Here is a 72,089-nt window from a genome sequence, read left to right as displayed (position 1 = left end):
AAATAATGCAGTAATGAACAGGGTAAATTCTTTGCATGGAATTTCTGAGAAAAGGGGTAAGTGAATTTTAAATTTTGACAAACATATTAAGTTCCAGCTAAGAGTATTTCAGAGTGCTTATTTTAGGCAGGTATTAAATTGTCTGTATCTGTGTGTTCTCCTCTATCACCTAGTTGAGGATGTGGTATCAGCCAATCTATAATAATAAAAGCATATATGCTAATTAGACCAGACATCCTTCCGGACGATCTTCTGGATGAAGCTGGGGCTGTGAGGGAAGCCCAGGTCCCGGGTGCCAGAGGGAAGCTGGTCCCAGCAGCCGGGGGAAAGGAAGGCCTACTCTCGCATGAATTTTGTGCATCGGGCCTCCAGTAGAAAAATAAATAAATGAAGGATAGAAACTTGGGATACAACAAAGGTGTTGTTTTAGCCAGGGTCCCAACAGGGAACAAAAGACACAGGCAGAATAGGATAACTGAAGAGTCATTTACAGAAGGACTATTTATAAAGATTCAGGTGGATATAGGGGAAACCCATGGAATCATGCAATAACCGTAGGCCAGTAAATAGTGGCTGTTGTCTCCATCCGTATGCCATAATGGAGAGAGGAGGGAGCAGCTATTGGACCTCAGAAGGAGTCATGTAGTGGAGTGGTAGCCTTAAGCTGAGGGCCAAGGTATCATAAGAGTTCAATGTTGCTGGGCTTTCCATTGGTTTAGCCAAGCAGAAGCCAGAACACATGCCCTTTGCTGGGGTCCATTCTGGTCAGCTTCCCAAGGCAAAGAGGAGGGTTGAAAAGGGTGAAGAGTGGCTCCCAAGGGGCAAAAAACTCAAATCACTTTAATGCAGGGATTACTTCTGTCATCGCTGATTTTAAGAAAAGAATGACCCATCAAAAACCAGATAAGAAGCTGGTTTTTAACACACATACAATTTTTAACACATGTATAAGAGCAAGGTCTATTTTCTTTGTCAAACATTATCTTGTTCATTATCTAATTATCCTATTTTGTAAGTTGTCTGAGAGAAAGGTCCATATCTAACTTATTCATCATAATTTCAGCAGAACCCAGAATAGTGCCTGACACAGATGAAGCATTTTACTAATTATTTAATAAATGTATGAATAAATAAATGCCAGAAAGAAATGTTTCCTATTTTTTAACTTGACATTCTATGTTAATATTTAAGACAATTTCCTCTTTTTTTGTTTTGTTTTGTTCATTCTCACCGGAGGATATTTTTCCATTGATTTTTAGAGAGAGTGGGAGGGAGAGGGAGAGACACAGAAAGAGAAACAACAATGTGAGATAGACACATTGATTGGTTACCTCCTGTACATGCCCCAATTGACCGGAATCGAACCCGGGACCCTTCAGTCCTCAAGCTGATGCTCTATTCACTGAACCAAGCCAGCCAGGGCCAATTTCTTCATTGTTAATGAATTATTCAGCATTGGTGGTGGGGATTTCCTCCTGGAGAATGTCAGCTCCAGTGCCTTTATGAGAGGTCAGCCCTAGAGGTGAAGTCATACTTAGCTCTGCTCTTTCAGTGGGTTCTCCTACCTAGTGATTCCCAAGGGGATGGGATTTACCTATATAGGGAGCATAACTGAGAAGAATTATAGATGTATAAATGGCATTCTCGGTGGCGGGAGGTTTCCATTCCTGCTCTCTCCAAAGTTCACTAAAACTCCAGCTTTAGTCATAAAAAAGTTGACAAATAAAATTTCATGTATTTAATTGTACAATGTGATGATTGGCTATATGGTTATCACAGACAAGTTAATGAACACATCCATCACTCCTATAGTTACCTGTTTTTTGTTGTTGTTTTATGTGAGTGTGTGTGTATGTGTGTGCCTGCGCGCGTGCGCACCCGGTTGCTTAAGACCTACTCTCTCAGCAAATTTTAAGTATACAACATACTATTATTAACTATAGTCACCATGTTGTACTATAAATCCTTAGTCTCCATGTTTTTCTAAACCCTAAATTGATCATCTGAAGCATCTATACATTGTATGAACATCCTTGGTGGGGCCTTCTTTTCTTTTGCTGATGTAAACCTAGATTATTATTACTGGCAATTTTCTCTGTACCCCCAGTTAATACATATTCCATAAAAGCAATGGTCACATTGAATTGTCCTTTTCTTGAATGATTGTATTAACTATAAACTTTGGTTGTCTAGCTGCCAGAAGGCTTGGACCCTATCTTGGAATCTACACATAATACAAATTCAATAAGTAGAAGTTGAATTTATTTAGGATATTAACATTCTTTTTCCATTTTCTAGGCTCTTCTTGACACATCCCTTAACTTTGGAGATGCAGCAAGAAAGTTGATTCTCATTCTTTTTTGATGCTGAACAGAGAGCATGAAAGCAACATGGTAAGATAAAATAAACTGGGGCTTTGATATGAGAACAACCTGGGCTCACATCACAGATTTGCCATTTCTAGCTTAATAACCTTGAGCATTATTCAACCTTTCTGAGGTTGCTGGGAGAATGTAATAGGATTGTATACATGGTAAATTCACTGACATTGACACTTGATAAAATATTACCTTTGCTTCCTCTATCACCTTCCCCTTAAGGATATCAAAAACTGTGCTCTGGTTAGAGAATAGGCCAGCGGGTTTAAATGGGTGATTTAGGAGCTTCTTGTAATTTAGACAAATGGTATATCGGGAATCAACAGTCTTCTTTTAAATTTTCTTATTCATGGGATGTGGAAACTTAATCTTAGTACTATTTTAACTAAATAGACAACTGATTAAAATACCATAGGAGTTTATGTATATTCACTCTTCCTTTTTCTATGCAAGCTGGTATTTAAACTTGTTTTAGGAATGTATTTAAATCAATGGATGTTGATGTCTAAATGGTAATGTAACATCTGTGTACCTCTCATTCTCACTCATTTGTGAAATCTTGTCTTGTAGATCAGTCATCAATATTTTATTCATGAGCTAACCAGCCCACACCTTAGATTGTAGAATTCATTTCTCAAACCCTGCCTTGGCTGGCCCTGCTATTTCAGCAGCCCCTCCAGTGCTTCTCTCTCTTTCTCTCTTCCCCACCCTCTCTCTTTCTCTCTCTGACCTTCAATCATATAGCTTTCTTTAAGTTCTTTACAATTGTACATGACCACTTAGTAACTATTATACATAAAATTACAATAAAAATGGTTAAATACATACTAACAACCATCTTACTAACAGCATTAACTTATATCACCAAATTCTGTTCCTAATGTCTCAGGGATCTCAGTCTGTGGCAAGTATAGCCCATCCCTTTGTCCCTGATGACATCAACAGCCTCATCTCTACCATGTTCTCTTTATACAGGGAAGGGCCTCTGTCTATCAAACTCTGGCCCTGCAGGGTGACTATGAAGGGAATACGTTGACTTCTCTCTCTCCCCCCACTTTCTGATCTTCAACTGGTGTCTCTCCCCTGTTTGGCAAACTCAAACCTGGAAGTCAGAGGGCAAGTGAGACTATGATACGGCTTGAAAAGAACACCCTGCCCTGACCAGTGTGGCTCAGTTGCTTGGGCATCATCCTGTGCCCTGGAAGGTTGCTGGTTGGTTCCGGGTCTGGGCACCTGCGGTTTGCAGGCTCAGTTTTCAGTAGGGGGCATGTAGGAGGCAGCTGACCAAAGTTTTGCTCTCACATTGATGTTTCTCTCTCTACTCTCCCTTCCTTTCTCTCCAAAAAGCAATTAAAAATCATAAAAATAAAATAAAGAAAAAGGACAGTCCACCAGAAAACAAAACAAAACAAAACAAAAAAAACAGGGTAAACAAAGAATAAATAATAATGAATGAATCCCAAAGATAGGAGATTGTAGTTTGTGTGCCTGGACATAACCTGGGTGAGACTTCACATTTAGTTTGGCACCATGCCACAGGGACACACAAATCCTTGTCTAAGGGTCAACTCTGGGGAACTACATCCCAGACAGGGATGGACCTGGGTCTGAAGCCTAGCTTCACCTGCTCCAAGGCCCATGTTGTTATCTGCTGTCTAATGCTGGCTCTTGCTGCCATATACTCAATAGACAATCTGGTACAGCAGCATTTTTTCCCTGCTCTGGTCCCCAAATGATTGATTACTATTTAATTCTAATAGGAAAACCAGAAGGTCTTTTTTATATATTTCACCCAATACATCAATTCAGGAGTAAAACACTGTTGAGATACATTTTTAATATTTTTACAAAATGGATCAGAGACTAAAAGAATACTGCCTAACAGAGTTCTTAAGTCCTAATAAGTTTGAAATCTTAGTTTTTCTAAGTTGCACTAACTGGGTTCAAATTATCAACTTGTCTTTTACTATAATATCACTCCAGAAGACTAGTTGAATTCTTTATGCCTCATATTCTATACCCATGAGATTGGGTCAAAATAAGATAACTGTTAGGATTCACTATTTTAGTATGCCTAAATTACTTACAAGAATGCCTGGCATATATTAAAAATTAAGGACTCAATAAATGTTATTGTTACATGTCTTAGCTAAAATACCTCCTGTTTTTGTTTACAAAAGTTTCAGTGGGCACCCATTCTATGAACAGACCTATAAGAAATTATTTTTGAATTTGGGAGGAAAACCAGACCAGTCTATATAACAGGGGTCCTCAAACTTTTCAAACAGGGGGCCAGTTCACTGTCCCTCAGACCATTGGAGGGCCGGACTATAGTTTTAAAAAAAACTATGAACAAATTCCTATGCACACTGCACATATCTTATTTTGAAGTAAAAAAACAAATGTTTTCGTTGGGCCGTAGTTTGAGGACCTCTGCTATATAACATGGTGCTTGGAAGATGGAGGGAGTCATAGAGGTTTGGGTTATATTAACCCAATTTACTGTTCCAGACTAAAAAATTATATTGGGGTTGTCACAAATTCAAACTGGCCGGATTGGGATGTGAGATAGGCAAGAGGGGGGAAAGGAATGTGTTAAATGCTACCTCCAGTATGGCAGTTGTTCCCTATTTATCTATAATTGATTAATCATGCTTTCAAGTTTTTTTCTTCCTAGTTTTACGTAATTTTTGTTTGTTTTGAAAAAATAACTCTTGTCTTCAGGAATTTGCAGTAGGAAGCAGCCCAAAGACACAGTTTCAATTGCTGGCACCACTACTTGCTGGCTTTGGGACACTGGGCCCCCTCTCTGAGCCTTGACTTGCCATCTGTAACATGAACCTAGCACACACCCTTTTTGCTGCCCTCATAGAACATTATTGGACCAAATATGCTACATGGGTATGCCAGTCAGAGTCCTGTGCAAATGTGAAGAAGAGAGTTGGTACTCTAGGATGTACTCTGAGATAACACACTACAGTTGTTATGGACACGGGTGTTGGGTTTCACATATCCAGTTGGCCCTGGGACAAAACAGGTTTCAACTGCACCGGACCACTTATACTCATGTGTTTTTTTTTTCAATAAGTGGTTCTTCTTATCCTCTGATATTATATCTACAGATTCAACCAACTGCCAAAAACTGTGGTTGGGTGTATGAAAATAGTGAGCCACCACTGGTTGAATTTGTGGATGCAAAGGTCCATCTATAGTTAAGTTTTGGGGGAGTCAAAAGTTATACACGAATTTTTGACTGCATGAGTGTCGGCATCCCTAACCCTCATGTTGTTCAAGACTCAACTGTATTTGGGTTTGATTGGTGCTTTGCCACTTACTAGCTGTGCAGACTTTGAGTAATTGACCTTTTGGAACCTCATTTCCTTCATCTATGTAATGGATCATTTTGAGGGTTAGTTGAGATCTGTATACAAAATGCTAGTGCATTAGCAAGCTCTTAGCTCAGTAAGCTCTATTTATTAACTCTTCCTTATACTGTAGCTTGGCTAGGAATGCATCACAGTAATCAAATGAAGAAGCAATCTTGTGCCTAAAATTCACTCCAAAGTGTCATAACAGAAGAGAAAAACCCATGTTTCTATTTGTCTCTCTGGCTCAGCAAGATGACTTGAGGAACTCTTGAAATGTTAGAGTTCAAACAAGCAATATGAAAAGATAAAACTGCCCCAAATTGTGCCTGTAACATTTGCAGAAAGCAGATAAGCTTTATTGCTTATCATTTAAGAGGGGAGATTTATTAAACTAGAGAAGGATCTGGAATTTATGATAAATTCTCTTTGTGTTTCTTACCCAACCAGTTTTATGTTTTTAATAGTTTCACACCTTTTAAGTTACATGGGCCACGTAACACTTTCCTACCACTGAGTCTTTCCTTTCAGAAGACACATAACAAATTGCAAGGTCTTGCAGACACCCAGAAACAATAGCAGGAGCCAGAGAATTTACCTAAAAATTGAGGGTGAGTCAAATAGGAAAAAGCCTTGGTAACCAAGAGCAACCAGACAGCATCTAATGTGACTTTGCCACGTAAAAGACTCTGTTATAACAAAAAACTCACCAGTATCCTAAGTTGTAGAGTTTTGCCAAAAACACACATTTCCTGTCTGTCACTGAACTTACCTTCCAAGATGCTATAACATTATGTCTCTGGTGTGACTTTCAATATAGATAAACAATTCTACCCTTTTAAAAAAAAAAAAAAAAAAAAGATGTTTATTGATTTTTAGAGAGAGAGGAAGGGAGAGGGGAAAAGAGAGAGAAACATAAAAGTGAGAGTGAAACATTGACTGCATGCCTCCGGCACACTCCCTATCGGGGATCCAGCTGGAAACCCAGGCATGTGCCCTGACCAGCAATCCAACCAATCAGCAACCTTTTGGTGCACAGACGATGCCCAGCCAACTGAGTCACATTGACCAAGGCCAATTCTGCTTTCTTTTCAAAGATAACATTATCAACGGAATATTCCAGGCTGAAAATCTGGTTATTTCCTTATTTAATATTTATTGAAATTTTGTATTTTTTCATAATTGACCTCTCTTTTATAAATGCATGTGAGTACATATATATGTATGTGTATGCACACACCAACATACACATGTTGAGTAGGAATTCTAGACCATTAGAAGTGAAAGGAAACTTAATGGTGACTTAGTCCTCATCTAATAGATTCAAATAGTGAGTCCAAAAGAGGGCAATGATTTACTAATGGTCCCACAGTCAGAGGTAGAACTTTCACCATCAGATCTTTTTCTTTCTGTTCCTTTTAATGTTTCCACTGTCTAATGCTTCCTTTTAAAAAAAATAAAAAAAAATAGAAACTAATATCTGAGTGTACAGGGAAATTTTTACTATTAAGGATGCTGGAAACATTAAAACTAGGGACATCACATGTCCTAGTTGCCAAGAATAGTCCAGGTTTGCACCTGTTGTAATAATCAATAGCACCCCTACCCGCTTTCACAAATGTATGGTTTGGAAGATAATTTATATGGTCACCTTCATTAAAGCACAAGTTTTATGTTGAATGTAAAGATCCACATTTTATTTGCAAAGAATCTGAAGATACATTCTAAAACTTGGCTTCCCTCAAGGAAATACACAAAAACTATCCTAAGAATTTGGGATTTAAAAAGGGGAGGGGGGGCCAGGGGTTACTATGTACTTGAAAATAAACAAGACCACATGCAATGGCCACAGTTGAGCTGACCCTTGCCAGAAAGACTCAAGCACGTATGTGTGGCTTTACAAGATGTCTTCAATGAGAATTTTGGTTCTGTTTTTATTTTTATTGGTTTTTAACCAACAAAATGAAAGTACATGAAAAAGTAAAGTTATACTGTGGCTAAAAAAGACCGAAAGTATAGTTGAGACTCAAATTCTTGTCTTAGCAAAGTGTGACCTGAGGTAAGTTTCTCTTTATCTCTGGGTTTTATCATTTCTATCGCCTATAAATTAAAGGGATTGAATGAGACTACCTCTGCTTCTTTCCAACTCCAATTTTTTATTCCCATAGACTTGTTAATACATATCCATAATTTTATCTTTTCCCAGGAAAATGTATTACCTCTCCCTTCCCCCACCAATTAGTCCCAAGTTCTCAATGATACAAGTATTTCCTCAGAAATTTCAGAAGGTAAGGGAAATAGGCACTGCAAAGAATTTCTCCTCCTGGAATTTGCCTGTGGCATTAATACATCTAACAACATAAGGTCAGAAGGAAAAAAGTCCATCTCTCCATCCTGGTGTCCTGGCTGGAAGAGATGTCACTTGCTTGTCTCACATATTTATTTTATTAGCTCAATGGCAAACTTAAGACTCTGCCTGTATGTTTGGAATAGATAAATGCATCATAGCCAATCAGCTCAACCCTGCTTTTCCCCCCAGTTGGTTGAGACCACATCCTAGCAACTCTTGTTGACAATAGAGAAAGCTAAAACGGTGGGATTAGAAATGCTGTTATCCTATTTGATGGCATAAATAGACCCAGCTTCATTTTTTCCAGCCTTGATTGCTGAATTTTAATGAGAAGTCCAAAGGTCAATTGTTTTCTGACCTAGTGTCTGAAGAGAATACTGATGCTAGGGAAAGTTGATTGTATAATTCACTCTGCACACACAGCAAATTGGCTTCTATTTATGGAGAACGTTTTTTAATTAGTGCTTGAATTGTGCATTAAAATTGGGCATCTATAAATAGTTAACAGATGTGATATTTTATATCTTAAGATTCACAATGCCTTTCCCCCCTCATTTGATGAATTCTAACCCATAGCTCTCTGTTTACATGTTTGCTATTTTGGTTCTGTGTAATTCTAGAAATAACTAGTTTCAGACAGTTATGGTTTAGTGAACGCAGGGAATTGCTTTAGCTAAAATTGTTGTTGCTTGTTTCTAAAATTCCTACAGAATAAATCTACAGTCTTTGGAAAAGCAGAAGTTATTTCCAATGACACATGCTATTTGTTGAAAATTTACGGTAGATTGACTCATGCATCTTTGCATTGTACTTAGATTAAAATACTACAGCTTTGGTTGAGGGCTAGATGTGTCAGTGGCCTGGCTGTGGCTTGACAGTTTGTTTTGATAGGACAGAGAAAGTTTACCTAATTATAGGAGGCTCATTATTCGTTCTGAAGGAGGAAAAAAGTCATCTTGACATTGATTTCTTCTGGAAATGAATCATGCTGTTGTATAACTTTTAGCACCACTGTCTGTCTCCAGCTATGATCTTTTTCTCTTTCTCTTTTAGTTAGTGTGAAGTTTGTCATTTCAAATAATGTCTGATGTCTGGCCCCAGGCTATTTGTAGATTTATCCTACCCAACATGTGTCACTCATCTGGGTTTAGAATCTGCAACCTTCAACATAGCAACCTCTTTTTATTTTTTCCTTGCTTTATTGGTGGCTGTGTACAGATTATAATGGGCTCTCTCAGTACGAGTGTGATTAATGGTGGGTATCATAAGTCCATAGATGTACAGTAAATTGGAATTCTTGACATGAATTTATCATCCAGATAAATATTGGCTGCATCTTATTTCAACGGTTGCTTTGCCCATATTTTATGGGGGTCAACCCATCCTTTTAATGGTACCTCTTAAAGAAACAATAGAAAGTTCAAATGGTTGACCCCACACATCCCATCTCTAAATTGAAGCTGGAGATGTCAGAATTCTTTTAAATATGGAAAAAACCCTTGATTTTCAAATAATTGCAATTTTTATCTGTCTTTCATGATTTTTATGTGATATTTGCTTTAATTTCTTGTAAGCAAACAATTAAAAAATGGATTCAAATATGTTGCCTATTTAGGAATCAAATTTCTTTTCATTTAAGCCTAATCCTGAGCCATAGACTATCTTCCTAAGACTTCATGGGCTAGTCAGTGGCCCCAACACATATTAAAAACCATAGAGTTTTCTACCTCATCCTTAGCTTTAGTATGAAATGACTGGTGTTAACTTGAATGTCAAGAAGTCAGCCAAGAATGTTATGAGTTCTTAGGAACAGCATTTTGGGGAAGCCCCTAAATGCTGACTTAACTCCCCTAAGTAAGTAAACATGTCTACCCTAGACCATTAAAAAATGTCTGGTGTGGGGGGGTGCTGTATATATCAGTAGAGGTTAATAGATTCCATAATACATTTTTATCACAAAGAAGCAGCCACCTTCAAATAGAAGTGTATGGGTCAGTGTACAAGGTAAACATTTTGCGTACATCCAAGCCTTGGTGAAACTGGTTTACCACTTTGGCTCTCTTGCCACATGGGTAGTGGATCAGGCAGCCAAAAAATCATGGACTCATTTCAACTGTGGAAGTTCAGGGCGCAACTCCAAGCCAAAAGCGTGGCCATGGCCAGCTGTCTCAAGCCTCTGTGTGTACTCAGTAACCAATAGTATGTTACAACATATGCTCTGTCAAATCCAGCCATTAGCCTTCTAAATCAGGGTAGGAGAGTCTTTCTTTCATTTGGTGCACCAGCAAGGAAGCGCATCAATTCAATTATAGGGATCAGGAAATAGAAAAGACAAAGAAACTAAAGATCAAAATACAATTTGGTCATTCATTTTCAGGCTCTTAGTAGTAGTCGACCCACTGTTGTCTCCTTATAGAACTAACATATATGTAATATGTACATGCAGGTTTTCCAACCCTCTCCCTATCAGTTGGAAAGTTAGAGTTTCATTTCTGAAAAAGGTGCAAAAATAGGATATATTTACTCTTTTAAACATAAACCCCAAAAAGGTATTTGTTCATTTCTTTATTAAAACTCTCCAGTTTTCTATATTTTGCTGTAAAAATATGATTGCCTAATAGAGAAAGACTAAAAACTATTAGGATAAAACCCAGTTCTCAGCAATCATACAAGTAAAAGGAATACCTGAATTGCCTTCACTTATTAAAAGAAGAGAAATATCAGGAAAACAAATTTATGTCATAAATGTTAGAAAAATATAATTTTCGAGGTAAATTCTAGAATTTGAACAAATGTAATCTATCTCCATGTATATACCCATCTACTATAGGATAAGAACCACCATTCCATATAATAATCCCTAATCGTTGGGTGCTCAATCAAAGAGAGATATTAATTTTAACATACTTATTTACTAAGGCACAAGAATAGTAAAATAATATTAATAAAGTTTGGCCTCTTTTATTGAGTAGTTCTTGACAAAATGGGATTCTCAAGATGAGTGGATAAAAAAAAAAAAAAACTGGTACATTTACACAATGGAATACCATTTGCTGTAAAAGAGAAGGAAATCTTATCTTTTTCAACAGCATGGATGGACCTGGAAAGTATTATGCCAAGTGAAATAAGCCAAAAAAAAGACAACATGATTTCACTTACATGTGGTATCTAATGAACAAAATAAGCTAATAAAACAGAAACAGATTCAGATACAGAGTTCAAAGACTAAGTCTTATTCATTGTATTATCTCCAGTGATTATATTAAGTAAAGTATGTGGCACAGAGTCGGTACTCATAAATTCCTGTTGAATCAAAGGAATTTTCTTTTAAGCCTTGGTTAGAGAGTTGCCCTGTATGCCAAGGGTGTGGGTTCTATCCCCAGTAAAATGAATACATAGATAAGTGGAAAAACAATTCAATGTTCCTCTCTCTCTCTCTCTGTCTCTCTCTCTCTCCCTCTCCCTCTCCCAACCCCTTCCTCTCAATCTCTAAAATCAGTGAATAAAACCAGTTAGAGGAGGCTGTATAATTGGTACTAAAGAAGAAATAAAAAGTCATCTCAGCATTGATAGCACCTGGAAAAGAACCATACTTCTAGCACCACACTCTATCTCCATCAGTAATCCGAGAATTCAATTATCTGAAATTCAGTTCCCCCCATTTTTCATAGAATACACTATTGGTGCAGTTGTACTAGCTTTTGCCAGGAGAGGCAGTACAACTTTCAAGGCTGAAGTTGAGTCTGTGAAGGTGACTGCCAGTCTTCATTGTTCAGATCCTCATCACTAGCCATGGAAACTATTATGCCCAGATTTCAGGATCCCCATGAGACCACACCAGGGAGACAGCCATGTCTGATGCAAAAGCATAAGAGTCTTTATTCAAACCCGGGCTTGGCTCCCCTACCCTCCTTACTGATGCAGCAGCAAGTGGCAGAGAGAGCTAGCCCTGTGGGAAGAGGGATTTTATAGGGGGTTGGAGTAAGGGGAGGAGAAAGGACTGTGGGCCCTGCTGATTGGCCAGGCACAAGTCGGTGTCTTGTTACACAGGATGCGGTCATATCTATGGCGCGCACTTCCCTTGATTGTCATTGGTTAGTTTAAAGAAGTCCTGGGTGTGGCTAGCAGAGGCTTGGGCTTCCTGGAAGAAGCCTTGCTGAGCACATGGCTGCCCAAAAATGGAGGATCCAGGGCAAGATGGAGGGCGTAGCCCTTACCCTGGGGCAAGATGGAGGGCGTAGTCCTTGCCCTTTCAGAAACCACTTCTAAACACCTGCCTCCTCGTAATGAGTTCTTGCCCAACTTGGCTTTTTGTGAGTCTTGTTCATAGATGTAAAGAACTGGTAAAGGTGAATGTTTCCTACCACCTCAGAAGTCTTGGCTATCTTATTTTTTATGCGATTACTGAAAGTAAGACATTTTATTTCAAAGGTCTCATCATTTATAATTTTGAAGAATTTCCACAGTAACTAGAGAATAATTGATTTTCATACTTTCCTATTGAAATCATCTGATGGTAGCCTTAAAGTGACATGATTTCTTCAGAAGTGGGTCAGTGAAGAGATTTTTCTTTTCAAGAGAATCTTATAAATCATTAGATAGAGAGGCTGCAAGAAACGGTATGTACGCACTTTTACAGTCTCATTAAATGTCTGGATATTTTTTCTTAGGAAAAGTTTTTTGGCTTGGAGATTTATTTTACTTTAATAAAGCTGCTACCTTTTAAGACAATGCAAAAATTAAATAAAATGACCATATGATTCGAAGACCCTTAAAAGGTGGACGATTCAGTTCACATCCTGCTCACTGCTGTGAAAGGATTCTCTAAGACTGGGGAAGCCTCTCTGAGGGATTGTCCTGGATTCACTGGCTTGTTTATAGATAAACATGACAACCCCCCCCATTATCCAAGGCATTATCTCATTTAATTTGAAAGCTACCACAGCTATCATTGCTGACCTTCATTTCTAGAGCCTGAACTCACTTATTAGTTATACAAATTTATTATGTCACTTAAAGTCCCGAGTCTCCATTTCCTCACAGTGAGAATCTCAGATTAATGTAATAGCTCTGGGAACAAAGTACAAACAACAGAGCAAGCCAATTCTCTCTCCCAAGGTTACCTGGTGATGTGGTGGTTTTTGTGCCTATTCCATTTCCAGAGGACGGAAAAATACGTATATTTACATTTAAATTTAATGAAAGAAATGTTGCTTATGGCCATGGGGGGGGGGTATTTGATTTTAGAATTTATTGGACAAATTTAGTAGAAAGCACACAGCAAAAGTATCTGCAAAATGAAAACAAAACAAAAATTATTTTGAAGCTTCTTTGGCAGCTCAAGAAAGAGGGAGATTGAGGGCACCTGGAACCAAGACCAGAAGTAAACTTCGAGAGAAAAATGTTGGGAAGGAAAGGCCTGAGGGAAAGCAGCAAAGAAGAAATTCTTGTTATGTTATCGGCTAGAGATCTTCGAAGAAGAGGAGCGCCTAAGACTCAATTCTCAGTTGTTTGATGTGCTCTTGAAATAATCACCCTCGGTTACCGTCAGCATTTCAGTAGAAAAATGTTGCATGCGGCTACCTTGTGTTGGAAATCAAAGAAAAGGTCTAGGCTCTCTATGTGGTGAAACAGGCTATAGCTACAGGGGACAGAGGCAAGAGGCTTAAAGAGACAGCTGTCACAGGCCACTGAGGTCACTAGGCTGAGAAGGAGAGTCCTTCGGAATTCTCAGCCATGTCACTGAGGGCACTAGGCTGGCGAAGTTAGCAAGGTGGGGGCTCAACACCATTTTACTTAAGTATTAAAGAGCACTGTGACCCCCACAAAGCAGCGAACTCTGAGGTCCTTCAGGGGGCTGACTTCTGAGTTGCATATTTAAGACCCACAGTGTGATGAGCTGTGCTTGAGGCAGCATGCCAGTGTTCTTAGCAGGGGTTTGCAGCCAACAGTCAGGGCTTGAACCCTGACACTACTGCCTGTCCCTGAAGCCTTAGGTAAGGTGCTGAACCTCTCGAACGCCAGTTCCCCGTTTGTAAAGTGCAGATAGTCTCCACTACTCAGGCTTGCAGGCAATAAAAATGAAATAAAGGCCACTCATGGAATGGCTGACACACACTTGAACTTACGGAGTGGAATCTATTCTTTCCTTCTGTCTTAATTTAGTCAATGGGCTGGAAATAATTTACTTCAAGGACATAACTTGTGAATGTGATTATTCATCAGGGAAATTTTCCCGTATCAACAGATTGCAAATAGGTCACGTAGGGATAACAGATATGTGCTTAAGATGTTCATACAGGTAGCATGTGGCAAACGAGGAGCCACTTAACAGAAACACCATAGAGCTGAGATGACAGAAAAACACAAAATCCAAATTGCTTCGTGTTCAGAGGTTTGGCCCTGATATAAAACATGAACTGTGCGGATATTCTCATGGTATCCAGAAATGCACCCCCCACCCCGCATTGTTCTTGGGAGTCCCTAAACTTTGGATTCCATCTTCTGTGATGTATTCTTGCCTCTGAAACAAACATGTTTAAAAATAGGCTCAGCAACAGAATGCTCCTATTTAAACAAAAATTGTCTTCTCAGGGTTGTATACATCGTAACATGTCCTTGTAAGCTTTTGCATCTTTCGAAAGAAAGGGTAAAAGAGACTTCAATATCTATGCATATTCTGACGTAGAAACTTTAGAATCATTTTGGGGGAACTTTAGAAAATAAAGGTATATATTTGATAATTAAGTTTAGATCTGTTCAAAAGTATCTCATGAAACTGTGTTTTGAGAATTACATATGATGGAAGTGACCCAACTTCATGATGCGAAGTCTAAAACATAAACAGACCATTAAAAAAAAGGGGGGGGAGCATACCATTTATTATGGCACATGCTTCCCAGCAGAGCTGGAGTAAATATTTATCTCCACAGTGCAGGAACTATTTTCCCAGGAAGGGGTGGTTTTCTGTGTTTCATCACTTATACAAATGCCTGATAGTCTCTCTTAACTCTTCTGTGTTGGGTATCTGACAAGGATAAAAGGTCAACCACATATGCTTCTGTCTGTGTGGAAACCCTGCTGCTTCAGGCTTCTCAGAGGAAGGGGTAAAAGAAAAGTGAGCAGTAGGAATTACCTTCAAGAATACTTACTCCAGACCTCTGGCTATACCAAGGAGAGAGGCAAAGGTGTCCTTTAGTAACTAAGCCTGTATCTGGTGCCTGTCTCCCAGATCTCAGGTACCATGAATCATTTTTAGACCCATCTCTATAAGCACAGCATGAATCTTCATTTGAAAAATGGAGAGCCAAGATGTAGAACGAGCAAATAATCTTCCCAGAGGCAACATCTGCGATGGAATTGAAAGTTGAGCTCAGGCCTCTTAAATGTCAAGTCACGACTCCTGTTTAACACAGTTTCTATTAAACATATTCAATTTAATCATCTATTTGTCCTAGAGAGCATAAAGCAATTTAAAAGAGATCATGTATTTGAGCTGACTACAAAGAATAAAAATGCCTTGTCAAAAAGAAAAAAAAGTGCTATAAAGTATTAATTTCTTTTTTGTGCTGCCAAAAGCATCAAAGAATCTTCCAGTTATAAAATGTGAACTTTATCTGCATAGATTTGACAACGTACCGAACTCTTTTGATTCTTCCCTTAAAAAACTCCTTGACTCTTCTCGTCACTTTTTATTCTTTCAAGACCTCATCCATTCCAGAGGCTTTATTTACAGTCTATATGTGGATGACTTTCTAATCTGTTCCTCTGACTGAGATTTATTTTAGGCTACCAGATACCTCCCCTTGAATATTCCAGAAGGATGTTGAGCTTAACACATCCAAAATTTAGTTAATCATATTTTCTCTGAAATTAGCATTCCTTGTGCTCAGTAAAAGGAACCTGGGAATCACTCTAATTTCTTCTTTTCCCTCACCTTCCATTCCCAAACAATCAGGAAATCTTATTACTTCACTGTTACTTCCTTATAGTCCCACTAGGGACCCAGTGCACGATTTTGTGCACCTTGAAAGGAACTGTGGGCCGCGAGGCTGTCATGGCACAGGGGTGGGTCTCGGTTGATATTTGCAACCACAGTAAAACAAAGATTTATATTTTTGATATTTATTTTATATATTTAAATGCCATTTAACAAAGAAAAATCAACCAAAAAAATGAGTTCACGTGTCACCTCTGACATGCGTGTCACAGGTTCGCCATCACTGGTAACCCACCGTCACAAAGATCTTCTCTTATGTTTTCTTCTATAAGTTTCATAATTTTGTCTTCTATGTTTAAGTCTTGATCCATTTTGCATTAATTTTTATATACAGTGTTAGGTATTGTTCATTTATTTTCATGTGGCTATCCAATTTTCCAGTGGCACCATTTATTGAAAAGACTATCATTTCCCCCACTTAATTGACTTGGTACCTTTGTCAAAAATAATGTGAAGATTTATTTCTGTGCTCACTAGTCACTTACATTAATTTATTAGTGTGTTTCATACCCCACTCCATATTGAGTCAGCCCATGGCAGCAGAGCTGCTGGATTTTGTGGACATCCTTGTGCTGATAATACTGCTATTCTCACCTATCAAGATGAAGAGAGGGATGGAGTTGGCTTCATTCATAAAGACCTCATACTTTCACTGTTTTTCCAAAAAGCTATGGCATCTTTCAAAAATAAATACTTCTAAACTTGTTTGCTTTGGTCAATTGTCAGGATCCTGAAATGGTTATTTTTAATAATTTTGTCTAGTTTCATTGATGTTATATAGAAAGGATGTTCTGATACCTTCTCATGGCCATCCCTGAAATTCCCTCCCCAACACTCATATTTAGGGGAGTGAATAGGCATATTGAACTTCATCTTAATACACCTACTCACAGTAGTTTTTTGAAACTATATTAAAAGGTAATCTTTGGAATATATGAATGCATATGGAAGGCTGATTCTATCTGTTTATGCTCTGATCTCTCCAGAATGTCACCAAAATAAAATAATGGGATAAAAAATTTAAAAATCTACAATGACAGAGACTAGAAGAAACAACAGAAAAGTAACCACAGATAATCCAGGGCAGTGAATGCAAAAAAAAAAAAAAAAGAAAGTGCCAATATTAAAGACATATTACTAAAAATTTCAGAACACAAGCTATAAAGAAAGGCTCCTAAAAGCTTCCAGAGCAAGGAAAGAAATATTCTGTATATAGTATAGAGAATTTGAATGACATTGAATGTCTCAACAGCGGCCCTGGAAACCAGAAGAAAATAGAACAACATTTTTACACCTGGGATTCTATATCCAGCCAAAATATTATATATTTTGGAGAATTATCAGATTTTCAGAAATGCAATGCCTCAAAAATGTATCTGCAGCTTCACTCTCTTTCAAGAAATTACTGAAGGACATGCTACAACGAAATGAGGGAGGAAACCAAGAAAAAATGTATGTGGATACAAAAAAAGGAGTTGTAACAGATCCCCAGACAAAGATAAAGACAAGTCCTAAGATATCTTTGCACAAGCCTGACAAATACCAGATCTAACTTGAGCAAGAAGCATGAAAATTTCAGAAAAGTATTTCTAAGATAAGAAATGGAAGCCAATTGAACATTTTACTGTTTCCACAGAACTGAAAAATCTCAAAGTAGTTATTGTGGGATTTGTACATAGAAAACTATGCAAATAAAAACAATATAATTATTAAACCTTGTGAAAATGAAATTAGTACAAGAAACAAAATGTAATTATAATGCACATGCGATTCAGCTATGAATTGTTTTTATAGCATCATTATAATATAAACATTAACTTTTACATTAAAATGATAATGTTATTAAATTACAAAGAGAAAGAAAATGAATGAGGAGAGGGATGCAGAGCTAGGGATGAAAAAATAACCATCTTCCATATAAAAAAGACAGTGAGGATCTAAATTGAAAAAAATTAAAATCAAGAACATCAGTACAAATTTTTTATTTAAAAATATTAAAGAGATAAAATAGCCCTAACCGGTTTGGCTTAGTGGATAGAGCGTCAGCCTGTGGACTGAGGGGTACCAGGTTTGATTCTGGTCAAGGGCATGTACCTTGGTTGTGGGCACATACCCAGTAGGGGGTGTGCAGGAGGCAGCTGATCAATGTTTCTCTCTCATCCATGTTTCTACTCTCTATCCCTCTCCTTTCCTCTCTGTAAAAAATCAATAAATTTTTTTTTTAAAAAAGAGAGAGATAAAATAGGAAGCACCAAAATTATTGAAATAATTTTCTTGAGGGAATACAAATCAAAATGGGGTGGGAACAGCAAGAGGCTCATATGCCAATTAAAACCATTTGATTTTTGTCCTGGCCAGGTGGCTTGGTTGGTTGGAGCATTGTCCCATGCACCAAAAGGTTACAGGTTCAATCCCTGGTTGGGGCATGTACCAGAGACAACTGATTGATGTTTCTCTCGCACAGCTATGTATCCTCAGTGAGGGTTAAAAAAAAAAAAACATATTAAATTTTTAAAATATGCTTTTATAAGTATAAAACTTAAAACAAAAAAAAAATAAAATAATATTGAGTGTGTTTATCATGTTGCTTTCTAAATACGTGTCATTTTAAAAGCCATTCTACTAATTTCCAGTTTTTACAAATGGCATTTAATTAAATTAATCCACAAGAGAGAACTTTAATCCAATAAGATACGTACGTGAATGGACCAAGACCAAACCAGGTCCAGAGTTGAGTTATTTCAATTTATCAAGAAATTCCTTCAGGAGGTGAGGTTGTCATGTTGTTGCTATCCTGTTTTAAGTAGAAAACAGATTTACCTTAAGATATGCTTATTGAAACCAGAAACACCAATCAGAAAGGATATATGCACCCCTATGTTCATAGCAGCACAATTCACCATAGCTAAGATCTGGAAACAGCCTAAGTGCCCATCAGTAGATGAATGGATTAGAAAACTGTGGTACATCTACACAATGGAATACTATGCTGCTCTAAAAAGGAAGGAACTCTTACCATTTGCAACAGCATGGATGGAACTGGAGAGCATTATGCTAAGTGAAATAAGCCAGTCAATGAAGGAAAAATACCACATGATCTCACTCATTCATGGATAATAGAGACCATTATAAACTTTTGAACAATAATAGATACAGAGGCAGAGCTGCCTCAAACAGATTGTCAAACTGCAGCGGGAAGGCCGGGGAGGGTTGGGGGGCAGGAGGTAGGGGGGTAAGAGATCAACTAAAGGACTTGTATGCATGCATATAAGCATAACCAATGGACATAAGACACTGGGGGGTAGGGGAGGCTAGGGGACTGTCTAGGGCGGGGGGAAAAATTGGACACATATGTAATACCCTTTGTAATACTTTAAGCAATAAAAAAAAGAAAAGAAAAAAAAAGATATGCTTGTTTCATATCCTATATTTATTTCCCTCCAGATATCTCCTAAGCTGGATGCATCATAATTAAAATGCACAAGAACAGATGTTGCTCGGTCTCTGTCAGGTACTAAGTTTTTTGATGTGTCAATCCTTCCAGTAACTGTTCATGAGTATCAGAAGAATGGTGTATTAGCTTCCCAGAGCTGCCATAACACATTAACACAAATTGGATGGTTTAAAACAACAGACATTTATTATCTCACAGTCATGAAGGCCAGAAATACCAAATGAAGGTGTCAGCAGGACTAACCTCCTTCTGAAGCCTCAAGAAAGATGCATCCTTGTCTCTTCTCATTTCTGGTGGCTTCAGGTGTCCCTTAGCTTGTGGCTGCATAACTTCAATCTCTGCATCTGTCTTTCAGGGCCTTCTCCTGTTGTCCCTGTGTTTCTTCTTTGGGTGTCACTTGTAAGGACACTTGTCATTAGATTTAGGGCCAACCTAGATAAACCAGGATTATTTCTTCTTGAGATCCTTAGCTTAATTTCAACTGCAAAGACAATCATGTTCACAGGCACAGCGATTACAGTATAAACATCTTCTAAGGGCCACCACTCAACAGATGATCTCAGACTTCTGGCCTCCAGAACTGTGAGATGATAAATTTTTGTTGTTTAAGCCACTCAGTTTGTGGTTCTGCGTTACAGAAGCCCTAGGAAACAAGTGCACCTATATTTCTTAGACTGAACATTGACTCTCTTAAGGATAATTTTTTATTAGGCTTTCCCATGATCTGCAAGGTCCTACTTTGAAAAATAGACCCAAACTCCCACTGATCCAACTCTAGTTAATAATGCCTCTTCAGGAATTGAGAAGGAAAGGCATCTGCTTACTATATGCGATTCTGGTTCTTGGTTTTCAGTATCTTACTATGACTAAGCTATTTATACAAGTTATGGGTAGATGGAACATATAAGTGTGTGGATGAATAGATAGATGATAGATAGATGATAGATAGATACCTCTATCACTGTAACTTTCTTATCTATACCTATCATGTTTTTTAATAAATATAATACCATTAGCTTTTTCTCCATTTTATCAAACACTTGCTACAAACATCATTTTAATAAAATTGTCATGTCATACTCTCTCATGTTTGTATTTACTAAGATTTTCCAACCTTTACGTATTTTTAGGTAACTGATGCTCCTTTCCCCTTTTTGTGACATCTTTTCAAATACAGCTCTGTCCAAATTTCAGAATATTTTCTTAAGACAGAAGGGCAATTACTAGGCCGAAGGCTATAAACATTTTTAATATTCTTGATATTTATTGCCAAAATTGCTTGCAGTAAAGCTGGTATTCTTTCCTTTGGGGTTAAATACCAAGAAAATTATTTGTAGCAAGAGAAGGAAATAAAGTCATGAAGAGTGGTGGGAGTTTTGCTGTTTATAAATATTTCCTTAGAAAAAACTCAAAGCTATACATACTGCTTATGTAACGTGGAGGTAATTCAAGAAAACTCTGGCTCAATCTGTCTGGAACCCCAACATTTAACCGCAGATAAGGTATGAAATTGCCAACTCATGTACTGAGCGGAAGGCGTCTCTATCGTCTCTGTTCCTTGGAATGTTTCTGCTGACCTGCACCCTTGATTATTTAGTTCAGAGATAATTTTCAATAAACTGTTGTCACTTGAAAATAAACAATCTGGACAATGTAGGGTCCGTTTGGAATACTGACAAGATAAACAACCAAGGATGTGTCTTCTTCTCTTTGCAGGCAGCTTTGGAATGTGTGCTCCAGAGACTTCACTTTCTTCCCCAAAGAGAAGATTTTATTTCAATTAAAGCTGTTTACTTGGCACCTCTGGGCGACCCTTTTTGGAAGAGCCACAGCCATGGGTGGCTTTGGAGTCTCACCTCGAAGGCACAAGTTCATCCTGCTCGTGCTCTTTCTTTTGCACATTCAGAGTCTGGGTCTGGACATGGAAAGTCATCCTACCACCGAAGTCTGTGCCACTCACACCATTTCACCAGGACCCAAAGGTAAGGCAGGAAAAGTAAACTTTCCATCTCTAATAAGGAGGCTGTCTTCCTTCAGCTCTCAGCCCCATTCTAGCTCTCAATGACTTTCTCTTCTCCCCTCGCTAGTTCCTTCCATTTTTCATCTATTTTGGAAAATCAATGACCTATTATTTTTAAATCTCCCTTGATGTTAGGTAAGAGAATATTAGGAGGGGATGGGCCCGCAGGGGAGGGATGTGATGGAACTGATCCAGGGCAGGGGGACATTTCCGTGTTGCTCTAGAGGAAGACACACAAGCAAGATTACTAGTCTTCAGGAATCCTTTCCTTTAAAGCCCAACTCCTTTCTCATGCTGTGCTGCTAAAGCCACTAGGCAAAAGCTCAGTGAAGTAAATAGTAAACCTTTTGAATATTTCATAAATTAATGGGCTGCTGGGTTCCAATGCAGAGGAAAAGTTTTGTCGAGGGTTGGAGATAGTATGCAAATGAACATTTATTTGAAAGCAAAGTTTTGGGGGCCAAGTGCCTTCAGCTGAGGGATGATAGAACAGTGCAAGATTTTTTTCAAGTGGAGCCAAGGTCTAACTGTGCTTCAAGCAACTGGTTGATGAAAAGCGCTGCTTTTCCTGGTTTCAGCTCTGACCCTTTGGTTCTGAAAGTGGTCACTGCAGTACAAATTGGTGCTCTCTCATTAGTAATTCATGCGCTGTTTCTCCAGGCTATAGGGCAGAAGAATTACAGCTGCTTAAAATTTTAAGTAGAAAAGGGGTCTTTAAAAAAAAATCCTAGAAATGCATCGCCCTATGCTTGTCAGTTATTTAAATGTGTATTGCTTAAAGTGCATTTTTCTTAATCAGTGAATTAATTTCCTCATAAGATTGCAATCCAAGTTTTAACCTTTACTACCACAAAATGAATGCAGGGGGAACAATGAGACCTTGGGGCTTCCTAATAATTTCTTGGGTGAATTAATGAATAATCTGAGGGCAAATGTTTAGAAAAGAAAGTTTTGATGAGAAGTAAAGTGTTTACTTAAAACCATTACTGAACTTTCCATAGAATATAGGAAACTTTGTATTACTCCTAGGGTATCATGGAGAATGCTGAAAATTAACACTTCCCCTGTTCCTGCAAATAGGAGGATCCACTTAGTAGTAGAACTGTTAAAATGTTTTTCTTGTGGAGAAACTGCAGTTTCAACCTGGAAGAAGAATGGACAAAGTGTTGTTAAAATAATGTCCAAAATATAATGTTCAATAATTCTATTCATTCCAATTCAGTGAACATATATTGAATATATACTAAGTGCCTAGCATTCTTTTCAGCACAAGAATATGCTTAATATGCATTAAATACTATATATTAATGACATGAGTGATGAAGAGATAGATATGTGATTTAGGAGGGAGATCAGAGGGTAACTAATATTTGTTAGATGCCAGTAGGGTGTCTACCATAAAAATGTGTACCCTCATTTCTTTGCTTAATAAAAAACATCTCCATTTACATTAGAAACTCTATTAAGATTTCAAACAATGGAAACCTCTGTAACACTCTTCCTGAGCCTGTGTGGAAATCATGAGATGATTACAAGCCAGAAATGTGACAGAGTGAAGAAGTGAGTGCTCCTGGGGAAGAAAGGTTTGGGGAGTTTTTACAAACCCTGTGTTCCAGAACCAAGTCTGTTAAGAACCCAATTTGATTGCTTCTTATTCCCCCAGAGCCTGGTGGCTTTTCATCCAATGGACTCTAAGTTCCTTTCTTATTAAAGACATCCCATGATTCTGGAATGTACTGACTACCTACTAAGTGCCAAGCATCATGTGAAATGCTAAAGGTTTCCAACTAAGGAAGAACTTGAACTTGTCCTAGAACTTATATCTACATTTCCAGCTGGGGATTAGATTACAAACTCTTGGCATCAGGGCTCAGCTAGCTCTTTGTGTGTGTGTGTGTGTGTGTGTGTGTGTGTGTGTGTGTGTGTGTGTGTGAATTGCCTATGTGTGCACATGGTGCAACATGAGCATAGTCACTACTATCCTGCCTCTGCTCTGGGCACCGTCTAAATGTTGTGTGCACAATAACAAATAAGACATTGTCTTCTCTCAAGATATAAACTGCTATCTACCCTACCTGGTCCTTCATCAACATGGTGATAGTCCCTCCTCACTCCTGAACAAGGCAGATTTGTATACTTAGCTCTACAAAGTGAAGGGGTCGGGGGGGGGGGAGGGAATACAAAAAGACAAAGTTTGATGGCCAAGTAAACATTTTAAAGGGCTGTTGTTTCTGCTCAATACATTATTTCTAAGATCAAGCTGTTCTATACTCTTCCCCATGGCTAGTCATCGTAATTCATATTTACCAGCAGTGAGCTCAGAAACTTCTACACTCAAACAGACAATACAAGGAGTTTTCCCTACATTCATTTGTAGAGCCTGGGAAGTAAAAAATTACTTAGCATTGCAGGTGCAAAACCAGTTAGGTTAACCCCTCATATAATATGTTGCCCAATATAGAGACACCATATTTCACTGCATTATTTCCCAAGCGTGACTAGATTCAATCTGTTTGGTCTTCAGGATATTATTACATGTATTTATGCTTCAGTCTTCTTATTTGTAAAATGGACATTAGTCATAGACCTATTTTTAAAATAATGTAAGATAATCAATATAAACTTAAAGCTGTGTAGACATCGTAAGTAGGTACTTAAATTCTATTTATCTTTCCTTCCTCTCCCTATGTAAGTCTGTTGGCTAACAATTTTGAAATAAGAATTATTCCGGTTATCAAAACTTCTTTGTGTAAAGCTACCTTTATTTTTATTTCTTTGCCTTCAATTTATTATTTTATTCTGCTTAGTAGGTAAACGTTTTTGGTGGGTTTCTGGGGTGTTTTTTTTCTACCTTGGTAGTTTCTTTAAACAATTTATGTGAAATTCTGACCTCTAGTGGTTTTACTTAAAAACAACGACAAGAAATTTTAACAGAATATATTAAAAAGAATTTTAAAACCAATAAGAATATTGAGCCCTAACCTGTTTGGCTCCATGGATAGAGCATCGGCCTGCGGACTCAAGGATCCCAGGTTCTATTCTGGTCAAGGGCATGTACCTTGGTTGCAGGCACATCCCCAATAGGGGATGTGCAGGAGGCAGCTGATCGATGTTTCTCTCTCATCAATGTTTCTAACTCTATCCCTCTCCCTTCCTCTCTGTAAAAAATCAATAAAATATATTTTAAAAAAAGAAATATTGAGGTGATGCTTTACAATTTCTAATGACCTTTAAGATACATTATCTGGTTTAATTGCCCTTTAGGTAGTAATTACTTTAAACTTAAAGATAAGGAAACTATCAATGAGGCCAAGCAAAGTGCCCAAGGTCTTTCAAGTAGATATCGTCTTGTCATGCAACTTGAACTTTTCCCTACCTTCTGGCTCTGGGTCCAGTGTCATTCCATGACATCCACTAGTTTATGTTAGAATCCAGTTTGAAGACAGTCCACTGCCCCTTTTTTGATAAGAAATGGATAAGGCAGTACCTAAGAACATGGAGCTCATGTAACCTCTCGGCCCAACATTATACTGCATGCCAAAACATGTTGGAAGTGATGACATGCCTCCCCTTTGATAATTAACTTCACTAGTTTGGAAACTAATGATATTTTACCCTATTGAATATTTTGGCTTTGGCTAGCTTTTTAGTTTAGCAGCTCTTTCTTTCAGTGACATCTGTATGTGCATGGCCTAAACGGTCCTTTGTAATCCATTTTGCTTCTCCCTACTTCTTCCAGATCATTTAAAACCACTTTTCAAAAGATGTTTGCTCCGGGCATCCTTGCTTTGTCTCTCACCTCTGACCCTGGAACTTTGCACTTGATGTTCCCTCTGTTTGGCCCAGTCTTACTGCAGATGTTCCCAAGGAGAGTTCTGCCTTCATTCATTCAGGTTTTAGCTCAAATGCCATTTGCACAATGAGGCCCTGCCTGACTATCCATTCACTCTCTACTATAGTTCTCAAGACATTTTATTATTTTAAAGGACTTACTACTTATATATATATATAGTGATTCCTAGAATGCAAGCTTCTAGGATGCAGGGACCCTGTCCATCTTGTTGAGTGTGCTTTCCTACTGCCTAGAATAGTTCGTGACACATAGTGGGTGCTCAGTAAGTATTTTTGGTGACATAAATGAATCCTAATTATCTAAAATCCCCCAACATTTTAGCTCGTGGCTCTGACCTATTCACTCAGTTCCTTAATGCTCTCCATGTTTGCCCTGCATTTTCAAAGAAAGGACTGCTCCTTTTATGCAAATGCTTCCAAAAGGAGGACTGATCCTGAGGATGCACTATTTCTTTAGTGATCAAAGAACTTCCCCACTAGTGGCCACCAGTTTTCTGCAAGTACAAGGGTAGCGTGGCCTCCCTGATGCCCCTGTCTCAGCCTAGCCTGGCCACTAGCTTGACGCCACTTCCCTCAGTAAGGAAGGTTTTCCATTGACTGCATCTGAGGACGTGACAGCTCCTACGAATCACTGTTATGACTCCTCCACGCACGTGGCCTGTGATGAACTCATGGGGCTAGGTCTGGGATCGTCTCTCTTCTTCTCAGCGCAACTCCAATGACATCCTCCACCATAGTTGTAGGAGCAGTAATGCTAATACATTGAATATTTGCCATTCGCCTTTGTACTATGTGAGTGCTTTACAGCCATTTTAAAATTTAATTACCTCAACAAACACGGAGAAAAACTCACACATTATAATTACCATTTGACAGATGAAGAAACTGAGATTCAGAACGATTAAGTCACTAGCCTAAGGCCACCCAGTTGGAAGGTGGCAGGTTGTATCCTGTTACAGTTGGACTCCATGCCTTATCAGCTCGCTAACCCTGCTCATCAACCAGTGTGGACTGCCCCCCAGTACTTTCTGGGACTGCCTGAAATAGCTACTTTAGCTCTTGCTTAAAGTTCTTATTGGTCCTTATGAAGCTCATGCATGGGTAGACCAGGTGACCCACGCAAATGCCCGACAATAGGATGTGCGCACAGCTTTGCCATGAGGGAAGCCTTGTCGAGCCCCTTTCACCTTCTGAAATGATTTCCTTCTCTGAAAACCCCTTAACCTCTGGAAAATGAACTTCCATCTGGCCGCCCAGCATTTTACTGATTGTGGTTCTGGGTCCCAGCAAGTGACACAACTTGAGTTATTTCCAGGAATCCCCCAGCCTCCAAACAGGATGTCTCATGACTTCCCCAAATGGATGGCCAGAAATACCCAGAAATACCTGGATCACTTTCACACTCAAATTGGCATCTCACTCCCTGTAAAGTGACTTTCAGATATAATTTAATTTAACCCCAGTTATTTTTACGTTTGTGAAAACTAAAGCCCAGAGAGGTAACGGACCATGTTCTATCTACATCACACAGCTGCTAATTGGAGGCAGGGCTGCAACTAGAGCTCCTGTTCCAGTTTCCCCAGCCAATCATGTTCCCCTCCGCCATATTATACCATTGCCCTCATGTCTCATCATTCCCATTAAGCGTGAAATGATCCTTCCTTCAGTTTTACAAATTAACATTAGAAAAGAAGTTTTGTGAGGTCAATGTATAAACACACCGCAGAATTGTTTTAACTTGGTCACCTTGATATAATTTAGCTGCTAATTTCTTTCTGGTGCCTTTATCAGAGAGGTTAAACAAGTAGTTATTTTTGAAAAACCTTTATATTAATTGTAGTAATTAACTGGATTCGTTCATTTTGAGTTTTAATATGTATTTTATGCATAAGGACAGACCAAAATTTTAAGTGGCTTGTCTTTTTTTAACTTTATATTTCAGTGTGTGGGTGTTCTGAAACATTTTTTTCCCTCTCCTTTTTTTTCCTCTGGGTAGATGCCAAAAACACATTTCAAGGTTATGTCAGGAGGGAAAGAATAAAATGTGGGCAATGATGAGTCAGGAAGTACTCATTTGTGGAAATGACAAAAGAAATTTGTTTCATTTTAGTAAAGGTGCATCCATTATCAATGCCATCTCTCTGACCAACTCTCTCACATAATAACTTGGCTATATATCAATCTCCACTAGGGACCATACTAACAGGTACTTGCATGTTGGTAAAGATCATGGGCTTTGGAGACAGAATGTATGGTTTCAAATTTGAGTTCTACCACTTCCTATCTGTGTGATCTTAAGCTTTAATGTCCCCATTTTTTAAAAAATGATGATAATGATACTACCCATATCAAATACTTATTTTGAAAATTAAAACCTATTTACCATATAGATTAGCTGTTAGGGTTTTTTCATTAGCTTCCATTGCTATCACTGCTCACCATAGGCTTCCTCTATTTTCACATCCCTAAAAGAAAGGTTCATAGATTATATAGATGGGTCAATAAATAGAAATCGACCAGGGAAATGCCACTATCTCTGCTCCTTGCTGCAATTTCCTGAGTATTTTTAGTCCTATTGCAAAGTCAACTTTTATTTATCAATAGCTCACAAACTTGAGAGCACCTATTCTCTTTACTAACGTTGCCTTTTTTCTGTAGTTCTACAACTGAGCCTAGTACTCCTTATCAGTAAAATGGGAATAATAACCTTATAAATACCCTAGGCATGTAATCGGATTAAATGAGTTATTTCACATAAAATCAAGCCTCAGTTTTCTCATCAATAACATGGCATGATAAATATTGTGTGGCTACTTCATAGGGTTATGTTGAGGAGAAATGAGTTAAGCCACATAAAGCACTAAACACAGTCCTTGACACACTGTCAAGGACTTCGTAAATATTAGCAAACCATACACTAGCAAAACTCAAGGGAGAATGAGAATGTTTTTTTCCTGGTTTTTGTTTGTTTGTTTGTTTGTTCGGGGGGGGGGGGTGTTGTTCTTTTTTCTTCCTTTACAGACTACTTCCCTTTAGCTACTGTCTGTGCCCCAGACAGACAGCTCTATTGGCCTTAGGGTTATTCACAATACATGTAGATGTCTCTCACTCTTCACATTTGTGTTTCTACTTCTGGAAATGTTCTCGGTTCTGTCAGTAATGATTTTATTTGGCTTCCCTCATCTTTTCCAGATATTCCAACCCATAACCAGTCCGTATGGTTTTTACACTACATATTTGATTTGCAATACCCCATAATTTTACAAATTTTTAAAAAATTGTATTTTATAGCTTTCTCGGCTCTTCCATAAAAGAGTTGCAAATATACACAGTAAAAACCTGACATTCAGAAACTCAAATGAAGCAGCATCTAAATAAGTTCATTGTTTTCAAATTATTTTCTGTGATTGTTCTGGATTTGAAAACTTTGGAAGCATCATTTCAGGTCTCTTGTGGCCACTTGACCATACTTGTATCTGTTAAACAAATGATACAAACATACATCTTTAGAATTTACAAAGGGTTTATCCATTGTTCTGCTTTAGTTCCACTTACATACTATAGGAATTATTATCCCTATTTAAAGAGAAAGAAACTAAAGCACACCACTCCTGCATGTGATCTGACTGCACAACTATAAGCAAGTATTCTGGGGAGAAATCCTCTGCTCATTCCACCTCCCTAACTATGTAGGAAGTAACCCTAATTGACTCAGCCAATGAGATGCGCTAAGATCCCTTAAGTGAAACAACATCATCTCAGGCAAAATCAACCATATTTTAATAAGACAGGTTAGACGTACTGATGATACCAAATTCCTTGAAGAGGCGACTCATTGTTCTCTCCACTTGAAGAACTTCTAAATTCTGAGGGTCATTTATGTGACCTCCCCCAGGGATGTGTGTAAGTTCAAGATATTAATAGTATTGGGTGGAGTCAGAAATAGTTTAAATGGTGTTGTTCTGCCTGGCCTGAAGTGACAAGTATCTAAAAAACATTTTGACATTCTTAGCCAAAAGTTGACAAAGATGTCATCTTTTATTAGACCACATGCTACTTGACCAAGTGGCATGACAGCCAAAAGGAGGAGGCCTATGTGTCGAATGGGAAGTTGGGAGATGGGGTGTGGTAGTTGGGAGATGGGGTGTGGTAGCAAGTGTGACAATAGGCTCCAGACCAAAGTGAAAGTCTCCAAAGGGACTGAGGACTTGGAAATACCTTAGAGAAGGGTCTCTGGAACTGAAGATATCAAAAACAATTTATCAGTGCTGCCTTAGCACTTGAAGAGCAAGGCCGGACAATGCTACCCATGACTGTGGGGCAAAGCCAGTACTAGACCGCAGACACAGGTCAGATACACTGGAATAAAACTCACATAGAGTGGTCAAAGGAAAGGGATATGAACTACTTTCCTAGGTTGGAGCATGCCTAAAGTGACATTTATTCTTCAAAGTAAAATGGGCTCAAAATTTTGATTAATATATATGTATATATGACTTTTCATGATCAAAGAAGCCAATACCATGTTATTATTCTAATGTGGCCCAACCACAATAATATACAACTTCTTCTTGCTCCCTCTTTCTGCTTCTATAATATTGTATTGAATAGATGAGTGTATGCAAAACAAACATTTCCAGCATTTACTGCTGCCAACGTGTTCCTGTACCTGCTTATAAGGCTTTATTAGTGGGAAATGATTCTCCAAAATGCATATTACTGCCTGTTCTACTATATCTCTTTCTGTCTTACTTTTTGGAATTAGAACATGGGTGGGGTGGGAGGTTAGGACCCAGTACTCTTCCATATAAAAAGCCATCATTAATGCAACCAAGTTATTGATTCAATTTTCTGGTGAGTATAGATGGAGTCTTGGAGTGGGGTGGCCAATGGAAGAGGAACTGTTATCCTACCTCTTTTTAGGTAAATAGGATCAATTTTTTAATAAGGTAGAGCACAGAATTATTTTCCCTATTCTAGCTCCAATGGATTTAATGTAAATAGAAACTTGATACACTTTGTTAATCCAGTTTTCATTATACTTTGGTTTTCCCTCCTCCTCCTCCTCCTCCTCCTCCTCCTCCTCCTCCTCCTCCTCCTTCTCCTCCTCCTCCTTCTCCTCCTCCTCCTTCTGTTCCTCCTCCTCCTTTCCCTTCTTCTTCTTCTTCTTCTTCTTCTTCTTCTTCTTCTTCTTCTTCTTCTTCTTCTTCTTCTTCTTCTTCTTCTTCTCCTTCTCCTTCTCCTTCTCCTTCTCCTTCTCCTTCTCCTTCTCCTTCTCCTTCTCCTTCTCCTTCTCCTTCTCCTTCTCCTTCTCCTTCTCCTTCTCCTTCTCCTCCTCCTCCTCCTTCTCCTTATTCTTCTTAGTTTTTATAGCTATTTTCTAGAAGTTGCAAGATTGTATCAAGTCTTACCAGCCAAATAATAGTTTAAACCAGAGAAGCCAATGGAAGCTTTTGAGTAGGAGAATTAAATAATTATAAATATTATTTATTAATTAATAATATTTTTAATTCTTTCTGTAAAAAAAATATTATTTTCCTGGAAAATAAATCTCTTGGCAGAGTTGAAGGTAGACTAAAGGATGTGAGAAGGTCCTTATGGGATATGCATTAAAAACAAGAGATGGATTAGGGCTACTGAGATATGGAAAAAGGGGTAGGATGTTAGAGGGGTCTTTCAGAAGAAAAATTGTCAGGTTATTATGAGTTCTAAATTTTGTTTGAGCTGCCTGTGGACATTCAGATGGAAAAGTCCATAGGCAGTTGGAAATGGGTACTATAAATATTTCTTAGGCATGTCTTCTCTGCAAAAGCTAAACACACGACCTATATAGTTTTGACTCATAATTTTTCTATTTTGTGATAGTCAACAGTCAGAACACTTCCATTCTCAATGAGTTTTGGGATGTCCATGGATTGGGATATTGATGTATAGTAATAGCATAGTTGTCACTTATATTCAATGACAATGCTACTCTTTTATTAAAAAAATGTTTTTGTCCCACTTTTTACTAAAAGGAATTTTAAACAATATTGTATGTCACAGCTTTAGAGTGTTGCAAACATTCCAATGCCAGGACACAAATCTCTGCAAGCAAAAACAGGCATCAGCCAGGAAGGTGCAAATCTGCACAAGCAAAGCAGCCTGGCTTCCCATTGGCATCTTCTCTTTACCCCTCTAATGTTGAGCGATTAGAAAGTCTAGGTAGCCTATTGGATGATACTGTCATAATGCGCTACTTCTCGAGTGTGTACAGCCTTCCAGGCGCCATTCAACCCTTCGCCGGCAATATCACATCCGCTCCTCTCAAACACCCTGAGGGAGATATTTCACTATTCTGATTTCCTAATGAGGAAACTGAGGCTACAGAATTTGTGTGGGTGACTAAAGTCTCTCAGCCAGTGAGTGATGGAGCCAGGACTTGAACTAAGCCCTCGGATCCCACAGCCCATGCTCCTAACCACTACAGTGTATTGCAGAAGCATGCCACCTAGTCCTGGATGGATGGGTTTTTCCTAGCATTTGTTTCTACTGACTTGGCTCTGAATGCATTTTAATAATGAATGATATATGAAAGCAGCAGAAAAACTGCCCAACAAACCTTAATATTGTATTTTTCATTAAGTACAATGTTAGTTGTTTGGTTTTTTTTCCTTCCCTGTTACTCAGACATGCAATGACTGCAAAAGACTTGCAGGCCCAAAGTAGTAATTTTTTTAAAAAACCAAATAAGCCTGAATACAAAGAGAAGGTGCTTTGTAATTCAAGTAGAAAAGATTGTAGGATTCTTGAAATCCTGACCTTTTTTTTTCTTTTTTGGCTAGGTTGCACAGGGATGAGCTGAAGGGCAAAGGAAGTTCATGGGTCCCTAGAATTGAATGGAGACAAATAAGGGACTGGTTGACATTATGGTCATGCACATTAATAATCCAGCTTAGGCCATAGAAAGCACCCAATAAATACTAGCTCTTACCATTATTGACAATGATGTTACTACCAGATAAATTAATCACAATATATCTCCTTACAGATGGCATTTTCTTGCATTTGTTTAGCACATTAATATTGGAAAAGCACTTTCATTTTATTTCCCTATTTGATATGTTATCTTGTCATCTGAGGAGACATAAGTGAAAGCATAGTCTCTTCAGCCCCACATCATTGATCTTTCTGAAGGCTCACCTTGGTAGATACCAACAAAACACGCAGCAATTTCCCTTTCATAACACTCATGATATTTATAAGATCTTGTGCTTCCTTCCCACAAACTTTTTTTTAAAATATATTTTATTGATTTTTTGCAGAGAGGAAGGGAGAGGGATAGAGAGTTAGAAACATGGATGAGAGAGAAACATCAATCAGCTGCCTCCTGCACACCCCCTACTGGGGATGTGCCCCAACCAAGGTACATGCCCTTGACCGGAATCGAACCTGGGACCCCTCAGTCCACAGGCCGATGCTCTATCCACTGAGCCAAACCGGTCAGGGCCCTTCCCACAAACTTTTAAGCTTAGATCATGTCTTATGAGATACAGTGTTATGCCCTGAGAGCCCAACCAGACTTGATAGCTAGTAGAAATTTGATAAATGTTTGTTCAAGGAATGAATGAAAAAACTGTGAAGTGTTGAATGACTCTTGAGAACAAATAAAGTGCAGAATATTGGCCCTTATCACAAAGAACATACATGCTAACTAGCTTATAATAATACAAAAAAATTACATAAAGTGCATTTTTAAATAATGCTTCAAGGCAGCAATTAGGAAGCAGTAACAAGGAACCATATGGTGAATTGCCAAGGAAATAATTCTGTCAATAAATTCAGAGAATTTAGAATTTAATTTCAGACAAGACTCATGGGTAGTATTTATAAGGGGAAAGAAGGCCACAGTTCCTTTATATAATTTATGGTTTTTTTAATTGCAAGAGTATTTCATGCTTGTTGTAACACATAACATTTATAAAGATGTATAAAATATACACAAAAGACCCTTCTCTTTCCAGACCCTCTTCTTCCATGTAATCATCATTAATGGCTTGGCATTAACATTTATCTTTATACCAGAGGCCCGGTGCACGGATTCATGCACCGGTGGGGTTTCTCAGCCTGGCTTGTGCCCTCTCGCAATCCTGGACCCCTCAGGGGATTTTGGAGGCCTGGTGCACAGATTCAGCCCTATCCCCGCAGGCCAGGCCAAGGGACCCCACTGGTGCACGAATCATGCACCAGGCCTCTAGTATGCATATAAGATCTTTGGTTAATCTCTTCCTGCTCTCTCCCTTCCCTCTGAGATTCATCAGTCTGTTTCATGTTTCTAAGTCTGTGCATTGAGCGTCTGCTCCCTGGTGGTCAGTGCACATCATGGCTACTGGTCGAACGGTCAAATGGTCACTTAGGCTTTTATATATATAGATTTATTTTACTTATTATTTGCTTTAAACAGGATCATCTGTGTGTGATTCTCTAAGAGACGTTCTTTACACAGTGTAACACAGAGCTCACTCTTCTTCCCAAGGTTTTTTTCAACTCATCTCATTACTTTTAGTAGCTGCATCATATTCCTCCATGTATTTTCATCAATCTCATGATGACAAATTTTAAGGTTTCTTATGTTTGCTTGTTTTTTGCCACTCTAAACAAATATTTTCATATATACATTTGTTCTTACAGTTATCCCCATCAAATAGGTTCCTAAGGTAAAATAAGGATGTGGTAATTATGGAAAGATTATTTTCCAGAAATATTTTAGCCATTTACATTGCTTAAAACAATGACCTTTCTGTATATATGGCATCTTTGGATGCAACTAGTCTTTTAAAATTATAAAATCTAATGGCAAACTCTGACAGACATTGACATATATACTTTTTTTTTTTTTTTTTTTACTAATAGTGAGTCTGGACTGTTTTTTATCCATTATTGTTTACATTTGTATTGCATCTTTTTATTTCATTTATTGTCTTTCTTCAAAAACAATTTGCAAAAACTCTTTGCATATTAAGAATATTGAGCATTTTTATGTCTTGGTGATTGATTTTTTTCCTTTGTCTATCATATATTTGTTTCTAAACTTTATACAGGGTGGGGAAAAGTAGGTTTAGAGTTGTTTGTGTAGAAAATAATACAATTATTAATGAATAATAATACAAGAATAAACTCTTTGTTTCACATAAACCTACATTTGCCCCACCCTGTATGTTTATGCGGCACCTTTTATCATGTAAAAACATTTCACTTCTTATATGGACATATATATTTACATTTTATTTTATAACTTCTGTTTTATTTCTCTGATGAGATAAATTTCAAACAAAAAGAAGAGCATAAGCCTTTCCCTGGAGGCACAAACATAAAGACATTTTAATGAACAATGAATAAACAAGTTGGACAGGAATCGAAGTTATGCAGGTCAGTGTCAGAAAATAATGCCAGAAAATTCCATTGAAACTGATTTGTGAAGGCCTAAATGGTAGACTAATTAGTTTGGACATGGCTGTAAACACAACGGACCTACTGAAATGTTTTGAATCGGGCAGTTTGGAAAACTGAAATTCAGATCCAAGGAAACCAGTATTCCAGCAAGTATTGAACAGGCCCTATTCTAGGCACTGCAAGTCACCAGTGAGTAAAACACCATGGAGACCATTGAGGGATCACTTGCACGGAACAGAAGTATGGGGACTCTAAAAGGTAAAATAAAGGCAGTAGGAATGGGTGGAAAAAGAAAAGATGGACGTGAGGAAAATTAAGAATCAATATGGGAATGAAGAAGAAAAACAGTCAAAGCCAATTTGGATATTGAGCCTGAGAGAGGAGAGTATGGCAGTGATATCAGTAGACACTGGCAAATTAGAAGAGGAAACAAAAGCTATGGGGTGGAGGGAGCAGTAGAGACAGGGATTTGTGTATTTGCCTGTGCTGCCTTACTAGATTCTAAGCAATCACAGACATCCCAGCAGACTAAAGTCAATTCATTAGTCAGCCATTATTGAGAATGACATTTCAATCAATTACTAATTTATTTAACTGTATTGTCATTAAGCTCACATTTACCCAACTTGTCTTTAAGTATATTATTCTTTTATTTTGAAAACCTTTATTGAGGAAGGGTCTATTGTATCTCAGACCCTGTGCCAAGTCCTGGAGATACAGAAAAAAATCCTATCTCATCCCTGATCTGTCCCATTACCTATGACACTGTGTGGTGGACACTATGAAGTATGAAGGGAATTCCCTTCAGAGAATGAGATTAATCCTGACTGTTGGAGAGGGAGATAAGCAGGAAAGGCTGTACTGAGGAGATTCCTGGGTAGAGGAGGTAACTCAAGAGTTGAACCTACATGGGGCATGGAGTTGGATAGAAGATAAAAATCCACATGAACTTTTGAGAACATTCTGCCTGAATAGAATGACAAATTTTTATTTTAGCTTATTTTCTTTTTCTCTTACCTTAAGATGTAAATTTATTCTGTGGAGCTCAGTGCAAGAGAACTCATTTACTTCTTCCTGAGAAAGAATTAGGAAAAGTTTAGGGGTGGGTGAGTAGAGTGAGGTGTTTCCTTTTTTATGCTCCCATAATAGGTATGCTTCCAGCATTTGCCACAGTAACTATGGGCTTACATGTCCATCATCTCCAGAGGTTTTGAACTCCTCATAACAAGGCCCTTATTCTCCTAATCTGTGTCTAATAGTCATGTGAGTAAAGAAACTTGTGTTTGCAAGTGAAGAAAAAACAAGCACAAACCAAACTTAAACTAGTTAATCAAACAAACAAGCCAAGGAGAGCAGTAGACTCACATAATAGGGAGGAACTCAAGCTGAGCTCTGTTCACGTTCGAGTGCTGTGCTCAGGACTCGATCCTCACACCTTGGTTCTGCTTTTCTCTCTAATGACTAATGTTCATGAAGGTTCGCCCTTTGTAGTGATTCAGATACTTCAGTGATAGTCTATCCTTCCTACCGCCCCTGCAGAAAAAGGAAGTTTCCATTTTTTTAAAAAGTTATAACTGCTTGATTTACTGAGAAGACTTATCTACAAATTGAGACTTATTGGCTCTTATTGGGTCACGCGTCTATTGTTGAATCCATTACTGTGACCAGGGTTTAAGCTACATGGGTGGAGAATAAGCAAGTGTGGTTTCCTATGGGAAATTGTGGTGCTTTTACCAGCAGCACAGGTAGAGGATACCAGATAGGCACAAGCCACAGATGCCCACTGTGTACTCAATATGCAGTAGATCAGTAAGGGCACAGTCAATGCAAGAAATTTCCCTATAAACTTTGCCATCCATAATATCATTTAATCTTCTGGTAACTCCATGAGAAAAGTACAACTATCTCAATTTTCCAGGATAGGAAACTGAAGCACAAAGGAAAATAATTTAGTACAAAATATAAGAGGTGTTACTGTGAATTAGTTTGCTAGGACTGCCTCAACAAAATACTACAAACTGGGTGGCTTAAACAACAAAAATGTATTGTCTTACAGTTGTGGAGCCTAGATGTCCAAGCTCAAGGAGTTGGAAGATTTGGTCTCTCTTAGCTAGACCTCTCTCTTGGCTTACATATAGTTGCCTTCTCACTGTGTCCTCACATGGCCTCTTTAGGGATGTGTGCACACAGCCTCATGTGTCCGTCTTTGTGTGTTCAAGTTTGCTCTTGTCATAGGGACACCAGTCAGATTGAGTTAGGACAGCCCTAACAGCCACAACTTGATCGCTTCTTTAAAGGCCTTATCTTTAAATATAGTCATATTCTGAAGTACTGGGGGCTAGGGCTTCAATATATGAATTTGGGGGGAGAGGACACAATTCGGCTCATAATAGGCTACGAAACTGTTCTGTCCATTGCATGGAGCTTCCAGAGGGAGTTTGAATGAGTGTCCTGTCACTCATTCCAGTTGAATAAGCCTGTGGTTCTGAAGGCTGAGTCCCTTGGCAAACGGCATCCTGGTGAAGAGCTGCTGCTATCTTCTGCACAAGACTCTTCCTGGGTGGGACAGCCTTTCTCCCTAAAGGCATGCAGTTTCCTATGGTCTAAGATGAACTTGTTTTGAGGTGGGGTGTTTTTTGTAATAATATCCCTATTGTAGGATCAGAATAAAGAATATTTTATGAACATGTAAATATTTTTTTCTATTCATGAGAAGCATATTGTTTACTATTACTCTTAAACAAGCTTGGCCAAGGTCTGGACCTCCCTTGTCCACAGATAAGCTGACTCAGGGCAATGAAGGTGGAAAACTGAATGTCTCAAATCATTCTTCATTTAGATCTTATGTGTGCTTGCTTTTTATCCTTTTATTAAAAGAAATATGAAGAAAACCGTCCCTTCAGTTCTCAAATGAGTAAAGAGGGCTGCGATGAAGTGTCACCAGGGGTCCGTAGTCCATCTACAGTGAACACCCACTGCTACCTCTGGGGGTCAGGGATCCATGCTCACAGAAGCCTGGTTTTAAATTACAGATCACCTTCTCCTGTTGGCTCCCATTAATCAAGTGATCAATGCTAGTTCTGGTGTAAGACCATTTAGGCCATTGAAGAATCCCACCTTCAGGCAATGGGCGGGAGCAATGCAGGAAACACTGACTATTACTCAGCAATGCATTTGATAGAGAATAAAGGAAGTAAGAAACCTTTTTATTAATGTCTTCTACATGCGATTTTCACCACAAAGCTATTAAAATAAATCAAGGTACCATGTGTCTCAGAGTAAGGAAATAGCCCTCAATTTGGCAGACTTTAGAATAGGTAAGTATTCTACTTATTTCTAGTTATAGATAAAGCGAGACTTTGAGAGGTTAAATATCACACCTGAGTTCACAAAGCTGGAAAGAGATATAATTAGGACTTGAATTCCAGATGTATTAAGAGTGGAGCCCAAGGGCTTCATCAGTATATCATTCCAGATGACCAGCAACTACCGTCTTCTATGATTGACCAATGGAAATTTGTCTTCCTCCAACCACTCTGGTCATGGCAGTTTCTTGATACATTAGGAGTCCTCTCAGAAGAGAAAATGGAATTGTTTGTCATGATTTGTTTTCAAAGAACCTAGGTTTACTCCTCTGAATGTCTGCTTCTCTTTCTTAGTGCTTATCTCTTTTTCATTATATATAGCACAGCAGTAGGGGCTCGAGATAAAGCAGATCACAGAATTCTATGAAGGTGACTTCAGAAAACCCTATAGTCCCTTAAAAAGTAAGATTACTAAAATGATATTTTGTTTACATAGGAGAATGTCCTTACCTTTTAGAGACACTTGCTGAAATATTTAAGGAAGGTTTGTCACGATGTCTATAATTTACTTTTTTAAAAATCAGTAAAAAATAAATATGTAAAGCAAGGACAACATGTTAATTGTTAAATCTCAGTAATGGGTGTGTATTTATTTCTGTGTATCATTATGTAAAATATTTATATTAAATATTATAGTAAATATTTTTAAAAGTCAAGTAAAAAAGTAATTAATGAATATAGAATAAAGATTGAGATACTGAATACAAAGAGAAGTTTAAAAGAGATGTCATTCCAAAGGACTTGTATGCATGCATATAAGCATAACCAATGGACAAAAGACACGGGGGGGTGGGTATGGGAGGCTAGAGGAAGGTCAAGGGGAGAAAAAAAGGGAGACATATAATACTCTTTGTAGTACTTTAAGCAATAAAACAATTTTTTTAAAAAAGATATGTCATTTCTGGTGATGATGATGATGACAATAATAATCCTTATGAAACAAGAACGGGTGAGTTTAGCAAGTGCCAGGCCCTGTGCTGAACACTCATCATGCATTGTCTCCTTTAGTCCACACCAGTCCCATGAAGTAGGATCATTTTCTCAACTTTCTGAATAAAACTGAGACTCAGAGAAATGGAACGATCTGTTCCAGACCTGTCTTCACTAATTCAGTACAGTCCTGCCATAGGGAGCACTGGGAGGCAGTGATGAGTTGAAAGAATCTAGGACATATGGGGAAGCAGGTGAAGGCACAGAGGGGCTGATAAACTTGCTGAATGGAGACAAAACAACAATAGCAGGTCCCAGGGAACTCTGAATATTTCAGTGAAATGATGAGGCTGTAATTGAGGAAGGAAAAGTACTGGGAGGTGGTCCACTTTAAGACCATACTATTGTATCTGGTATACAGAAGAGGGCCATGCAATAATCGATGACTATTGAAATTCCCAACCATAAGGAAGCAATTGGCATATATGGAAAATGAGTAGAGATGGGAAGGATATCTTTTGAGCAGGAGTCTGGCCTCACTAAGAAAGGACACCATACTATCTACCTCATTCAGTTCTAGGGCTGATCAGGGGAAGGATTGCTAACAACTTCTCCCCAGTTTATAAGATTATTTTGACAGTGGGAAAAGAACAGCTTCCAGTGAATTTTCTTTAGCATTTCTAAAACCAATTCACTAATTTTTAATAATTACTTCCTTTGAGCAGGGGGTACTGACCTCAGTTCAGCTATTTCATTTCAAACTAGAATTTAATTTTAACATTTTGCTTGTTGGGGGGAAAAATAGCCTACCTAAGAAAAATTGGTCAACTGTGTGCTCTGCTGGAGAGATTGTCACAGCACGCCAGTGGCCTGGAGGTGCCAAAACAGACTGTTTCTGTAAAATTGAAATTAGTTCATTTTATCTTATAGCTTTTTACTTACATTTAAAATGGAAGTGGCTATTTTTAAAAGAAGGAAAGGAAGTCTAAATTGCTCTGCTAATCCAATGAAATATTGCCAAGAGGATAAAAGCAGACGGCTGTGAGCCATGTGGGGGATCCTTTCCAAAGCTTGTTCTTATACCTCTCCTCTGTTTTCATTAAAGCAAGTCCCAGAGATCAAATGAACCGCAGACCCATGCTGAAGGCAAGGGCACAGGTAGTGTGCTTGCTTCATCTCTGCCAGCAGCCCGCTCACCACTAGGCTGGAATGCGAGCACACAGGTCAGAAGAATAGTAATCCAATACTCACCCTCCCAGGTCTCATCCCATCAAGAGCCATCAGGGAGCAGATGACTAAGTCACTCATCTAATTGCCTCCAGTTAGCTACTTGTTTGAAAATGAATAGGAGAGCTCATAGGAAAGGGGAGACAGATCAGATATAATAAAGGCACCAATAATTCACATTCCTGTGGTTTTATGATTCACAAAGTGCTTCGTATACATGCCTGCCTTGGATCTTGCTTTTGGGTGAGCATCTTCGGTCCATTGTACAGAATAGCAATCCCAAACCCAGAGATGTTAAGACAGGAATTTGTTCCCAATCATACAGTTCGTTCAAAACATGGACTTTGATAACAAATGCTCCAGTTCAAATCCTGGCTTTATTACTTAGGAGCTATGTGACTCTGGGAAATTACTTAACTTCTCTTTGACCCCATTTTGTCATCTGTGAAATGGAGCCAAGACTAGTATCCATTGGAAAGGTGGTTGTGGAGATCAAATGACAGGATGCATGTCAAATACTAGGAACCTTCTGGCATATGGTATTCAGTAAATGCTATCATTACATTTATAAAACATTTGATGGCTCACAAAATATATTCAGTTCAACTGTATTTATTAAGCACCAGAGCCAAACACTGTGCTAAATTCTGGTGATGCTAGAATAAATCATTCATGGACCCAGCCATTCCACAAGACATAGGGCTAGGGCAGGTGGACGGACACCCTCAGTATAAAGTGATATTTTAAACAGTGAAGATAATTAGAGAATTCAGCCTGGCCTGAAAGTGTTAGAAAGGGCTTCCTAGAGAAACATACATTTCTGGCTTGACCTTTAAAAAACCCTCTGGAAAAAAAAAAGGATTATTTTTGTCGAGTCGACAAATGAGTGAAACAAGCCTCAAAAAGGGTGAGGACTTCCCAAGTTCCCTCACTGGTGAGTGGTGAAGTCAGGTCTCAGTTAGACTAAACTACCTCAATGGCATGTTCCCTCTATACTGTCATTGAGACGATAAGCTGTGTGTTTTTTCGTCTGCACTAGCTTTCTTGTTTAAAAGGGAGCTATCACTCTTTTTGCCTCTCCCCTTTTCTCTCAGAAAAATTCAGCACAGAGACGTTCTCTAAAATCCACAATCTGCTAGCAAGTCACAAAAGCCTAGACTGGGCGGGACAATTGTTTTCCTGCAGGGATCTGGAGGGGCAGAGATATACTTGCTGTTGAGTCATAGTTCTACCACTCGCAAGCTCTGTGGCAATAGGCAAGCAACTTAACCTTGCTGGGCCTCAGTTTTTCCACTCATGAAATGGAGAAATAATAATCCTCACCTTCTGGAATTTCCATGATGATTACATTAGCACAGTGCTTAGCACACATTGTAATTGCTCAATAAACTTTCACTGTGAACTGTAGAGAGATGCCTCTTAATCCACCTACTTCACCCCTCTGTTCTGATCGCACAAATCATCTGTCCATTCTATTTTGAAAGCCTTTCCCAGGAGATTCAAGAGCTTCATGTGTGAAATGTTCCAACACTTGACCAATGGTGTTACCTGGAAATCCAGCTCTTCCATGCATTGCTTGTGCTTGCATCTATAACATTAACTTTCTTCTCTAGAGAAAATAAGAAAGAGGATGGCTGGCCATGCTTTTTCTGAATAAATAAATGAACATCTCTCTCTCTCTCTCTCTCTCTCTCTCTCTCTCCTTTAATTCACTTCCTTCCACTGGTGATGGACAGGACTCCTTATGTCCTGAGATTGGTGTGATGATAATGCAGGTAGCTGGTCATAATATTGTGTGTGTTGTGCTCTTTGTTTTCAAAGCATGTTCACATGTCTCGCTTGTTGATCCTAAAACAACTGAAAGGTAAGGAAGGCAGGTATTATCCCCATCTTAAGGATGAGGAAACTTAAGTATAAAGGAGAAAATAAAATAGCCACCACTGCTAAGCACTGATTAGGTACCAAGTCTTTTATGCATGTTATCTTATTTAAATTTCTTAAGAACCTTCTCTAATAAGTGTTAGCAGTTCATTTTGCCGGAGAGGAAAATGAGACCCAGAAAAGGAAGCCAGGCACCCAACATTCTCCAGACAGTAAATAGTAAAGCCAAATTTCCAGATCTGTCATACTCCAAAGCCAGTAAGCTCAATCATAAACTTTTAAAAGATCTGCTCAACCCATCGGTGACTGCCATGACATTAAAATCCAGAACTCCTGATTCATAGACCAGGGCACCTTTCATTAAACCACTCATTCAGTCCTTCTTGACTGGGTGAGGTACAGGAGCTGGGCCGACCTGTGATCAGGTAGTCTCTGCTCACACAGACTGCTCTGCGGCTGTCCCAGTCTTAGCTAGTCTTCTGCCCATAGCTTCCTGGTCCATGCCTATGGGTTCCCAAGCATGCAGTCGGAGGGTAATAAATTGATGTGTATATAATATATTTCTATAATTTTAAAATAACAATTTATATTATTTTACAAATATTTATATTATATAATATACTAGGGGCCCGGTGCACGAAATTCGTGCACTGGGTGTGTGTGGGGAGGGGAGTGTCCCTCAGCCCAGCCTGCCCCCTCTCACATACTGGGAGCCCTCAGGCGTAGACCCCCATCACCCTCCGATCGCCTGATCGGCCCCTTGCCCAGGCCTGACGCCTCCGCCAGAGGTGTCAGGCTTGGACAGGGGACCCCCATCTCCCCCTGATCACTGGCTCTGGCTCCCGCCCAGGCCTGAGGCCTCTGGCCCAGGAATCATGCCTGGGCAGGGGACCCCCATCTCCCTCTGATCGCTGGCTCCACCCCCCGCCCAAGCCTGACGCCTCTGACCCAGGCTTCAGGCCTGGGCAAGGGGACCATCATATCCCCCCAATCCCCGGCTCCCCCCCCCACCCAGGCCTGATGCCTCTGCCAGAGGAGTTGACCCTCATCACCCTCCGATCACCAATCACCGGATCGGCCCCTTGACCAGGCCTGAGGCCTCTGGCCTAGGTGTCCGGCCCGGGCAGCGGGGACCCGCAGCTGCAGCGGCCCCGCGATTGTGGGCTCTGCTTTAGGCCCAGGCAAGGGACCCCTAGCTCCCGGGACTGCCAGCTTCTACCGTGTCCAGCTCCCATCGCTGGCTCCACCCCTACTTCCTGCTATCACTGGCCAGGGCGGAAAAGGCACCTGATTCTCCGATCATGGCTGGGGGGCAGGGCAAAGGCGGCCCCAGGGCCGCCTTTGCCCTGCCCCCCAGCTCTTAGCTCCCCCCTGGGTTTCCGATCACTGTCAGTGGCAGGGGGCTTCTTCCTGCTTTCCTTTTTGCCTCCCTGCATTGTGCCTACATATGCAAATTAACCGCCATCTTGTTGGCAGTTAACTGCCAATCTTAGTTGGCAGTTAACTGCCAATCATAGTTGGCAGTTAACTGCCAATCATAGTTGGCAGTTAACTGCCAATCATAGTTGGCAGTTAATTTGCATATAGCCCTGATTAGCCAATGAAAAGGGTATCGTCGTACACCAATTACCATTTTTCTCTTTTATTAGATAGGATTTCTATTATACATGTTATATAAAACATAATTATACATATAACATATCAACATATATGTTTATATAGGGAGAGATATAATCTATCTACTGCATATATTTAATGTATATACATGTAAATATTTCCAGAGTTTGCCAGAATCTCCAGCAAGAATATAGATTTGTCAGGCCAAGCAAGCTTCTCCAGGATTCACCAGTAGTATATTTCTTTAAACATAGACTTGGACATGGAGAAAAATGAAAGAGAAATGGTACTAGGAGTGTCTTCTCTTCCTGGGTGTCCAGTCTATTTATATCTCTATCTCTATCTCTATCTCTATCTCTATCTCTATCTCTGTCTCTCTTTATCATCTCACATGGAGGTTGTAGGCAAGCTCTGAGTAGAAGGATAAATTCCAACCATGTTCACCTTACCCTGGGAGTATGTGCTAATGTTGCTTCTTGAGCTGCTTCACTCGTTCGTTTTCCATTTCACAAGGAGACGATGGTGAAAAAGGAGATCCAGGAGAGGAGGGAAAGCTTGGCAAAGTGGGACGCATGGGGCCAAAAGGTAAGTAAAATGGTATGAACTTGATCTGTAATGTTAGAATTGCTCTTCTCTCTCCTGGACTTGCTCTAGGAATTAGCAGCTTTCATAATGCCCTTTGCTCTACAGATACATGATATGTATTTCAGATGTAAAGTTACTTGCCACCAGAGAGTTCTTATGAGTTGCCTGTCAACAAGACTCAGCCCCATTTCTCAAATTTCATCCTTAGGGGTGCCTACAGTGGGACACTCTGGGAGCCCCAGGGAATAGCAATCTCTGAGAATATCTAAGAAACTATGAATTTTGGGAACACAGATGGGTTCAAAGCTGTATCTCCCCTTAGAAGCCACTGCTAAGCAACTTTTTTTGAGCTAACCTAGAAATTAAGGAGGAAGATAAGGAGGAGAAGAAAATTGTTTGATTCTTTGATGTTCTCACCTTTCTCAAACATCTGGTGGACTATGGAGAGAGTAGGAGCAAAGAAGATGAGAATAATACAAAAGCTATTAGAGAATGTTTTTACTCACAAAGCCAAGAGTAAGTCTCACTCAAACATGGCTTCTGGATTGTGACATGTGTCTTCAAGCACTGGAAATATTCCCTGCCAACTGTACAAAATAGCGGCCCAAGACCACTGCTCTTTAAATCTTCATCATTTAAAGAGAGGAAAACACTCCTAGGCCTTTGAGACCTCAACTTGAGATATTCTGATTTAAAATACTTTTATACTATAAATATGTATAATATTCTATACAGTTGTTGTACATTCCCTAAGATAGTCAAATCCAGTTGTAAAACAAAGAAAAAATAGAACCCCAAAGTGATACTGAAATTGATCTAGCGAGGCACAGAATTAGAATAAAATGCATGAATTCTTCACTCAGCCGTTCATCTGGCCTTTAGATTAAACATCTTCTGCTGTAGTCCTTTCAGAAAGATTGCATGAGTAAGCATTTTAATATCATCAGGTTCAGGATTGTCATACCCACATTTTAATTTTAATATATACATTATAATGCTATTGAAATAGTTAATACAGCTGTAACCAGTTTGGCTCAATGGCTAGAACATCGGCCTGCAGACTGAAAGGTCCCAGGTTCGATTCTGGTCAAGGGCATGTACCTTGGTTGCGGGCACATCCCCAGTAGTGGTTGTACAGGAGGCAGCTGATGGATGTTTCTCTCTCATCCATGTTTCTAACTCTCTATCCCCTTCTCTTCCTCTCTGTAAAAAATCAATAAAATATATTTTTTAAAAAATAGTTAATACAAATATACCACAGATAGGAGAATGCACTCTTTGGTATTTCTTTCAAGTTGATATCATATATTAGCCACATCTTTAAAGGGAAGATAAAATGTTAGGATATAAAGATGACCTGCTTTGCTTTATAGGAATTAAGGGAGAACTGGGTGATATGGGAGACCAAGGCAACATTGGCAAGACTGGGCCCATTGGCAAGAAGGGTAAGCCACATCTTTCCATTCTCCAATAGCAATTTCAAGCACATTGAGCATGCCTTTGATATATCTGAACGGTTCTTTGGCATAAAAATGATCTCTCGCTTTTATAAATATAAGTATTCTATTTCTTAATATCTTGGCTGTTCAGTAATAAGCCAATGTAAAATTTTTGTGAAACCTGGTCGGTATGGCTCAGTGGTTGAGCATCAACTCATGAACCAGGAGTCAAGGTTTGATTCCCAGTCAGGGCACATGCCAAGGTTGCAGGCTTGATCCCCAGTTGGCATGCAGGAGGCTGTCTAACAATGATTCTCTCGCATCTGATGTTTCTCTCTCTCTCTCCCTCCCTCTCCCTTCCTCTCACTGAAATGAATAAAAAAAATTTTTAAATAATTAAAAAATAAAATAAAATGTATGTGGAAATGAAAAGGACCAAGAATACCTAAAGAAAATCTTGAAAAAGAAAAACAAAGCTGGATGACTTAAATCACTGAATTTAAACATTTATTATAAAGTTACAACTATGAAGATAGTATTGATTTAGTACAGAGACAAATAGATCAATGGAAAGGATTAGAGCATGCAGAAAGACTCCCACACTTGATTTATGCAAAGTTGACATTACTTTGCAGTGGAAAATGATGAGCCTCTCAATAAATAGTGCTAGGTCAATTGGATATTCATGAATGCAACCAAACATATGCAGCCCATGATGTAGAAAAAGAAGAATTATAGAGGCACAGAATTCATTTATTAATTAAAATGTTATCATCCTAGAGTACTGATAATGTGGTATTTGTCTATTTTTAAAATTTGGTGATTTGTTTTTATTTCTTTTGTATAAGCATTCATTTTTATAATCACTTTTCTATTTGTAATTTTGTATTATTTTTTAAATTTTTATGTATTGATTTGAAAGAGAGAGAGAGTTTGTTGTTTCACTTCTTCATGCATCCATTGGTTGATTCTTGTATGTGCCCTGACTGGAGATCAAACTCGCAACCTTGGCATGTTGAGATGAAGCTTTAACCAACTAAGCTACCTGGCCAGGGCATTGGTATTATTTTTCTTAATGAGGGCTCCTTAAATTGTATAAGCTTCAGATAAAATTCATTATGGATCTTTTCCTGACTGTATCCAGCTTCATTCAACAACTAGTTGAAGGAATGGAAAGGTGTAGCCAAAAAGTGGGATGCTGGACATGGAGATTTCTGAGATGCAGCCTTGTTAGATGAGGGCAAGAGCCCCAGTACTGTCCTGGAATGGGCAGAAGTGGAGGGGGAGGGTACATCACCGCCATGAGCACCCCCAGAATTCACGAACTTCATTTTTGAATGAGTTATTCAAGATTTTGCATGATCTTAGTTTTAAATGTGTCAACTAAGAGAGATGGAGTTCATGACCTTGAGCCAAGTCTTAATCCTTTCATAGATTAAGACTAGGTAACTTGGGAGGGTGGTAGATGATAGAGACAAGGGAGGGTCAAGAGTTTAGTATGATTTTCTGGGTGTCAAATGTTGGAAAAATAACTCTGGAAAGGATAGAGTTAAGCTGACCTTATCTTCTTCAGGACAATTCAGCATTCACACTCAGGTGCATAAACAACACCTCCCACCTCGAATCCCTCTCTCACTTTACTCATTGTCATGGCTTATTAGCTTGTCTGTTTTGCCCTACAGACCATGAACTTCTAGAGCCAACAAATGAATGAAAGATTTATTGGGTCAATTTGCTTAAATAAATATAAACTATATGTGAGTACCCTATTTTAATCACTTTATCCTAATGCCTATTTTATAGTAGAAACTTTCTAAATGTTTGCTGCATTAAGGATGAAAAAAATGAGTGGTAAATATATTATTTCTAATCATGTAGCCCTCTTTTCTATCCTTTATTTCTTTAAGTACCACTTTCCCTTAACATCAATTTTCAACATTGACTAAGATTTCTTTCTCCTCCAGAGAGATGCCATCAAAATTTATGAGCATGTCCTGAAATTTTTTAAAAATGGAGGTTCACTGTTCTGGCTCACCTGAATTAATTTCATTTTTAATCGGACTTTGAAATTTATTGCCCTCATTTTGTCAATAGCCCTTCTAAATTTTTCACTGACTCAGATTAATCTCAACTTTCTGGACTGGTCTTAATGTCACTTGCTTGGACAGGTAGCTTTCTGGATGTCAATATTTTATTTCATGAATAAGAAAGAATAATTTAATATAGGTAAATTAAATCTCATGACAAACAAATGCTTTTACTTAAGGTCAATATCCTTTTACAGTGAAAGCATTATGATTTTTATTTGTTTAAATGCAACCTCTAAGTCTTCAATTTTAAGGCAGTTATTACAAACATGTTTCCACTCATGGACCAAAATAAGTATTTGTGTATGGCTTTAACCCAGAATTTGCTTGGGCAAAATAGACATTGTAAGTCCACATCCTCCATCGACTGGCTAAGTACTTGGTATACTCACTTTTACCACAATTCTGATTTAGGAGACAGAAGCTAACGTTGGTTGCGCATCTTCTATGAGCCCAGCACAGACATAATCCTATGATAAAATAACATTATCTAATATATCCTCTTTAATGATCTTAGATATTAGGTACCATTATTTCCACTTTAAAAATCAGAAATGGAAGCTTTAAAAATGCAGTAACCTGTCCGCATCTAGCTAGTAAGTGACAGAGCCAAGATTCAAGTCTTGGTTGTTCAGACTTTTATAGTCTTTCACTCCACCACACTGCTTTGCCTTTTCCATCTGTAAAAAAGGAAAATAATTTATGTCAAAATACTGGAAAGTCCTCACGGTGCTTACATCTTCTCATGGGGAAAAAATCAAATTATCAATTCAGTAATTTGTTTCCCACACTATTAAGATTTAATTAAAAGCTATTGCTTCAGTGAAACTTTCTCTATTCTGATCCACAACCATATTTGGTTTCTCCAAATACCTATCAGGCATTTTCTTTATTTCACTCTGTTAATACATGATGGTGATAATGTCCCATCTCCTTGGTCCCTAATATGAGCTATGTTTTCCTTAAAAATATTTTTTTCCAAAGCAAATATTCTGTTTATGCTTCTTTTATGCCCATCATTGGGCTTACCCCAGAACTAGGATCAATTTTCAGCCCATGTTCAATTGAAAGGGATTTACATGTAAAGAAAATACACTATCTTAAAATAATTAAAGTATTAAGCCATATTCATATGATCTTCAAGCCCATATTGTTTATGGTGGTGCTAAAGACTGGTACCCCTTTCAACTTTTGATAACATTTTTTGAGTACTTTGATTTCTTTCATTGGCTAACTCATTTGGGAAGCCCCATGAACTAGGGAGTCAGAAATGGTTGGGCTTCAGTACCAGGGGTGCCATTGAATTGCTGAATGTCCCTGAGCAACTAATTGTGCCTCCTGGATCCTCAATTTCTGCAGTGGTAGAATACAGATAATGATAGCATCTAGTTCATTGGATTTAATATGATAACATCTATACAGTATCCAAAACAGTACTTGATAAATGATCAGCACTTAGCAAAGCTGTATTTCCTTTCTTTAATGCATTCAAAATCTATTCTTACCTTTTCCAATTTACATATAAAGAATGAGGAATTTGCAGGACACAATTTAGGTATGAGTAGATTAATGGCATATTCCCATGCTTTTCCCCTTACTGTACCTCTGCTGTATGTTACTTCCTACCTTGCTCCCATCTCCACCTGCTGAAGTTTTCATAACCAAGCTCCAGTGCCATCTCCACAAGTGTGTCTCCTTCATCCTTCCATCTGGAGTACTATCTCTTCTAGCTCCCTCCCAAAGTATGTGATCTCTGTTCAAGGTCTTTCTTGCAGTATTATCAGCACTCCATTCTCACAGATTTCACCATATCTCATTTATTCTAAGCACAAGTTCTGAGGTGTCCTCCCACATACTTAAACTGCATTCAGGATTTCAAAGACCCCCTCCTTTTGTGTGGCGAGCTCATACATGACTGGCAACACTGTAAAGAAAAGTGTCCACGTATGTTGATTTAGAAAAACTCAGCAAATCCTTGGGGGCCAGCAGGTGTTCCTTTCTGGATGATCAACAGTCAATGTGTACAGGACTATTAATAAAGAGCACTCAGCAAGAATGTCCAATGCCATGGTTACTAGCAACATGTGATTGAGCACTTGAAATATGGTTAGTCCAACTGACATGTGCTGCAAGTGCAAAATATATATCAAATTATGAAGCCTTAATACCAAAAAAGTAAAATATCCCATTAATATTTTTATATTGATTACTTATTGAAATGACAATATCTTATATATACATTAAATAGTATATAATATTTTTAAAAATTTAAAGCACTAAACAGATAGTGATGACAAGATTAGCTAATGGACAGGCAACATGGGACACCCTATGGGTTTTGGAAAGGCTCCCCCCTTTTGGTGGGAAAGGATGGGGTTAGGCAAAATCTCAAGGCCAACTTTGTTCCCCCTCACATTGCCCCCTCGGGTCATATCCCCAATTCCCTGGCTATACCAAACCCCCTCAAGGCTAAGCCACATACTCCTTTCTAGTCTGGATGACCTTTACCCTGTATTTATCCCTCCTGAGGCCTTTCTTCTTCTGTTTCCAGACCACCTTTGAAGCATTAACTCTATTTTTCTTCTATCATGGCTTCTCTTTTCATTCTCAAGAGCTTCAGCTAAACATTTCTTCTTGAAAATCAAAGGCTTTTGCTTTCAATGGTTGTGTCTGATATGGCCATAAGAGCTTATTTTGAAGTTTAAAAAAATCAACATTTCTTTCTCTCTGCTTTAATAATCCTGATTCTCTGAGTGGATGCCTCTGACTGAATAAGAAAATGATGGCATACAAAGAAAAGCAGAAGGGAAAATTATCAAGGTTAATATTTCAGTACAATATATTTGACACTATTTTATTTATAGATTTTGCATACATCACATCTCTTCTAAAAGTGTGTAAACTCTTTCAAGTCAGAAGTGTAATTTTGTCTCTTTACATCCTCTCAAAGTACTAAGCCTTCTGTCTTGCACAGAGTAAGTAAATAGTAAATATTTGAAAAAGTAAATAAGTTGAAAAAGCACAATACATGTTTTTAAAAATTCAAGGGCAAAGCCATATGGAAGAATTTTGGTGCATGATAAACCGATGCTGCAATGTGTTAATCAGTTGATCCAGATATACAAAACAATGGTACTTTTCAAATTAAAAACATGCAGAGAATTGTATTAGCCTTGCTCAGAAGGGCACATTATAAACACAGGTTTGCAGGATAGGTGACACAAATTTTAATGTTTCTTACACATCCCACTGGAATTCTACATTCAAGCTAATTCAATTATGACTTGTTTGATTAGTTGTACCTGTGCAGCCAACTCCAAATCAAATTATTCATACAAAACCAAGGAATGCTGGTGGAAGAGATTACAAATGAATTTTAAAACTGTTTCCTCTGACTTCAGCTGATCAAGATGTCTGTCTGAAATGATTCATTATTTTAATTGTTACTTCTACGGCTATTGTTTCTATTCAGGTGACAAAGGGGAAAAGGGTTTGCCTGGGATTCCTGGAGGAAAAGGCAAAGCAGGTATGCTTGCTAATCTTGCTCCTTAATTTCTGGCATTATTCCAAATATATTATCTCCAAAATAGATTTATTTTTTATGAAAAACAAAAGTAAAAATATTTGCAGTACCTATTTTACTCAAGGTAGAGGAAAGAAAGAAGGGAACTTTCCTCTCTATTTGCTGGTGACTTTCCAAGCCCTGGGGAAGGGGTGATGGCACATTCCATCCCGTCTGTTGTAGGGAAGCAACCCAGCGCATCAGGAAACAGCCCTCATTCTGCTAGACCAAGAGGAAAATCCACAATGGCCTCAGCACCAGGCCTGGTCAGCATGCCTGACATTCCACCAGCATCTCAACCAAATACTGGCCAGCGGTTTGCCAGGAGCAAATTGGCCTACTCTGAAAGCCCTGTGATTATAGGACATCAACGACCGTGGACACTCTCTCCAAGTACTGAGAGTTTCATTTCCAGAGCTACATGCATGGATAAAAAGTACTTGTTTGGGGGGGGGGGCTTCAGTTGTTTCTGTCTATAGGGGTATAGTAAAGACTGATTCTAAGAACTGTTTTAAATTCCTTATTTAACTGAGAATATGGAGAAATAAAGCTATAAGTTTCCCCCTCCCCTTTGTCTAATAAATTTCTATTTTTTTATCAACCACCTTCGAAGAAAACAAACAGAAATGTTCATATGAAGCAGCCACCAAGTAGAAAAGAATAGAATCATTTGAATTTCACATCATTTTCCTTACAATTCCTTCTGTGTCACAGTATCAGTAGGTAATTGAAAAAAAAAAATAGGTAAATGAGCAAAGGGTAATCCACAAATGTGACAACTGGCTCTTAAAATAATACATTGGATATTTTCACAAGATTTAAATTTGGTCCTCAATACATTTAAGCTGTGCTTCAAGTGGGTCATCAGAATTTATGTTTGAGGCCTAACCGGTTTGGCTCAGTAGATAGAGCGTTGGCCTGCGGACTGAAGGGTCCCAGGTTCAATTCTGGTCAAGAGCATGTACCTTGGTTGTGGGCACATCCCCAGTAGGGGGCGTGCAGGAGGCAGCTGATCGATGTTTCTCTTTCATCGATGTTTCTAACTCTCTATCCCTCTCCCTTCCTCTCTGTAGAAAAATCAATAAAATATATATTTTTAAAAAAGAAAGAAAGAAAAAGGCACAGCTCTGCTTATCTCAACTCCTATGAGCTAAATTCATGGTGGCATCATTTAAAAAAAAGAATTAAGGTTTATTTCATCATGAAAGGTTTCTCTTGCCCTTGGAGAGTTGTGTGAGTGAGTGAACAGTGCAGTAATAGAAGAGAAGACTAGCTAGAAATCGGTTTTCAGAAAGCTGCAAAGATTTTATTCTGAAATTGGAGAGTCACATCCTGTGTTCCACAAAAATGCCAAATGGTCCACAGCATGGGTGCAGTGGCTCATCGTATTTACTCTCCTTTTTACGAAGATGGTTTCGAACTGTGTTTCGACTCATTCACAATATTTTTAAAGATATATTCTGAATTCCTAAAGGCAGTGTAATTTGGAAACCGTATTTTTAATAAAAGATTAAAAGTATAGCTGCTCACAGACTAGAAAAAGATAGTAAATGTTGGGAAGAGGGGGGTGGCTCCTTTCAACTCATCTGCATGTGTTTCAATAAGAATTCACAGTTTTTTTTCCTTTGAAAGGTACTGTCTGTGATTGTGGAAGGTACCGGAAAGTTGTTGGGCAACTGGACATTAGTGTTGCTCGCCTCAAGACATCTATGAAATTCGTCAAGAATGGTGAGTGTATTCTCTTTTGCTTTGTGCTATTTATTGATTTAGTCTTTTTCAAAATTATAATTCCAGTATTTCTAGCAGGAAATACCTTGGGTTGGGCAAAGGACTACTAAGATAGTGTCATCAGATTAAAGGTCTCTCAAAATACTAATTATCCACTCCAACTCCAGGACACTTCAAGTCCACTACATATATTTGTACATACTGCATTGACTATGGGTAGAAAAAGTTACTTTCTGGAGAGTGGGGACAGTGAAAAGGTCAGAGTTTGGCAAGCCATGCTTTGAGAATAAAAAGGGACAGCAAGACTCAAATAGAACGATCATCTCAAAAAATAAAAAGTGATAATAAAAACAATAGCTATTTCCTTAAATACTTGGAATATTAATAATTATGATATAAGTGCTATGATTAAGGTGAAGCTTAGGAAGATGATCTTGCCCATAGATACAGAGCTAATGAACTGTGGAGCAGGGATTTGATTACAGGTTTCACACAAATTAATAGGGACATCATGTGTTTCTTTAAATTTTGCAACTTTTCCTATTAGTCATTTTTGTTATCCTTTGTCCATAGTTAGCAGTTACGCCCTTAAAGTGAGGCTATGTGTTCTCTTCTGAGACAGTATGAATGTGGGAACTATTGTAGTTAGTGTTACAATTGGTTTCATTTTGTTGTACTTTCATTTATTGCAATACAGCTATATTTGTTTACATTATTGGAAGCACACAGACGCCATCTTGTGTTCATCCTCATCTTGTAATACTACAGGCAAAGGAAATGCTCATTATTAACTATCGACGCTAATTATAATTCTGGTTATAACCTGCACACAAGATGCAGTCTCTGGCGTGACTTGGACACTCATGAATAAACCAGACCTCAGAGGTTCAACATACAGCAATAGTTCTTAACATTTGAGTGGTCACAGATTTCTTTGTGCATTTTAATTTATGAACCCTAAAAAGTATATGTTGATGTCCCTGAAGCCCAAAACATATATAGCATACTCTGAGCTCAAAATGATTCTGCATCCCCAATTCTGTCTTGAAGCTTACTCAGTAGCTCAGTCTACTTCATGTACCTGGAGTGAAGTATGAACAATCTCAAAAGATGTACGTGTTCACAGCCCTGGAATTGGCCCAGAGTGGAGAAACTTCTGAATTATTCCCACATCAGTGTAATAAGCTTCTATCCTCCTTTGCAATGTTGGAAGCACCAAGACTACAGAATAGCAAAGACATACTTATTGTTCTCAAGACGTTCACAGTTTAGTAGAAGAGACACACAAACAATTAGACTAGAATGTGTTGAGTACTAAGAAGTGGGGAGCAGGGGATAAGACTCCCCAGTGTGTGCTCAGGGAAAGGCTCCTCTGGGATAAAACACTTACACTGAGATTGAAAGGATGAGCAGAGTTGCCCAGGTAGAGGAGCAGTGAGACGAATTCCCAGGCATGAAAAGCATGGAACTGGAACAGAGAAGGGCATGCTCATGGAACTATAAGTTTGGCAAAGGCATAAACTAGGATGGGAAAAATAGTCTGAGATGAGCTGGGTTGCAGTTCATGTAACAAGTCTGTGTCAAAATAGCTCTTGCTTCAAAGTTGTGTGGGAAGTTAAACAGGAATGGTAGGTAGGACAACTGGTAGGAGTTCTTTCTCCATTTGAAACTAGAAAGGTGGAGAAAATATTAAACCAGTGCCAAGCTCATCATAGGGCCTTGCAAAATAATTGTAGACTTTTGAAGAAATGTATTTAAACCCAGAAATATTATATACTTGCCTTTTCTCTTTTTGAGATAAATAATTACACTCTTCTCTGCAAAGTCATAGCAGGGATTAGGGAAACGGATGAGAAATTCTACTACATCGTGCAGGAAGAGAAGAGCTACAGGGAATCCCTGACCCACTGCCGGATCCGGGGCGGCATGCTAGCCATGCCCAAGGACGAAGCTGCCAACACACTCATCGCGGACTATGTAGCCAAGAGTGGCTTCTTCCGGGTCTTCATCGGGGTGAATGACCTTGAGAGGGAGGGACAGTATGTGTTCACGGACAACACGCCACTGCAGAACTACAGCAACTGGAAGGAGGGGGAGCCCAGCGACCCCTATGGTCATGAGGACTGTGTGGAAATGCTGAGCTCAGGCAGGTGGAATGACACAGAGTGCCATCTCACCATGTACTTTGTCTGTGAGTTTGTCAAGAAGAAAAAGTAACTTCTCTCATGCTACACATTGGTTATTCCCTGTGACTACCATTGCTGTCCTTTTTATCTATCCTTTTCTCCCTAGTTATGCTAAATTTTTCTGACTCAGGACAAGTGGGAAGTGCTAAACTGAGGTTTGGAATCTCCATCGCCCTGTTCTTTGGTGACAGTTTTAAAGATTTGCATATATAGTATAGTATTGAGCCAACAGCTTACATGGATCTCAAGAAAGAGTTTGAATTGTTAGTTGTGTGGGACCTGGTTGTTTATGCCTCAAATAAATGTTCTCTTGGCATTTGCTCTGTCCCCTCTCCCTAGAGCCCTAATTGCTCTCTACCTGGCCCAGAAGATAATTGGGACAGTTGGTTGGTAAGGACTAGGATAATCTGTCATTCCCAAAGTCAGACATGTGGGAGGGTCTTATGTTTTCTAGAAATGCCAAGATATTATTCATCTTGGAATCCAAGATCCCTAGTTCTTTGATTCGTCATCACCGTAGCCATTCTCATACTTGCAAGTCCCTCTTGTTCACACAAACATAGGAACACTTCACCCCCAACCTCTACATGAAGAATTTCTGGGCCAGTGACCTGTTCCAGGCCATATGGAAACACAGAGAATCTTTTTGTGCTTCTGACCTATAATTTTCAGTGAAGAGTATCAGGTAGCTTCCCTGGCTCCCTTCCTTTAGGCCTACAACTTAATCCCAAACCCCCCAGATGATTAACTCTCTAACTTGAGGAAAAGGGACCTTTAGAAATTAAAAAGAAAAAAAAAGAAGAGTGTTTGTTCCCAAACACTATGATGTCTAATCCTCCTGCTAAATTGCCCCTTGCTACTAATATGGCTCCATTTTTCCTTGTCTTAGGTTGACTCATATCAACTTTCCTCTCTTAGTCATGGGGAATGATGGATGGGGTTTCTGAAGCCTTTGGAAAACTCTAGAAGCTTCCTAGTGCTACCAACATCAAGTCTCTAATCCCCCTCCTCCCTATATCTAATTTATCACTCGGGCCAACATGTTGTGGAAGGCCTTTTACTGCCATAACTACATGTTGTAAAATCCCAGCACAGAGATGCCCTTTCTAGTACTCTGACATCACAGGAATGTCAGGCATGGAGTTTGGAACATGCCTAGGAATCACATTTACTGAGCTGATGAAGTTCTACTTTGAACTACAGATCAAACTTCTAAGCAGCTTTCATTTTGGAATCTAAAAATAAACAGTTCAGCAAAACTCTAGATTATCCCCTTTTACATTGCCGCTCCAGTTATAGTTTGTGATATAAGACCAGACTCTTGAAAATGCTGGCAAAATGGTTAATGAACTTAGAGAAACAGATCAACAACATATGTTCACCTTAAACCATCTGTTCATGATTTCACCCATGACTAACTGGTTATGAGATAGGATTTAATTAGGATATTTCTGTGGATTTAACAAGGGTCACAAACTCAGGTATTACAAGGGCCATACCGATGACATAAATAAATGAGGTGGAACAGGTGGAATCCTGGTACACTGAAAACAGCCTGCCCATCTAAAGGAACCAGCTGTTTCTCGGTGACTGCTATTTTTGCCATGGTGGACCCAATGTCACTACATGTTCTGATATTTCAAGAGAAATCAGAGATCTGGAATTTAACTTTATATTTTTCAAACTTGGCATATAGTCAATTTTTAACCCAAATGTTAAGCCATACAAAACAGTCTGCTAGCCAAAATCATGACCTTTCCATTTCTCACCTCTTGGGGAAAGTTCCAAAAATTCTAACCATATTCAATGTCATTAGGATACAGTGACATCAAAGTTAAGGTTTCCCATTGATACCTCATTCAGTTCAGCTCAATCACAGGAATTTCTTCAGTGTTTTCCACTCATCAAGTTAATAAACTAGTTACTTATTCAGGCTTTGAGACTGTGACATATGATATTTTGAAGGCAGGCAGTTTAATAAAAATCACAAAGAGAACACCATATCAAAACCAATATCTTTGGGCCAAATGTCAGCCAAGAACATGAGGCACAAGACTCTAAAAACACTTGGAGGAAAAGAAAGGGGAAAAAAGAGAGAGATAATTTACCAAAATTAAGTCATTTGAGAGAAAAGCAGTAAACCTTGCCTAAAGAGCAGTAAACATTGCCTAAGATCTCCACTGGAATTCATATTCTAATTTTTTCTGAGACCCTAAAGTCTGAATATTTGTTGTATGTATTACAAGTGCTATTATGAGCTCTATTATGATTATTATAATAATAACAGCATTTTTCCATGGCTCATCTTTGCTTCCAATGCTTCCAAGAGAAGATCACAGAGCTTCAAAGAATAGGCTTCACCCTTCCACCTTGCCTAGAGGAAATGTCTAAGGTACCACAGGCTTAATTAGACCTGTTATGAAACTTGCTTTGTGCTTTACAAAATAAACACCTTCACATATCAGATATCATGTGATTTTGATAAACTTTGTGAGTACGAAGGGCAAACATATTTATTTTTATTCTTTATTGTTTAAAGCAGTGGTTCTCAACCTTCTGGCCCTTTAAATACAGTTCCTCATGTGGTGACCCAACCATAAAATTATTTTCATTGCTACTTCATAACTGCAATGTTGCTACTGTTATGAATCGTAATGTAAATATCTGATATGCAGGATGGTCTTAGGCGACCCCTGTGAAAGGGTCGTTCGACCGCCAAAGAGGTCACGACCCACAGGTTGAGAACCGCTGGTTTAAAGTATTACATATAGTATTACATATGTCTCCTTCCCTGCCACCATTGACCCCTCCCTGACTACCCCAGCACGTGCCCTTACCCCCCTAGTGTCTTTGTCCATTGGTTATGCTTATATGCATGCATACAAGTCCTTTGGTTGATCTCTTACCTGCTGCCCACCCCCTCACCCCCCGCCTTCCCTCTGAGTTTGACGGTCTGTTTGATGCTTCTATTTCTGGACCTATTTTTGTTCATCAGTTTATGTTGTTCATTATATTCCACAAATGAGTGAGATCATGTGACATTTATCTTTCTCTGACTAGCTTATTTTGCTTAGCATAATGCTCTTTAGTTCCATCTATGCTGTTGCAATGGTAAGAATTCCTTCTTTTTTACCGCAGCGTAATATTCCATTGTGTAGGTGTACCACCATTCTTTAACCCTCTCATCTGCGGATGGCACTTAGGCTGTTTCCAAATCTTAGCTATTGTAAATTGTGCTATTATGAACATAGGGGTGCATATGTCCTTTCTGATTGGTGTTTCTGATTTCTTGGGATATATTCCTAGAAGTGGGATTACTGGGTCAAATAGGAGTTTCATTTTTAATTTTTTGAGGACACTCCATACTGTCTTCCACAGTGGCTGCACCAGTCTGCATTCCCACCAGCAGTGCACCAGGGTTCCTTTTTCTCTACATCCTCGCCAATGTTTGTCGATTTGTTGATAGCCATTCTGACAGGTGTGAGATGGTACCTCATTGTTTTTTTCATTTGCATCTCTCAGATGATTGTGACTTTGAGCATGTTTTCATATGTCTCTTAGCCTTCTGTATGTCCACTTTCGAAAAGTGTCTATTTAAGTCCTTTGCCTATTTTTTTTTATTGGATTGTTTATCTTGAAGGGCAGACATTTTTACTTCCATTTTCCCAATGAGGATAATTGAGGCCCAAGGATAATTGACCAAAATTAAGTCGTTTGAAAGAAAAGCAGGACTCCAGCCTGCTGATGGAAACTGTCAAGCCGGAGTTTTCTCCAGCCTCTGTTTGTTGCTCTTCTATTGAATGGAAGTTCATCCTCAGTTCCCTCGTGATAGCAGAGGCTCAAATAATGTCTCTTGATTTCCTTCCAAAGTTAAAGGTGAAGATCAATTAACAGAGATGCTGGGGATTCAGACACTTTCCTTACAAAGTGTTCTCTGGCTTACTTTTTCATTCACAAATGTCTATATGTGGCATCGGTGTTGGGGAGGTGACTTAGTACAATTTTGCAGGTAACTACAGATATAGGGAAAGCAAAACAGATATATGAAAATCAAAATTTGCCCCAAATAAAAATGAGCATGTAATTATTTGCCTCATAAAATAATTAACTAGAGTATTCCCTTAAATAATTAGCATTGAGAATTGATTTTATTCTCAAATGTTGAATTTATACTCTACTTTTCAGGAACATATCTGGGCACTTCCCAAGGATGACATAAAATTTCCAGGGGGGAAAAAAGTTAAAAAAAACTTTTTCACAATCTCACAACACTGCCTTATCAAAGCAGCATAATCTATAACCACACAAGGGGAAATATTTTATGCCCAGAGTCATAGTCCAAATACCATAGGAAGATATAACAGCTGAGAGAAATATAATAATCATTGATTATACTTTGGACAACTCACCCATAAAAATGGCTAGAAGTTTTTTAAATGTATTTTAAAATTCCTACTTAAATCTGTGTTACCCAAATATGAGTTGCTTTGATTATTAACAAATTACTTTTCAGCTCTCTAGATTGTATTTCTTGAGACAAGAAAATATCAGTGAAATCAGAAATGTTAACTAAACAGTAGCACCCATTACACCAACAATAGATTGAGACAAATGTTTGCAGAGAATCATGGTTGGATTCCACGCAGGGTAACACAGGTTTGATGTATTACTTTGATATTCAAAATCTAGGTCTGGTGTCATGACTGCCTTGAATTTCAGTGCCAACTGTGCCACTTACTACCAGCCCTAGTAGGGAAATATTTTCCACACTTTAAAACTTGTTTCCTAATCTGTATCGTTTCTCCTCACAGAGTGCTGTGATAATTAAAGGAGGCAATATGTAATGAGACTAGACACATTATATGGATACAATAAAGCAGCCATTACTACCACCTACAGCTACATGTTGAAAAGAAATAAGCTATATTTTAAGTTATGTAAAAAATTACCTAAGTGAAAAATGTATGTACACGCCATGCATATATATATATATATATATATGTGTGTGTGTGTGTGTGTGTATGTATACATACATATATGTGTGTGTATATATATATATTTACATGTGTGTGTGTCTATATGTGTAAAGGTAAATTTTTATCCTCTTTCATAGTTAAAATTTTCATCTTCAGGGCATTAAATAAACTGCCAAATGCTGATATGAATTAGAGCTGAAGTTCATACCAGGATATGATTGGTTCTCTAAGATACAGTTCATCTGAACCTATGTTTATCACATAAAAAGTAACATTTTTAAACTTTTAAAAAAAATTGACTTGTATTACCCTGAGATCATAAGACCTTCACAGTCTAGCAAAGTCCTTTAAAATTTGGGGGGGGGGGGGGGGCGGGGAAAGAAAGTCATGTCATTTTGAATGGAGATGAAAGGAAAGGGAGAATTTGCCACAGATGGTGTATGCATAAAGCTTTTCATAAATATTGGACAGTCTTTTGCTGAACCCCTAACAGATGGTCATGCAGTCTATATTTGAATGTTTTTGATAATTGCTAACCTCATTAGAAAGTTTTTCCTTATAGTGAGCATCTCTCCAATTTCTACCCATTGTCCTGCCCTTTGCTATTGATAACTCTGAGAGGTCTGGCCCTGAGAGAAACTGGAGCAGGCTATTAATAAAAGTAAAACTGGGTTAGGGAATGCTGTCTTCACTATGGGACTGGTTACTTCGGTAGCTATCTGGCTTTATACATTTTGCTAAACCCAGATGGTATGGCCCACATACACTGAATTAAAATTTTGAATTGCCAAAGGCATGAGGGGCACAGATGTAGAGTATGAATAGTATTCAAAGTCATGGGGGACATCTCAATCATAAATAATCTATTTATTAGGAGGGGTACATGATGTTCAGGGTTCAACCCCCAGGGGAGGAGGCTGCTAAGGAGTAGGTGGTTTGGTAAGGCCCCACTGAGAGGGTTCATCCAAGACAGGTGTCCAGAGCCAGTGGGAGAGTGAAGTCAAAATCAGAGTCCAGGTGCATGAAGCCTGCAGGGTGGACATCTGGCTCAGGTAGATCGTAGAGTTCATTGACTCACTAATTCATCAGATATATTTATGGAGCATTTAATATGGGTTAAGAGAGAGCATGATAAGGACTGGAGACACAATGGAAAAGAAGACTGATCAGGTTTCTAGCCTAGTGGGCAGAACCCTCGGGTTCATTGAACATCAGGCTTACCACACTGAGACCCAAGACTTAATCTATTATGGGGAATGGAATCTAGAAACCTGTTCTATTTCTACACCTCCTTCCTCATCAACATAATTGCTCTTCAAAGATATGCTGAAATAAGTTAGACAAGGGATTTTTTGAAAGAGTACCACATTACCTTTCTTAAAGAGCGTCACTGATGCATCTCTTCAAGTACTTTTATACATGCATTTCAGCTGATTCGTGATATGAACAAAAAATTCCCATAATAAGGTGTATACTCACCCACACCACTTCCTCACCATAGAGAATACATTCTTGTGCTTATACATGAGTGAGCTTTGACACCTGGCAAATGTTCCTTTGCCTTATATTTTCCTGGTTACCTACACCTGATATTCAGTGAAACCCAGATTCGCCATAGATTGTCACATTTATAATAAAATAAGGACAGGTATGAGGAAGAGAGGAGAAATGATTCAGACATTTTATAATTTATTAAAATGTGAGGACAGTAACCCCACATTAATCACCGTGTTGGCATCTACAGTTGGGAGATAATGCAGATTAATGTGGGTCCATACCATTTTAAAGCTATATCACCATTGGGCATATGCATTTTTCATTTTAGAAGCCTTAAATAGACTAATTTATCAAGAGTTAAGCCTTATTGTGATTAAACCTGGTTGATGGGCCTTTGGGAGAGGGATGGAGATAAAGATTGACTACAATCCAACCCTTAATATATTGATAGAATATCAGTCCCAGGAAAGAGTTCTCATAAGCTGTCGTGATATATAAGAATTTCAGGCATTTTCCAAGTCTTGAGAAAATAAACTAGGGGGAGACATAATTGCAAATCACACTCAATTTAAACTCAAAAAATCTAGGTGGATACCTTTACAAAGATATATTTGACATAATATAGAATTCTGGAAGACTCTTCCCTAGCAGGTCACAATTTTAGATGGATATTTCCTGAATCAAGTTGGAGAAGATGATGCTGAAGAAAGCTTACCAGAGAAGCATATGTTTTAGAAGTGAGTAATTTTTGGAAATGTTTATGTTTTAAAATGTTTTCGCCCAAATCCCCTGTTTTATATGATCTTATCTTTGATTTTGCTCTTAGCCTCCAGGAATGATGAAGGATTTTTTATACTGACACAAGCACCAAAGTTCTCTCTTCCACAGACTAGGGACTTTGTTCTTGCCCTAAAGGACCTTTGGATTTAGGGAACAGAGTGAACAAACAGGAAGCTATTTCCAACTGGCCTGTACATTTGAGAAAGAAGATCTCAATTGATATATCCAAAAATAAATTTTGAGACACTGGAAAGAAGTATCAGAAACACAGTTTTTTAAGAAGCTTGAAAATATTTACTTGGGTTTCCTAACACAAAACACCCTTGCATAGAGAGATCTTATAAAAAGAATAAGGCAGTGGTAAAATATATTTTCATGTCCCTACCTTTGAAAGTGCAAAAGAAAACTACCTAAGCTCTTCTTTCCTTGGATAATCTATCTTATTGGGCACAGGGTGGGGCATTTTACTACTCCTTCTCTTTAAAAAAAACCAAAAAACTGTGTAAGCTGTGTTCTTACATTTTCAATAATTCAGTAGCTTTATATGCACTAATGTTCTGGCCTTACTAGTTCATGCTTCTGTGAATTATCAAGATAATATTTGCAGGGTGAAATTACACAGGAGCAAAGGATGTATTTCTCTGATCACCATAATCAAGCCCTCAGTTCCCTATGAATAGAAATTACACGATACCTGGGTGCTGGTGTGCAAACTCCTTGTACTGGAAATCTTTACTGTCAAATTGTCAGCCATCACTTCCAAATAATTTACATACTTGAGATTCTGAGACACCCCTGGATTTAACATAATCCTTATGGCCCTTTATTTCCTGGAAATGTCTAGCCATAGTTGGAAAGTGTTCTCCCCCTCTGCAGAAGTATAATTGCCATATAGCTACTGGGATTATAGGTCCTTAGTTCCCTTACTCTTAACATGGCTTCCTATTGACACCCAATGATGAAGAGTATAAGGCAATTTCATGTTGTTTTGTGCAAAGTTCTGAATGTAAACCCACCCTCATTTAGGTTTGTGTGCTCAATGCCCATAAGAAATCTTTGATTAAGCCTTAATGAATCTCCTTCCCATCAAGTTTAATGAAATCCTCCTTAACCAGAAAACCGATGCCCTGACTGATACCCCAGCTCACAGAAATATTTGTCCTGGAAGAAAGCCATTTTTTACAGGAATACTGTCTAGCTTAGATCTTGAACATTTCTTATCATACTCAGCACCCCACAAGAGGTGAATAATACACTATGTCTGCGAAGTCATGGTTCCTTATATTCAAAAGGTCTTGTCAGAAACAACTTATGCTACAATATGAGATGCCAATTCTGCAACTCAGCAAGCCATGTTGCATATGCCTCAAGACCAGGTTCTAGAACTTGAAATTCTTCTATGCTGGCAACTTTTCAGTTTCACTTTACTTGAGTCTGTGTCATAAGACATAGATACTCCCTGTTAATGTCTTTTAGAGACTTTTTATGGACAGTACTGGCTATAGTGTACCATAGCAATCATGGACATAAATAGAGGATTTGAAGGTACAAAAATAGGTTAGGTTGCTTAGGGAAGAATGTTGAGTGAGGAGAGCAGATATCCCAGGTCTTAGATCTGAGTTATTCTAATATATAATGGTTGAGAAGAAGGAAAGAGGTGGGATTCTTAAGGTATTACTACTTTTTCACTCATTGATAAAGAGTGATAAGAAAAGTAGTAATGGAATCAGAAATGTTTCAAGAAGGGAGCAGTCAACTTTACTGACTGTCTCTGAGAGTTCAGTTAAAAACAACACTTAAAAAGTACCTATTAAATTTGTCAAGATGAAGTCAAAAAGGAACTTTGCAAAAGAAATCTCAGTATTATTGAGGGAGGCAGAAGACAAAGTAAAGTTGGGCTGATGGGAAAATGGACTGCAAGAGAAGTAGAGATAGTATTCATAGATAATATGTTCATGAAGCTTGCCCATAAAGAAAAGTTAAAACAATAAGATCAAGAATGGAGGTTAGACATTGTCAAGCAAAATAATAATAATAACTGACACAACGTGACTGCTATGCTAAGTACTCATTTTATATGTGGTTTGGTTTAATCCACAAATCAACCCCATGTGGCACATATTATTACTATCTTCATTTTATCTATGAGTATACTGAGACACAGAGATTAAGTAACATTCCCATAGTCATTTTGATTCGGGCGGTCCAGTCCAGTGCCTGCATTGTTAATCGCTGTACTGTTCACTCACACAGTATGATAACGGATGTGTTTGGAAGTTCCAATGTTTCTCCTATGGCTTTGCTATTTGTGTTCTATGTGACTTCTTCAACCTCAACTTCCCTGAGCTCATTAACTGTGAGTACAACATACATATCGATGAATAGATGTAAAAGATGAAAAACTGTACAAAAAACATTACTGTTTCATAACACCTTCAGCAGTCATGAATACATTTGAAATTTAGAAACATTTCATCCATTTCTCAAAATGACCAAATAGATATTTCAAGAATTCTGAGGGCTACCTTTTTTTTCTGTCCCTCAGAACTCAAGGAAAAATATAACAAAGAAAAAATAAAAGAAATGATTCTAAGAGAGACAGAGTGTTCAGGGGCTCTGTTTGAAAACAGTCAACATGATGAAGTTCCTTTAAAAACCTTGAGAAGCAACTGCTCTGACTGAGAAGAAAAAATGACATAATTGGGGTCCCCTGGGCCAGAGTGATACGACCCTGAGATGGAGTGTGACAAGAAGATGGAGGGCACAGGGTGCTCCTCTTAAAGGACACTGTGAGTGCTACTGCACAGAAGCTTGGCCTGTGGGTCCCAGGTGTCAAGTTCTTTGGAATTCTGAAAGCATTCAGGTCCCTCTGCTATAGAGAGTACTCTAGGCTGGAAACACTGCTCCCCAGCAATTTTAAAATGACTCCTACCTTCTTCTCTTATTTCTGTGATATATGTAACAGGATATGCAATTTTTCTTTAAGAATAAAATATCACTTGTTCCATGATGATAATAATTTTCTAATTTTTGCAGTTATACAACCACAGAATTCTTGCCTCCAATTTTATTTTTTACTCTTATAGTCCTACACAGTAAATCCACAAGTTCACACTGTATCATCCTATGAAACCTAGATATTTGATGAATGAATATGCATTCTTTGTACTGTGGCTTCTGCCTACATTCTCAGCCTCTCCACTTGCCTCCCCCTTCTAGGCTCTCACCTTCACATCTATACATACACTGGAAGTTTCCACAGCAGGTTCATCTTTCTGATTTGTGGGCGTTGCCTTCCTGTATTGTTCCATGTTGTCAGCTTAGCAACCCTTCGCTCATCCAATGAAACACTGCTCATACATCTCAGCTTCCCAAAGACCCTCAGAGGTTTATTCCAATGCTCTCAGCACAGCTCGACATGGTCCTGTCATGGTATTTTCTGTTGAGGATGGGATTATATCATATTCATCTTTGTAGCGTGAAGGCCGAGGCAAAGTGTCCAGGCTACAATAAGCAACCAGCACATGTTTGCTCAGTAACTACTTTGTTAATGGTGAATCTAAGAATAGAATTTAAAGTCGCACGGTGCTCCCCAGTCCTACTGTGTGTAGGGCAGTGTTCTAGGAACTAAGAGTGTTTTAGTCAGGGTCATTACAGGAAAGAGATGGCTCATGTAAATGAGGTAATTGAGAAAGGTCAGAAAAAGTGCAGTCTACCCCGTGGCACATACTGGTATCTCAGGTCTTTGAGGACTCTCTTGTGATATATATAAAATAAAAATTATACTGAATATAATTATTAATGTCATATAGCAATCAATAATACATCATTAATGATTATATATTAAATATGCCATGTAATGATATAATTATGATATTATATTATTTTCCTCCCAAAAAATTATCAGTAAATTTTTTTTGTAAGTCTATTTAAATTTTAATCAAACCTCCTGGCATAGGTCATGACTCAGAATTTTAATTTCAATCACAATCAGCTCAATAAAGAAAGAGGTCTTTGCACAAGGAATGGTTACTGCACTTCCCTATTCCCCTGCACTGCCAGTTCTGGCCTCGTAGCTCTCCTACAGTACTGCTGAGCCCAGAGCCTTTGAATGGCAAGAAACAGAAATTCAACTCAGACTAACTGAAGCAGTGAAGGAAACTGGGAATCATAGGGCCACAGCTGTGTTGTGGCTCAGCTGGACCCAGGGCTGAAAGGGCTCTGCTTTCTCTGGGTACTCTTTGCCCTTATTTGGTTACTTTCTACAAACTCTCATCCCATGATAGGAAACATGGTCACCTGCAAGCCCAGATCCTCATTCCTCCATTTTACTAACTCCAGGGAAAATACAGTGTGCCCTGTTAACTATGACACAATGACCTTTTATCTCCAAGTAGCTTGGTCTTGGTCTTTTGTCTACCACATTGGCAGAAGAATGGGTGAGATGGAGGAGGTGAATAACAATTTCATGAATTCATGAATTTCTCCCTTCCTTTCTTCCTCCCTCCCTCCCTCCCTTCCTTCCTTCCTTCCTTCCTTCCTTCCTTCCTTCCTTCCTTCCTTCCTTCCTTCCTTCCTTCTTTCCTTCCATCTGTCTATCTAGAAATTGATACAGCTTTGTATGGAGCCATAGCATTTTGAATTATCTTCATTTGAATTGAATTGAAGAGTTGAATGGGAGGAAGAGAAGGAAATATAAAGAGGTAACGGGTGTAGTGAGCCATCACTCCCCTTTGTTCTGCCCAGGAGACATCACAACTACTTGGAAAATTTATCCTTAGACACCTCAGGCTTGAATTTTGTTCTTCTATCCATTGGCCAAAGACTAGTGGGAATTTAGATACAAATATCAGGAGGTTGAAATACCCATCTTGTTAGATTGTAAGATGCTTCCCACACCCCTTTTTTTCCTTCTGTTCCCTCTCCTAGTTTCTCAGTTTACTTAGACTCACAAACTGATTCCTGCCAAGTGATTCATTCCAGGGCAGCTGATGTACATCAATGTTGCAAAAATAAATATATTAGTGCCGCATCTCATCTCAAAAATTCATCTAAATGTCACAATCTAATCTATAATATAGAGTGTCCCTTGCCCTAACTGTTTTGGCTCAGTGGATAAAGTGTCAGCCTGCGTACTGAAAGGTCCCAGGTTCGATTCCGGTCAAGGGCATGTACCTTGGTTGCGGGCATATCCCCGGTGGGAGGTGTGCCAGAGGCAGCAGATCAATGTTTTTCTCTCATCAATGTTTCTAACTCTCTATCCCTCGCCCTTCCTCTCTGTAAAAAAATCAATAAAATATAACATAGAGTGTCCCAAAAAATGTATACACACTTTGAATAATTATTCATTCAAATAGGTTAAAGCTGAAAAGAAAGAAACATCAATCAAGTCATCAGCTTTTAGTAGTGTATACATTTAGCGCATTAGGGGGGACACGCTGTATAATGTGTTCATTTCTACATAAAATAATGTGTCTACCAGGCATTAAAGTAAGACTGGGAATAGAGAAATGCAGGTGATATTTCTCCTTAGCACTGTACATCCTTGCACACTGCTCTGAATACCTCAATCCAATAAGCAAGTCTGTGTTTACTGAAATCAAACTTGGGTAAGACTGTGAGGATGTAACTGCTGGCTAGAAATCAATCTGTTGTGCCAGTATCACTTGCATATTTACAGAAATTTCCGTTTCCCTGAGTGGACAATTACTAGACACTTTCTGAATGAGGAGCTAGCAATAGTAGTTTTCCAAGAAGCAACTGCCATGAGGTGCTTTAAATTGTTATAATGTCCATGGTGATCTTACTGTCTTTTTTTTTTTTTTCATCAAGTTGACATTTTTGAGGTGAACAAGGCTTTTTTATAATTTAAAGAATATATTGCTGTTAAATTAATACAGTCATTATACCTGGCAATTTGACAAGGCCCCCAACCATTTTCACTCTTCTCCTTGGCCACATCTGATGTGGGTGTGACACACTGTGGCTTCTTTGGGGAGTTGAGCAGCTTTTGCAGCCTGATTCTTTTCTTCAAAAGTTTGGGCCCTGCCCTAACCGGTTTGGCTCAGCAGATAGAGTGTCGGCCGGAGGACTAAAGGGTCCCAGGTTCGGTTCCCGTCAAGGGCATGTACCTTGGTTGCAGGCACATCCCTAGTGGGGAGTGTGCAGGAGGCAGTTTCTCATTGATGTTTCTAACTCTATCCGTCTCCCTTCCTCTCTGTAAATAATCAATAAAAATATAATTTTTTAAAAAAGTGTGGGCCCTAAGGAGTGTTTTACTAATAAGTCTCATACAGTCAAAGAATTTTTTTAAACCAGGGTTGTGGTTTCTTTAGCAGTGCAATCCCTTCGAAAATTAGTAGGCTTCTGATCTCGCTTTCGGTCCCATGTGCCAGCAACCACACAAAAAGTTCTTCGATGGGAAAAATTCTCAAACTTTATGTATTCCTCTGTTTCCTTGCTCTGTGCCTGCCACACCATATCTCTTAAGTCAATGGCCATTTCTTTCTTTTTTAAATATATTTTATTGATTTTTTACAGAGAAGAAGGGAGAGGGACAGAGAGAAACATCTACGAGAGAGAGATCGATCAGCTGCCTCCTGCACACCCCTCACTGGGGATGTGCCTGCAACCAAGGTACATGCCCTTGACCAGAATCAAACCCGGGACCCTTGAGTCCGCAGGCCGACGCTCTATCCACTGAGCCAAACCGGTTCGGCAACGGCCATTTCTTTAAGGCTTTCTGCAACCGTGGATGGGAAGCCTGAATTCTTTTTTTTTGTTTTCTACAAAAATTTTAAAATTCTTTATTGTTTAAAGTATTACATAAATCTCCTTTTTCCCCCATTGACCTCTCCCTGGCTGCCCTCAAACCTCCCCCCCACCCCGCACATGCCCACACCCCCCATCTCTCCCCACAACCCCCATCTATGTTCATTGATTATGCTCATATGCATTCATACAAGTCCTTTGGTTGATCTCTAACCCCCTCACTCCCTGCCTTCCCTCATAGGTTGGACAGTCTGTTCGATGCTTCTATGACTCTGGTTCTATTTTTGTTCATCTGGTTCTATTATATTGTTCATTATATTCCACAAATGAGTTAGATCATGTGATATTTATCTTTCTCTGAATGGCTTATTTCGCTCAGCATAATGCTCTCCAGTTCCATTCACACTGTTGCAATGTTAAGAATTCCTTCCTTTTTACCGTAGCGTAGTATTCCATAGTGTAGATGTACCACAGTTTCCTAATCTACATATCTGCTGATGGGCACTTAGACTGTTTCCAAATCTTAGCTATTGTAAATTGTGCTGCTATGAACATAGGGATGCATATATCCTTTCTGATTGGTGTTTCTGTTTTCTTGGGATATATTCCTAGAAGTGGGATTACTGGATCAAATGGAGTTCCATTTTTAATTTTTTGAGGAAACTCCATACTGTTTTCCACAGTGGAAGCCTGAATTCTTCATCTGATCTTCGTCGCAGTTCACTTCATTCAACTGAGGAATTTTATTAGACACTTTTAAAAAATGCCTTCTAACATCTCATCTTTAACTAGTTCACATTTTTAAAAATAGCAAGACCCTAATTTATGGACTGTATTACTTTCCTTCAATTCTTATATACTGGCCATTTCTTTTCTGAATTTTTTTATAATAACCTTGCTAAAGGCAGCCAATAATAACAAATAGATGCTAGTGTTTTTATCCTATTCATGCATTTCCCCTAAAACTGAAAGTTAAGGGCCCTTATCCTGTCTCCCAAGTTACTATAGGCAACAGTTTTTCCAGTTGCTTTTCCAAAGTATAAAATAGATAACTGGTTTCTTATATATCCCAGCCTCTGATACTGACCATCTTGTTGCCCAACAATGAAGCCAGTGCCATATATTATAGCTTTATTTTAAAGCAATTTGATGGTAATACCAATTTCTTTATTAGACAGTGTGGACAAAAAAAGGCCACATGCCAACCTGACAAACTCAGGAAAGGCCTGCATGGTGGTCTTGCACACTCAAGAGACCTAAAGCAACCACAAAGGATGATCTGAAATTAAAGCTTTAACTAAAAGCAGTTTATGGTGGATAGTCATACCATAGGCTGGTTTCTTCCCTGACAAAGGTCAGGTTTGATCTTAACTGAGCCTATTGTCTTTTTGCATTTAAGATAACATGCCTTTGGAATATCAAGGTAACTTGTAACTTCCCTTTTTCTGAACCCCTTCGGGCACAACCAATGCACCAGGGTGGAGACCACAAATTCCCTCATTGTTAGTTTATCGTGTTGTTTGTTGACTGTTAACTATGTAGAAGAAGCATATGTCTATCATTTTACTTTCTTTTTAAATTTATTGTCTAAAGTTTTACATATGTCTCCTTTTTCCCCAATATCATTTTACTTTTTATCCAATCCCAGAGGTTCCCCCCCTCCCCTGCTTTGCTTTCTACTGGTTCCCTAATCTATCACCAATGGATTTCATGTAATACACTTAAGTCTCCTCCTTTGATTGTAATTTATAAAACAAGGTGAAAAACTGCCATTATCTCAATCCATTGAGATTCTGCTTCCAGATAGTTTGGCTCAAATAAACTCACAAAAATTCTTTACAGGGTTGAATGTTTCTTACATTAACATCAGGATAGACCAAGGTATGTGTTAGTTAATGTATCCTCACATCATAGTGGTTTAATGCAATAACAATTTATTTCTCATTCATATAGCGGTTGAAAATGGATTGGGCAGCCTCTCCATGTCAGAGTGGTCCCATGTGGGAACCCTGGCTTTCTAGGTTGCCACAGAAGACAAAGAGAGAGCTAGAACACTGCACAGGATACTTTTAAAAGCCAAGACTGGAAGGAGGGTTACTTCACTGTTGCTTACACATAACACTGTCTCTGCTACAGGCACTGCAAGCTACTGATTTCACTGTGTATTAGCCATGGGACATTAGGAAGTTACTTAACCTCTGTGTGCTTCAGTTTTCTTCTCTGTAAAATGGGGATAATGAAAGGGTAACTACATTGGAAGGTGATAGGTCTATATATATTAGATCTAATTAGAACAAGCCTGGTGTACAGTAAGTGCGATATAAGGTTATGTAAGTGTTACATAGCAAATTTGAAATGTCAGTACGGAGCACACCAAGATAATTAGCAAATGTGCTATTTTATCGTTAGTCTAATGACTAGGAAGTCAGATCATTTTTAAACCTAGCCCACATGACTCTGAGGCCAAAATAATGCATATCTTCATATCTCATTTTTATGACCTTTTATTTCAACTCAATTTGAGTTTGCATGGGAGCTTTTAGAGTGTGTGGGAAGCAATGGGATGAGACACTAGTGAAAGTTTTTCAGATGGAGCTAATCTGGTTAT

The 72,089-nt window shown here is 38.6% G+C and overlaps 1 protein-coding gene across 1 annotated transcript; it reads left to right on the top strand.

The window, feature by feature from the left end:
- The first annotated feature begins 21,232 nt into the window (after positions 1-21,232).
- Positions 21,233-56,691, top strand: COLEC10 (collectin subfamily member 10). Its single transcript, XM_059671847.1, has 6 exons — positions 21,233-21,528; positions 44,384-44,455; positions 45,829-45,900; positions 51,454-51,507; positions 53,176-53,271; positions 55,097-56,691. The coding sequence occupies exons 1-6, from the start codon at positions 21,381-21,383 to the stop codon at positions 55,486-55,488; spliced, it is 834 nt and encodes a 277-aa protein (XP_059527830.1). The 5' UTR covers positions 21,233-21,380; the 3' UTR covers positions 55,489-56,691.
- Positions 56,692-72,089: the final 15,398 nt, after the last annotated feature.

This window comes from Myotis daubentonii, chromosome 17 (assembly GCF_963259705.1).
Source record: "Myotis daubentonii chromosome 17, mMyoDau2.1, whole genome shotgun sequence".
NCBI lineage: Eukaryota > Metazoa > Chordata > Mammalia > Chiroptera > Vespertilionidae > Myotis > Myotis daubentonii.
This window is presented reverse-complemented; position numbering and strand designations above follow the sequence as displayed.

What these genes read in the sequence shown, in the direction of transcription:
- COLEC10 (XM_059671847.1), top strand. Translation starts at nt 21,381, where the DNA reads ATGGGTGGCTTTGGAGTCTCACCTCGAAGGCACAAGTTCATCCTGCTC. An exon ending in CATTTCACCAGGACCCAAAG is followed by an intron (nt 21,529 to 44,383) that starts GTAAGGCAGGAA and finishes CCATTTCACAAG; the next exon opens with GAGACGATGGTGAAAAAGGA. An exon ending in TATGAAATTCGTCAAGAATG is followed by an intron (nt 53,272 to 55,096) that starts GTGAGTGTATTC and finishes TTCTCTGCAAAG; the next exon opens with TCATAGCAGGGATTAGGGAA.